At 39.1% G+C, this 72,089-nt stretch overlaps 1 protein-coding gene across 2 annotated transcripts; it reads left to right on the top strand.

Annotated features, from left to right (window-relative positions):
- The first annotated feature begins 13,217 nt into the window (after window positions 1-13,217).
- spata17 (spermatogenesis associated 17) lies at window positions 13,218-53,336 on the top strand. 2 transcript variants are annotated; one of them, XM_086281495.1, is made up of 10 exons: window positions 13,218-13,338; window positions 13,930-14,019; window positions 15,105-15,186; window positions 16,582-16,632; window positions 18,717-18,820; window positions 26,060-26,183; window positions 30,335-30,577; window positions 34,036-34,172; window positions 35,043-35,153; window positions 53,136-53,336. In XM_086281495.1, exons 1-9 carry the CDS (start codon window positions 13,271-13,273, stop codon window positions 35,125-35,127), a joined length of 984 nt encoding a protein of 327 aa, XP_086137621.1. In that variant the 5' UTR covers window positions 13,218-13,270; the 3' UTR covers window positions 35,128-35,153; window positions 53,136-53,336. The 2 variants fall into 2 exon arrangements, with proteins under 2 accessions (XP_086137621.1, XP_086137612.1); XM_086281486.1 differs by lacking the exon at window positions 53,136-53,336 and having other exon boundaries at window positions 35,043-35,193.
- The last annotated feature ends 18,753 nt before the right edge of the window (window positions 53,337-72,089 follow it).

Below are 72,089 nucleotides of genomic sequence, written 5' to 3'. Positions count from 1 at the left end.
CTTCTATCCATCAGCCAATTACTGGTGCTAAAGTGGAATTAGATAGGTATTGACAATAAGAGGAGGTGGAGGGAGATTAGCAAGAGAGATGGAAAAAGTCGAGGAAAATGGAGGCGGGAGAAGGGAAAGGAAGAGATGAAACCATGAGAAGACACGATGGAAGAGGAGCAGAAGAACGACAAGATAAAGCGGAGAAATTGGAGGAAAAAGAAAGTGGAAGGGAAGAAGAAAAAATGAAGGAAAGGAGAGGAGAGAGTGAGACAAGAAGGGATCTAATCAGTGGCTGAAGCAGGCTAGTAGGAGAAAAGCACACATTTAGAAATATAATATTTGATTAAAAACATCATTTTGATGCAGAGAAAAGATATTTAGGTATATATAATGCATTTGACTTTTTTAGGGTTCCCACATTTTTCTCTAACTTGATGCTGCGGAAGGTAAGTCTCCAAAAGTTATTGACACATTAAAATATCACACTGCTTTTTCCCTTAGATCTCAGAATACATAATGCTTTAAATGGTTTCAAACAGCACCTTGGGCCTCATCATGTATTGTTGTGTAGTTGTGTAGTTTCATCCCAGCAGGGAGTACTGGTACTGAAAAAAAAAAATGTAACAAAACCAAAACCAACAGAGCAACTTCCTGAGTTAACCTTTAAACAGAGGAATAAAAGCCTATAATTTAAAGAAGTGAAATGTAAAGAAATAAAGAAATAAATTGATGGTGAAAAGACAGAGTAAAGAGTATGAGAAGAAGTGATGGGAGAGAAAGATAGAAAAAGAGAGAGACTATAAACTCAGAGCTATGTAATGAATTTATGCCTGGCTGGCAGATCTTTATAAGTTATTGGAAAAATAGCCGGGGCGGCGTATTGACACAGCTGGGTCTGGGATCAATACATTGAGAACGGGCAATACATTTTAATTTAAAACTGTTCAAACTTTAGCAGCAAATCCATGCGGCTCAGTGCAGCCTCCTCCTTCATTGGAACACACAGAAACTAACACAGAGACAGATGCACATGTGTGCATGCACACACATCCACAAAAGCATTGGCTGAGAAAGACAGCAACTTCAAACTTCCTGATAAAATGACATACGCATAGTTGTGTTTCTATTACTTCAAAAAGCTAAATATGATTATCAATTAAACATCTAACTAAACTAAACTGAACTCACCAAAAAACTATAACCTTAACTAAACCTAAACGTAAACTCGGCTTGTTATCATCATGAGGACATGGCTCTTGCTGGCTAAACAAAGTCACACTGGATAAACTCCTCCCCTTATTTTATTTAAAATGTAAAACTAGTTGTAGCATATACAAGTTTTGCTGTCTAAAAGGAAAATTCTGCATAGATTTTAAGCATTGATGTCTAATGGAAAGAGCCAAGTTTACCATTGTAATCTTTCCTAACAGAGAAGGATGCATAAAGGATGCTGCAAAGCAAAAAAGTGATCAAATACTGCAGAAGGGTTTGTTTTTGCAAAACATAAGAATGATATTGCCGACTTACATCGATAAACTTTGTATGAAATATAGATAAAATTAAAAGAGGGAGACATAAAAACACCAAAAGAATCTGAGATGTACAGGAAATTTTAGGCCAGAGACATGTATTAATTGACAATAAGGATTTGTGATAGGACAGGATTAATGGTTACTAAATAGTGGAAAGGTTGTGGGGTTGAATATGCTTATGTTCATGCCCTCTTGTATTATATTAACCTGTTCAAAGTAAACCCTCGTTATCATGATCATCATGTGAAGCTGTTGTTTTTGTCTTCAGTTGTAGGTAAGGTTTCTCGTGGTGATCGTGGCTCAAGAGTTAGCAGTTCGTCTTGTAATCAGAACGTTGCCGGTTTGAGCCTCGGCTCCCATAGTCTCGGTCGTTGTGTCCTTGGGCAAGACACTTCACCCGTTGCCTACTGGTGGTGATCAGAGGGCCCGGTGGCGCCAGTGTCCGGCAGCCTTGCCTCTGTCAGTGTGCCCCAGGGCAACTGTGGCTACAATGTAGCTTATCCATCACCCATGGGTGAACGACTAAATGTAGTGTAAAGTGCTTTGGGGTCCTTAGGGACTAAGTAGAGCGCTATACAAATACAGGCCATTTACCATTTTTAAAAACAATGCTATAAATGATCAAATCATCTCCAAATTTATCATGTGCCCTGTGCTTGTTTGCATCAGTCCCTAAGTATACACCTTGGTCGGGGTTGTTCTCTGTGTGTCCAGCAAACATTTGCATCTCTTATGAGTTATTTTTAGATAAACCAATAGGATCTCTAATTAAAAGGCCAGGTTTACCAAGAGATGAGTAGGAGGGCACTTTCGACATCTGTTTTCATCCTGCTCAATTAGCATAATTAATTAATGCTAATCGATCCAAACAAATTATTTTTTAACACCTAGAATAAATCACACAACATCTCTCCATTCCTTAGCACTCTGCAAAGCATTCATTGATCGCCTAACAAATGAGACAATGCTGGGCAATGAGGCTTATTGTATTGTATTCCTATTGTATACCTCAGTTTGAATTCTTTTATCGTCCGTCATTACCTTTACATGCAAAACAGGTTGTGGTTAAAACTTGGTAAAGTGAAAAAAGATGACTTTTACTTATAACTTTAAAGTGGGTAAGTGGTAAATACAAATCCTTCAGAGAATGTTAAAGAACATTAAAATTAATGAACAAATATTTATACACATATAAATTCAACATTATGTTATATTCAACTTTAGATTTAACCTCAAGAAAGAGTGAGATGGACTATCATGCACACACATTTATGCATGCACTTTTTATTTTCCCTATATCTAAGTGTTCTGTGTCTAGCTTTCACACACATTCACACTCCCACAATGGGAGAGATACTCTACCAGTTCTCAGATTAAAAGAAATGAAGCAGCACGACTGTTGGCTTCTTTTCATCGGGTCCCTGTTAAATCCAGTTAAATTTAAAATCCCTCTCTTTACATACAAGGTCTTGAAAAATCAGCCTCATCTTATCTTGAAGAACTCATATTACCATATCAAAGAGCACTTTACTCTCATACTGCTGACTTACTTGTGGTTCCTAGCATATTTAAGGTAGAATGGGAGCTTTCAGCTTTCAGGCCCTTCCTCTGTGGAACCAGCTCCCAGTTTGGATTTGGGAGAGAGACACCCTCTCTACTTTTAAGATTAAGCTGAAAACTTTCCTTTTTGATAAAGAATAGATTTAGGACTCTGTCAGGTGACCCTGAATCCTCCCTTAGTTACACTGCAATAAGCTTAGGCTGCTGGGGGCTTCACATGTACTGAGCGGTTCTCCTTGTCTCACATGTTTTCACTCATCGTGTGTTAGACCATTTAATTATAAGTTATTACTAACTACTGGATCTCTTCCACAGTGTGTATTTTGTCTAGTCTTCCTCCCCTCAGCCCCAACTGGCCATGGTAGTCTGGTTCTGCTGGTTCTTCCTGTTAAAAGGGAGCTTTTCCTTCCCACTGTCTCCAAGTGCTTGCTCACTGGGTGGATCGTCTGATTGTTCGGGCTGTCTCTGTATAATTGTAGGGTCTTTACCTTACAAAATAAAGCATGCTGAGGCAAATGTTGTTTTGATTTGGCACTATATAAATACCACTGAATTTAATTGAACTGATTTCATTTGGTTTGAATTTAATTAATTTGAATTAGTTTTCCTTTTTATTTTTTCCCCACTGATATTTATGATTAAGCACTTGAATGTATTTTGTAAAACTCAGACTACTATTGGTTGAATAAATATTGTACATATGAACACTCATGGTTATGACATATGCTTTCTGGAAGTTGGTTTCTAATTCAGTGTCATTCTACCTCAATAGAAAAAAAAAGTGAGGGAGAGAGAAGGACTCAGAGATAGAGTGGGGACATAGATAGAGAGGACACACCTACTGGAAGCAGCAGAAACATCATTGTTGTGCTTCAGTAGTTAAAGAAATAGCAGTGCCTTTGTTTTTCAGTGATTTTCTGAACATCAGTAGTTGTACTATTGTATTAAGAGTCTGGTGCTGTTAGATCCCTTGAGGGTGTCAGTTCGTATATAGATAACCACAATACCCAGCAAAGTATTTTGCAAAATGTGCAACATGACACTGATAAACGTGCTGATAAACTACTACAGAAAGTAATTTTCTCTTTGTTAGGTAAGATAACTGTCAGGTTTTGATCAGTGCAGGAACCGTGTCAGACAGAAATCTGTAGAGTGTGTTCAAAATATAAATTTTACAATTTAAGGACATTTTACAAAATGTAGTCATAATATTTCAGAATGTTTATGATTACTCTAAATCCATGAGAAAATCTATGTTTGAGTGTTTTTTGTCAAGTGGGAATTAAGTGGCTATATTTTCACTGACTAATGTTGTGATATATAGTTCAAACTAAGGGAAAGTACTGTTTCCTCATTCTTAACCCTCATAATCTTTTACACAAACTGATTTAGGCAGGATGTATCTTGTCTCTTTTTTATTTAGCTGACAAGTGAGAGAGGTGAACAGCTTCTAAATATTACAAAAAAAAAGCAGAATAAAGATTCATGCAGCTGCTTAAAACTGTAACCAGTAAGCAGAGAGACATGATAATGTGTATTTGTGCCTCTTTGAAAACAATAGAGTAAGATCATCTCTATTCACTCACAAGCTGAAGCCACACTTATAACCTAAACATGACTGTGTAAACATCCTGGAGATTTTTATAAAAAGACAAAGGCTTTTTCACATGGAACTGGGGCACACCTGCACACAACTGCAGACACATTCACATGCTCACATGCACCTCTAATATTGTTATATGGCTGTCAGGTTTTCAGTGGCTTGGGTTAATCGGAAAAGCAACTGGAAGGGTGCTATCTACTCACCAAACTGCCACATTTATCGATTCCATTTACACACACACACAAACTGACAACCAGTTTCACCAGAAGAACAGGCGCCCATAACACCCCTTTAACTATTCTATTGGCCCCAAATAGATTTTCCCATTTTACGCTGTAGAGGCAGGGGAAACACTGGAGCAGAACTGAAAGTGATATAAATGTATCAAAAAACAGATGAACAAACATTGTGGGAAGATTTATTACTGGAGATTTTAATAAAAATTGGAGGTGGATGAATTGATTTTGGTTTAAGGGAGGGTGTTATAAAGAACAATTTATCGGGATGGCCCAGGTAAGATGCATTATTTTCCGATTGTTATCTGGCTTTGCTGTTTAAGGGGCTGATTTGTGTTGTGTATTGCATTTTATGGGTAAGAAGGAAAGGGGAACTTTCAATGATTTAGGTGGGATGTATTAATCAAAGGCAGTCGGTGTGAACCATAGATCGCCAAGCAAAAGAGGCACAGGTGACAGCTCATTCTGCAAAAGAATGTTTTGGAGCTGCACATCATCGCTTCTCAATCCCCTTTCTTCACCACACTATTCCCCACCTCCCTCTTCCTTTCGCTCTCCATCTAACTATCTTTCTCACCTCATCATCTAAGCCTTTTCTCTCCCCTTTCTCTCTTGGTATCCTTCCCTATCCATGCCTCTTCTCCACAGTTCGGTGCACACTTGGTTTTAATTTTATGAGGCTGAGAGTAGCTTTTAACCATCCATGCGGCAAATAAACTGGGGATTAGGAGTATTTAGTGTTTTCCTCCTTCTTAAAAGCTTCCTTAGCGCTCAGTGACCTTTGCTGCTGCCTCTGACATGCAAAGAGACAAGCCCATCATCATCAAGTTTATGCATTCAGTCTACTATCACTTGGTAAATGATGTACTGTTTGCCTTTGTACTAGCTGCTTTTGTCTGCTCAGTCTAGTTCATATATATACACACACACACACACACACACACACACACAAATATATTCATTTGTTTCTAGTATTGAGACAAATGGTTCAGGGGGTTGGAAGCTCATCTTGTAACCGGAACGTTGTTGGTTCGATCCCCAGCTCTGTCTGTCCTGGTCGTTGTGTCCTTGGGCAAGACACTTCACCTACCGCCTACTGGTGTTGACCAGGGGGACTGATGGAGCGATATGGCAGCCTCGCCTCTGTCAGTCTGCCCAAGGGCAGCTGTGGCTACAACTGTGGTTTGCCTCCACCAGTGTGTGAATGTGAGAGTGAATGAATTGTAAAACGCTTTGAGGGTCTCAGAAAGCACTATATAAATGCTATATATATATATATATATATATATATATATATAAAATATAATACACTGGTAAAAAATCTCAGTCTTAAATGTTGAGTAATTACAGACATACCATGTAACAAATTCAGCAAAGAGTCTAAAAATGAACCAAAAAGTAAGTAAGGATTCTGTTTGTTTTTGCAATGTTCTATAGTTTTTCATGTAGAATATAATAAATGAATTTCCCTTATTTTTATATAACATAAAAAAAACATGTTTTAAAGTTCCAGCCCAGCCATGGCAGTCAGCTAGTGAATGTGAAAACAAATCAATCAATGGGCATTATGGCCAAAAGGCCAAAGCTGGTTAAAGTTTCTTGGACACACTCACTAACCACAAATGCAAGTGTGCTGATGCATGTTCTAGGGTGGTCACTAGCTACCATGAACAGCTACATATTCCAAAGTGCCTACTGTGCAAAAGCAGTGAAGTCCACTATGCATTGCTTTATAAGATAAATACACTGAAAGACTTGCAAGGCATGCCTAACAATTAAGACTTAAAACTGCATCAGTCATAAAACACAACCAAGAGTAAAAGGTTGCATCACTTATTTTTATTTGCTTCTTTTCTGCAAGCGATATGTTTCTTTCCCCTTACATGTTTCCTTTCATAGTGTTTCTTGTTCATAAAAAATTATGTACACGAGGTAAGAGTTATTTTAAGTCAGCACAAACAAAACTCCCGAATCAGGCACAGAGGCCCTAAAGGGGCAAAGGTCAAGGTATTTGAGGTGCTAAAAACACTGACCCCTGCTTTTCTCATATATGTCTTTCTTTGCAGTTAGATAAGAGCCAAGCAATTACAAAGTAATGAAAATGTCTGCATGTGTGTAATAATTTAGCAACGGTGTTTATGTGGATGATGTTATCATTGAGAAAGACAACTGGGAGCACCATCTGCAGATGGTGGCTGTGGCTCTGAAATCCCCAAAGGCAGGACTCATGGCCAGCCCCTAAAAAGTGTGTAATTGGGCAGGGGGAGAGTCACTGTCTAGGGAATCTTCTGACCCAAAGGCAGGTGTGCCTCTAGCTAGTCTACTGCCATTACTGCCTTCCAGAAGCCCAGACTTAAAAAATGATGTAAGGTAGTTCACGAGGGTGGATAGCAGGCTACTGGGTGTCTGAGCTACATTCTCAGCCTTTTTTGTGTTGACTGATCTGGCCTGGATAGGTGAGCCCAGCAGGCTTGAACCAGATTACTTTTACGTTTCCATATTAGAGACAAATGAATCATAGCCTTTAATTTCCAGGTCACATGATTTCCCGTAAAAGCTCCCTAATGCTCTAAATGAAGAGGACTGTCATAGGGAAAGGAAGAGTAATTTTCTGGGTTAGTCTGAGCAGAAGGCAAAAGTTGGAGATAGAGAAAAGTGTCATTAATTGTAATTATCATGCTTGCCTGCACTGATGTTGAAGTACCCCTTTACCTATTCACATGGTGGCAGGGTGGTGCCACCACTGCAGCTCTTTCTGACTCATGATGACCTTACAGGTTTTATTGAATCAACCACTCACATTGTTGGTTCTAAGAGAATTATCACGGTCAGCACCGGACTTCTCATGTTTATTGTAGGTTAATTCACCAATAACCAGTCTGCTCCAAGCTTTCAGTAAGTATCTTGTCTTTCTTGCATTCCAAACATTTCATATATATTACAATAAAGGTTACTGTGGAAAAAATAGACACAAATACACCCTGCTTTTTAATCTCATCAGAAATTCCACAACAGTGCACCTAGTCAGCATTTTACAGTATAATGTAGAGACAATAACCAAAGCAGTTCCTTTATAGTATAATGTGTATTAGTTTTAAAAAAGAAAGGGAGAAAACTTTTCCAGAGGGGCTGAGCACAAGTTAAGCAAGCAGTCAAAAAGGAACTTTGATAATAGCAACATATGTAGGTACAGATGTTCACACAAGAAGAGATTCAATTAATCATTAAGTCACTCCACATGTCACTGCCTCAGCTAAATAAGGTCCAGTGTATCTGAGCCAGAACCACTATATGTTCCTGTGCGTGTGCATATACAAAAGTGAGTGTGCGTGTCTGTATTCATGTGTGTGTGTGCGTGTCCCTGTTTGTGTGTCGGGGCTGATTGCTCTTGACTTCATTAATCTCTGCAGTGTGGTTATGATTAGCTCTCTGAGGCATGCCAGAGGACATCTGACACACAAGCTCACACACTCACTGTCAGGTCTGGCCACCTCTCCAGCCTGTTTCTCTCACGGTCCAACCAATTAGCTGCAGTAAAGAGAAATAGACTAGCTCCTGTGGTCACTGGGCATACGCACATACACATACTTGAAAAAGGTCTGTGATATTTCAGACAGAAGAGACGAAGTCTCTGTGTGTCATATCTACAGCGAAAAACCAACTCTACAGTTTGGAAATGTGTGCAAAGTTGGAGCGGAACAAGGTGTTGCAATGCCCAGTTGGTTCTAGTAGCTTGAAAAATTAATTGGCTTAGTATATGAGGAACAAGTGATTCTAAGGTCTGCAGTGATCACATGACTTTAATAAAACCCTGAAATTAACACTCATATTTGGTCCTCTTATAAGCCCAGGTACAAAAACTGTTACATTCATTCTCTACATTACTATTATTTTGTGTGTCAAAATCAGCTTGGAGGTTAAAAAAAGATGAATGAGTAGATGCAAGAAGGGAGAACACAAAAACCAACAAAGAAACAGAACGAAGGTTAACGTAAATGAAAAATTTGACAGGAGAAAAGCAGAGAAAGACTGTAATGTTCGACAAATGGAAAAGCCAGTGGCAAAGCTAGTAAGCAATGCCAATCTGATAGAGCAAGCAAAGCAAAGCTAGAACAAGAGAACAAGGGATGAACGCGACAGCAGATGGGTAGGGGCAGATGAAAAGAACAAGTGAAGTGTAAGGACTGAAGTGCCTTAGATTGGCAGATGTCTAAGATGCAACACTACACCCTACCATGATCAGAGTGTAGACTGGATGATTTATTTTCCTTCTCCAATATTGAGTTCATGAAAAAAAAAAAGATCTACATTCAATTAAACTACTGAGGGTTTTATTTTGAAAGGAGAATGTGATTGTGGGCGTGGATGTGTGGAAGTAAAGGAATGGTCATCAGATGTGGCAATCATGCAACAAAAAAGTCTTACTCATCTTACTCTATTCTTCTGGTCTTTGATTGCCATTCTGTCCATTCTCCTTTCTTCTATTTCTAATGCATACTGAACCTAGACTTGTAGATGTTATGCACAAACATGCAAATAGAAAGTGTTTGATCTGAACCATGGTTTTACTCTTTGGGGACTAAGACGGGCTTTTCTTTATTAGGCTTTTCTTAAAATACAGATTGTGCACAAAACAAAGATATTAAAACTTGCTGGAGCTAAGGGTCACACAGTTTGTAAGGGTACATTGTAAAGTGTTGGAAACTCCTGGAAAAAATCAGGTCGCGGTGGGAGAATACTGGATGTAATAACAAAAACTTTTACTTAATTTGTTTTTTAAATGAAATTAAACTGTATTTAAAATTTTAACTCAGCATTTAGTTGCAAACTGAAAACAATTAAAGTTTTTAAAAGATGTGATTTAATTGTATCATTTTTTCTAGTCTGACAACAACACATTTACATTTGTCTTCTGCTGTGTGTGTGTGTGTGTGTGTGTGTGTGTGTGTGTGTGTGTGTGTGTGTGTGTGTGTGTGTGTGTGTGTCAAGAGAGAGAGCAAAATGACATATTGTTGAAAAGAAGAATGAGAGGCGTAATGATGGAACAATAATACCATATGTGTATGGTAGCCTGTGTGTATGTGCTTGTATTCGTGCGCGTGCGTGCATGTGTATGTGTGTGTGTGTGTGTGTGTGTGTGGTGATGAATCTCTCATTGTGACAGTGGGGCCGGCAGCAGCGAATGTCCTTCTGGGTGGGACATACACTCACACATGAACACGCAGACACACACACATACAGAGATACAGGCATACACAGATGGAAACGACCACACTAATGGATCACCCCTGTCTGCACGCAATCCGCCACAAATAATGATGAACCACCCCTGCATTAAACTATTTTACACAATGCTCAATTCATTACTTTGCGCGCTCTCTCTCTTGCTCTCTTTCTCTCTGCTCTCCCTCTCGCTCTCTCTCCGGGTATAGGTGAGCTAATAACAGTATGATATTTCTCCTTTACCAGCAGAATTGTAGTTTTTATCCATTAGTAGGATATTAGGAATGAGGAAAGGTGGAAGGGAGGGGATGGGATGGAGAGGGAAAAATAGATGACTTTAAAAATGGTTTAAAAGCATTGCCACTATAAAAAGTAACAGCAGCCCCAGGTGGAAAATATGAAGGAACAATTTGCATAGTTTTGCAAAGAAGAACAGGAACAACTTCCCACATTGTAGCATGGCTCAAACTGAAAATGTTTAAACCATGTTTTAAAGTCTGAGCTTGTGTGTGATGAGTAATTCCATTACTTTTTTATGGAACATAATGGGAAAATCACCACTGATGAAAATGATACCAGTGGTTTATTCATCACAAAACTCATCTTGGAAATTATGCGCAGTTTACTTGGATGCTACTAAGTTTACAGTACTTGATATGAAATATGAAATCAAACCCTGAATTTTCTCTTCAAATATGGTGCCATTTGGAATTTTTTTTAGCATTTGTGTTTATTTAAAACCTAAATTAACTACTCTTTAAGTGTTTAATGCAGGTCTAAAAAAATATTTGAAACGTGAGTTAATGTGAATGAATTCAAAATTAATAATAAATTGCTGATTGTAACTTCATTAAAAATCTTTTTCCTTAGTAGAACATAATTTTGATTTTTCTTAAAGTTTTCCAGTATTTAAACTTTCAAGGAATACCTTATAATTCTTTTATTAAAAAAAAAAAAAAAAAAAAAGCATACCAGTGGGTTAATGATTAGATAACAGCTGATACAAATATCTTTTTGTCTAAAAGATATTTCCCTGCTTCACTTTGCTCAGTGTGGGATAGAAGAGAAGAAAGAGTCATTATGGATTTCAATTAAGTGATCCCTGGGCAGAGAGGGATGCGTCAGAGTGGGGGAATTAATGTGCTGCGGACAGATGTTTAATAATAATGGCCGAACTGGCCCTGCCGAGAAACACACATTCCATCCGCCGCACCCTACTGTGGTGGAAGGAACACACATGCATCGAAAGACACACAGACGGCCTTGCATACACAGACGCTCACGTATAATCAGTCACACACTGACACATACAATAATGATTCATACACATGCACTGTGTGAAGACATGTGCGGCAGTCACATAGCTACAGACACTGGTATCTGTGTGTGTGTGTGTGTGTGTGTGTGTGTGTGTGTGTGTGTGTGTGTGTGTGTGTGTGTGTGTGTGTGTGTGTGTGTGTGTATCTTTATGACCAGTGCTGGCCACAGTGCATATGGCCCTCATTTAGCAACAATGGGCATGGACAATGACTGGCGGGAAGAGCTTCCTAACTGTGAGAGGTGACTCTAGGCGTGTTAAATGACATGCCCCATATGGAGAGATGGAGAAAGAGATGGAGAGAGTATATACATGGGTAATCCTGGATAAGAACTTATCGCCTCAGTGAGCAAGGGAAATGTTTTGATTGAGAACAGACAGGAGATGAGGAAAGTAGAAAGAAAATGGAAAAGTAGAGACAGAAGACAGAACTGCTCAGAACAATACCTGGAGGATGAAAGTACACCTAAGTTGTTGGAAGGGTGTGTTGTATAGAGGAATGTGGAAAAGATGTTAGGCTGAGTCTGTAAGTGTGTCATTAGAAAGAGTGTAAACAGGATGTCTTTTTATGAAGTGGTCTCACTCTCCTTTTTGTGCTGTTCTCTCACAGATACACTCCTGGTGACACCTAATCAGTGCTGTGGCAGGACGAATAGCCTGCAGCATTTTTACAGTCTTGTCAAAAACAAAGCTTGCCCCCCCCAAAAATCTCTCTTTTCTCTCTCGCTCATTCACTCGCTCTCTTTTTCCTCACATGCGCTGTTCATACCCTCTTGTCACAACAACATTTCTCCAGTAATTACTAGGGTGGTCGCCCTCCTATCGCCCTTCGATGGATGAGCTGAGCCACCATGGGTTCAACCCTCCAGCCATAACTCTACCTAGGACGTCTGCCTACTGCTCTTCACTACTGTGGTGGCCCTCAGACAGCAAATTGGCCTCAGAGAAAGACAGAGAGACTGAAAGGGATTCTCAAACAAGCACACTGCCTAGTTCACAGAGAAACAAGCCGAGGCATGCCAGTACAAAAACACATGTAAGAGCAATGAGACAGACATATACTCATTCACTTTCACTATTTGTGGTTTCCCTGTCTCCAAGGAGTAATCTATAATACAGACAGTCTTTTGCTCTGACCACTGGCCAGACAGATATATTTCCTTGCACAAGTACAGAAATACACACACAGACACACATATACACCCTGCTTAGGTGATCATTTTGACAGGGCAATATGACTGAAGGAGAGTGGAGTGAAGATGGGGGAAAATGTGGAAGGAAGAGTGGGGAGAAATAAACTGATAACTGTATGATGAAGGGTGATAACGTCAGGAGAGGAGGGAAGTAGATGAAGGGATGGATGGAAGAAGTGAGGCAGCTGGCAGATCAATACACAGATCCACAATCTGCATCTATGAAACGGGCGCTTTTTAAAATCTCTTTTAGTTTTTTTTAATGCCTACTATTCTTATTACTTACAAAATGTTTTTGCTTTGGTATAGTAAGTGGGAAGTGGTTTGCAGGACGAAAAAGAACATTTTTTCGTGAAGTTTTTATTTCTATCATGGATTACTTTTGGAATTTATGGTTAAATTATAATGTAAACTTGTTTGCATACAGCGCATGATATTAACCCAATTCGGTTACTGGAATCTGTTTAAACGCTTTACAATAGTCGAAATGAAAGGAAATAGACACGTTAGGAGGAACTTTCCCTTTTCCTGTGAGTTTTGAACGCATCTGCAGCACCCTGGGAAACACCTGTGTTGTCAAGACAACATGTAAACTCTCGCTTGAGTACACCGACATGGCGGAGCTGTTGAAAATAAAACGCGAATTTGAAGAGTTCCAAAAGGAATACTACTATACAAACAGGTATGGATTAATGATTTACATAACTATATATGGATACGTTTAATTGCTTTATGAGTTCTTGTTAGCAGTTTAGCAGTCAGCATTTAGCTAACATCACCCAGAACTAAGGCTAGCGTCATGCGTCTACTGTGTATGCTAATAAGCTTTTGCGGTCCTGTTTTGGCGTTACAATGCAAGTTTTTGGTTCCCTAAGAATGACAGTAATGCTCAGAAGCACCCTACGAGTAAGCCACACAAATGGGGTAAAGTTTAGCTGTGTAACTTGCCAGTAAAAATGTGTTGTTGTTGTTTTTTGTTTGTTGTTTGTTTGTTTACGTATGAAGGACTTATTATCGCTTCTCCAAAAGGGTTTAGCTAAAGTCAAAGGAAAGTGGCGTTTAGTCTCCAAATGTTGAAAGATTTTTCAGCCAGTTTTAATAATTGGTGTTACAATGAAGCTTAATATGCACTTTTCAGAAAATTCTTAAGTCAGCTATGATAACAATGTATTCTCTTTACTGTATATCGTGCATGCTGCCATGCGTAGTAAACTCCAATGGCTCGTTTTGAGCCAGGCGAAGAGTGATATATTTTTGTGTTTATGTATTTCAGAGAAGCTGATGAGAACAGAGAGAAGGAGAACCAGGCCGTCACCCAGATCCAGAGCTGGTTCAGAGGCTGCAAGGTGCGGGCTTACCTCAGGTATGGTATATCTCTGTGATCCGATTTGTATCTGTAATCCATAAAAAAAGACTTTTGGTGCTCATGCAAAAACAAAGCAGACATTTATTTTATTTATCAATGTAAGTGTAGTTCCTTTGGAGTTGTAAAACACTCAGACAGGCTGTAAGAGTTCATATCAAGGGAAACCCTGATATTAGCTCACTACCATAATTATCCCACTTCCAGAAGTTTGCAAATGGCCTGGAGGAATAAATGTCGCTTGCACTCTATGCTCTTTTCTCACACAGAGAAATAAATGTCTCTATCTCTGTGCTTGTTCCCATACTGTGACCCTAGCACCATTCTGCAGGGTCAGCAGACAAACTTCCAGACAGTAGGTTAATTCAGATTACTTTAGTTAATTGATCAATGCGTTAAGTGGATAATTAGCAACAGTTTTAGCTGCCTAAGTGCAACTCCGGGGTTGTGCTAGCCCCACTATAAGCATTGATTTTCTGGGCATATAAATGGCCTTTTGGAAATTGATGGCCTCATTGGAGGCAGAGAATCGCAGTGGACTTGCATTTAGAGTATGTTTGAAGATGAATACAAATGTGTACCGCTGACTATAGGAGGTGGAAGGCTCATCGGACATGATCGAAAAGCCTGGGAGAGCACGAATGGTCTATATGTGTGTGCATGTGTGTTTGTGACAGCTTGTATTTATAAGCATAATGTTTCCCTGACCTTTCATTTGAGCCTTTTCACAACCTTAAATTTGTATGCAGAAAATCACTTTCTTTTTATTGTTTTCCCTAAAAAAGAGTTTATGTTAGGAAGTTAAATTAATTGAATAATTAATAAATTAATTCTAGATAAAGGTATTTTTTAGCTTATTCATAACTATGGAAACTTTCCATTTCATGCTTTGTTAGGATTGAGCTTTCTGGGGGAGGGTTGCAGAATTGCTTAATTTCTCAGCTTAAACAACCTTGTTAATGACCAGTGAAATTTGCCTTTTACTTCCCTTACGTGTTTCTGAATAACTTTTTCCAGGGTTTCCTTCAGTTTAACTACTAAAAAAACATCCACCCAATCCTCTCCTCAATTTGATTTTATTACAGCCATCTGCACAAGAAGGCAATCATTATACAGAAGATATGGCGGGGCTTCACAGCAAGGGCACGTGTCAGACAAATGGTGAAGGTAAGCCAGTGCCTGGAACGACTATAGATATATTGATTATGCTATGATAGCACGCATTAGAATTCAATTGCTATATTCCTAAAGTCCCTGCGTCTGACCTTAAGAAATATAATTCACCCATTACACATTAGGAAATTAGCACTTTGGAAAAATGATGCATTATGATAAGGAATTCCATCTATTTCACAATTCTTGGGATGCATATAGAAAAAAGAAAAGAGTTGTGTATCTATGTGTGTATGTGTATGCTTTAGTAAAACAAGGCCCCATTTTCAGCATATTGCCTCCAACTGCTTCTTAATTGAACAGATTGTTGATACCGGATCCAATACCCAGCGCTCTCACGTATAATTTTCCCCTGGATTGAGTTTTGTAAACGTATCACAACAAGCTATTTATCATGCCTGTAAATTGACTGTTTGCTAAAGCATAACTGCCAGCCGCCGTTTGGGAGGCGTTCAAGAAATGGAAGGGTGGTGGTGGCGGGGGGGTGTTGAAATAAACAATGAAGGATGTGTCACATCACACATATGGGCTAAAAAGAGGCTGTTTGGTCTCATTTGGAAACAGACAAGCGCTAATTTGAATCACTCAAAATTGCCACAGTGCACTGTTTTGAAATTAGCCCTGAGAGATTCTACTCTTCACCTCCTTTATCTCTCTCTGTCTTTTTCTCTTTTGCGGACCTTATCGTGTATAATGTGATGTGCACAAAGCCTCTTCTCAAAACATCAAGCTGAATTTACAACCTCCTTTCAAGTCTTTGTCTTCCATCTTCTTCCTCTTTTTCCTCTCTTCCTTGTCGTTATTAAAAAAGACGTGTTGAGATATGAATCCCTTTTATGGCCCACACTCCAGTTTGCTCCTGAAATGTGCTCCCAGTGGTTGCCTGGCATGTTTGGAGTGCGATGGCTCGTTGAGTATGTTGCTGAATATTCTCTGGCCTTTTGTTAGTCTGTTCTGTGGCAGTCCTGTCATTGATTATGAAATCCAGAGGAGAGCGTTTGGCCGTCATACATCTCCATTAGCGCGCTGCTTGACTACCATAGATTTTCTTGGCCCTTGTCTGTGTTAGTGTATTAAGAGAGTACTGTCCTCCCCTTGATAGAAAGTCCCACTAACCACTCTCTCTCTCTCCTTTTTTCTCTCTTTGTCTCTGTCTCTCTTCTGCTCTCTCTCCATCTCTCTGACTTTTTCTCGTTCCTCTTGTCTCTCTTGCTTTCCCACTCTCCTTTTCTGCCCCCTTCCCTCCTCCCTCCACTCTACAGTGGCCCTATCTATGCTGCCTGTGCAATGTATTATGTATAAAGAGCTCTTTATCTTTGACGCCTGCTGTGGACAGATCAGAGGGTTGGGAGACAAGATGTAACACCATCGTTTCCTTTGTGTTCACAGGCGGCATATTTTATCATGAAGATGAATTTCTACGAGGAGATGGCGGTCAGGGTAAATATCACTACACTGTCTTGTTTTAGCAAATGGAGTGTCGTGGTGGGAGCCCCTGTGAGTAGCAGCCCATAAGCATCATATCTCTAAATTTCTTTAATCTTTTGTTGGCCATTTTTCTCCCTTTTTAAGTGCAGCATCATGTTGGTAATCCAGTATAATTTATTATTATTAAAAACCCTATAAAAATGGACAGATTTCTATATCAGAATGACCTATCATATTTATATGTCAAACCACAGCAAATATTTTATATATAACGTTAAAAACTTTTTTTTCACTTTGCTTAAATGCTCAAGGCCCTGAAATACTGTCTTTATCCCTGAACACCTACTACTGTTCAACTCATAAATCATAGCTCTGTGGCTGTGAGTGATGCTTTGGCACTTTTACACAAGGATATTGCCTAGAAATCTTATATTTTAACAATTCCATATAGGCCTTCTCTTTTGGTGAATAGTTTCATGCCTAAACCGTTAAAGGGTTTTATAGACCAACAAAAGAATTTGCCAGTGTTTATTGAAGAGAGAGATTCACTGTCCAGCTGGAAAGAGATGTTTATAATATTTTCGTATTGGTGGAAAAGCTGGGGAACTGAGGGCTTTACGTTTTACACATAATGGGAACCCAAACAAATAAAGCTCACCCCCTCCTTTTACAATAAATTTCACATTATAGGAGAGACATAGATTCACAAATAATGTTTGACCCAGCTGTTTAGGTCACAGGGTGAAAGTTCAGAGGTGATGTCGACATGTAGTCCAAAAGAGAAGCTACTGAAATAAGAGACCTATGTTATCTATGAAAATAGCCACAATTTCCTATAGGAGACAATAGAAATTTTAATGGAGAACTGTGTTAAAATGACTGGTGCTTAGAGGTTACCAATGCGAGAAAGTACTGGGTTTAAACCCCAGAAGGGCCAAGTGAGCCTTTTCTGCGCTGAGTGTATCCTCTGTGTCTGTCTGGGGTTTTTCCGGGTGTTCCAGTTTTCTCCCACTGCCCTTGACCAAGGCTTTAGCCTCATATGTGAAATTGGTCCCTTGGTGTTGGACTGTGTACTGCCCACAGCGCCTAAAGAGAAGTCATGGGGCAAATCCAAAGACAAAAATTCTCAAAACAGATTGATTACATGTGACTTTAGACTTTAGAAATAATAAATTAAAGGACAATAAGGGAAATACATGCAGTATCTGGCCTTTTTTATGATGCCACCTGTTGAAACTTTTCTACTATTTACACCAGACATACAGATATAGTACTTAATACCTGCAATATAAATCTTGATCCCACGTCTTCTGACACATACTCTGTACTTTCTCGACTTCAGTGTTTGTACTGTTTCAATATGACCTGACATTTGTACTTTTTTGCCAAATAAGTATATATTGTATAAATGAAAAAAAAGAAACCCACAAAGCACACCCAACACATACAATCATCTGAGAATCCCCTTGTGACATTTTCTTTAAATCAATTTTAACTCTATTTCTTTTTCTCTCCCCTCCTGATGTCTTTATCTTGGTGTGGTAGCTAACAGAGGATAATGTATTAAGGCCGTAATAGAAACCAGTGTTTACATGCCGCACCTCGTATTTGTATTAGATTCAACAGCATCGATTTCACTAGTCAACAAAGGTCAGCAAGAACTCGGGAGGCGGCAATTACTTTATTTAAAATTATCTATTGACTGGCAGATCAATGCTAATTCTCATTTTGCTCTTTGTTGTTTTTCCCTATCCTTTACTTCTCCTCTTCTTTCTTCTTCCCTCTTCTCATACCGTGATTATTCTTTTACCTGCCATTGTTTTAATCTCCTAATTAGTCTGAAGGACATCCGCCCCTATGCTTTAAAATGGTCAACTGTTGTGTGTGGGTGTGTTCTGGCTAATCTGCAGCCTCCTCAATCAGTGTGGATGATGCCGTTAAATACATGGTTATGTGACAGTTTGACAGTCTGTCTCTCTCGTGCTGGATTGTCCCTCTGAAAGTAGGGATTGTATAGTTTATTAACAATGGTTTAAAAAGTGTCCTACTTAAATGTTACATTTAAACTTCATAAAAACTTCTGTAATCCCACACAGATCCAGCGGACATGGAGAGGATTCTTTGTGAGGAAGTATATCCATAACTTCTATGCACGAAAAAAGTATATGGAAGGACTTGTCATGAAAAATGAACTAGTCAGGTGAGAAAAAATAGTTTCATTTATGAGACCTTAAGAGACCTGAATTAATTTTTATCTTTTTATTTCGTTTTATTTTCCTGAAACTCACTTGAAGTTGTGTTGCTTTTGTCTTTCTCACATGGCCAGTACATGTGTCAGCATTCTTCTAGATAGATTATAACCGATATAATACAATATCTTCAATTAAAGGAAGCAAATATGGGGTACCTTTTTTGCACAAAGGAATGCAAACTGGAAAGGATAAAAAACTTAGCCTTAATATGTTCTGTTAGAACATGGTGTATCTTTGCCCACTGACTATGGCCTACTATATAGCCTATCAATCAAAATGAATTGATTTGATTAATGTAAAGACAGTTGTCTGAAAGGTGTATTGTGTATGCTTAAACAAAACACATGACTGGAGTAACGCGAAAGGAAAAGTGAGGATATGAAAGAGACTGAGAGACAAAGAGAAGAGAAAGACAGAAGAGAGAGAGAGAAGTCCTCTAAAGCGCTTGAGGCTAAGAGAGAAGTGAACGATGTGAAGAAATTAAAAATTAGCCTCTGATTTGAACCGCAGCTCGTGTATTAATAAAACATCCTGCGCTTCAGGGCTTACTGCTAGAGATACACCATCTTTTATTTTTGACAAAAAAAACCATCACGTTTAGCTAATAGTCACATTTTTAATGTTGCTAATATATTTTACAGGAAAATATCTTTAGGCTTCCTGCTAAAATTAAATGTAAATTTGTTAAAGTGCTCCTTGGATCACCGACTCTCCCCCCCTCACTTCCCCAGCAGCGTTTTACCTTTCCTCCACGCTCTTTGCCCCTTTTAGAAATAGGAGTGACTAGGCTGTTAAAGTCCATCATGGAAGAGTTGCTGCTATAATATAACACAAAAATGAGCACACACAAAGACATGTCAACTACGTTAAGTATTCTGACCAGTCACTGGGATTATTTTGCTTGTAATGTCTTAATGAAATTTAAGACATTACAAAAGTACAAAAAATGATTCATAGTAAAAAGTATTCATAATCAGGCCAAATTTTAACCACACTGTAATAAAGCTACAATAAGGAAACAATCAGACCATTGATCTGAACTGAACATCACTTCATAGGACTAGATTAGATTAATTCAGAAGTATGCAAGCTATAGCTTTTAGTTTGCAAGGACCTTGCCTAAACAGTATATGCATATACTGTGGCTCCTGTCTCTTTGCACCTTTTGCACAACTTACAACAGTTAACAAAAATCATAGGAATTGAAATTTAGAAACAAGGAGCTATAAGGATAAAGTGACCAGCTATGTGATGCTATTTCATTTTAGGATTCTGGTCTTATGCTTTTGTTATCAGCCGTGGTACATTCACACTCTTACTCATACACACATTTATGCAAAAACACACATACACACATGCACATGCAGCCCCTCCTCCACAGTGGTTTGGGGTACGAGGTCACTTTCACTTCACTTAATCACATGTTTATTTAGTGCTACTGGGGTCACGATCAATTAACGCCGTGCCGGCATTTATTTAAAATATCCTTTCTCTGTTAGCTGCTAAGCCCTCGGATTGCACACTGCCTGATCACTAACCCTGCAAAGGTCTGCTTTTTAATCCATCACCATGCTCCCTGCCTCCGCAAGTGTGTCCATCCGTCTGTCCAACCACTGCATAAATTAATAAATTCAAAGTCAGATGAATGATCTCCATTTATTGAAGGCTGATCAGCTGTGCATGGTAATGATGTAGGAGTATTGCATATTTTCCCTTCACTGTCTTTGTCCTTTTTCATTCTGATTCTCCATTCCAATCTCTTTCTCATGACAGAGCTCCCCAGTTCAAAACCATCTGTATCATTTCATTAGGTACAACTAATCCACGCCACTTACACCATCCTCTTTTATCCACCGCCCTCTCTCCGCCTCCCTTTCTTAATCTCTGCCTCTCGCCTCTCTCTTTCTCAATCTATTTTGTTCGATATCTTTCTCTCTTGCTCTCCTTGCCACAGGTTCACTATGCTTTAGTGTCCATCCTCATTCATCCTTCCTCTCCTTCTGCATAGCCTAATGAAGTCAGGACCCCAGTGCAGTCCCCACTCTGCCACAGTTTTCCTTGATACCCCAACAATTTATCACTTTGTCAGGGAGACACTTAAAGTTCCTGGGCTTTAATAAGGGCATGCTGTGGGACGATGGGGGCAATTAGGAAAGCGGAGCAAGTCCGCTTTGCATATTTACTAAATGTGCTGGTGTCATCGTTGCTGCCACTAGCACGGCCTGTTGACTGCATGAATTATTCCTCTATCTGCAATAAACAGCGGGGTAATTATTACTGCCATAATCAGATAAATAATTCTCCCTGTGATGTTGCAACAACATAGTGAAATCTTTTAACTTATCCTAAAGAGTGCTAAAAAAGGAGGCTCAGAGAGAATTTATGGACTGTCACTAGGCTGAAAAGCACAAGTGTTTTCTTCTCTTCTTTTCTTTTGTGCTGTGCTGTGTCTCTTCGTCTGTCTACTTTTTTCCTGTCTCCCTTCATTCCAGCCTTCTTCATTCCTCCATCTCTTGTGTCCCTCTCAAGGACATTCATGAAAGGAGAGCTGCTATGTCGGAGAGAGTGTGGGTCTGCCCTGCGATCACTCTCCCCTTCTATGCGTCAGTCTTTCTTTTACTGCTCTTCCCTTCTGATCCAGTTTGGATGCAGACAAGTTCTCTCTTCAGTCTGATTGGATTTATATATTCGCTATGTGTGTGTCTGTTGAAGTTTAATGTGGATGCACTGCTACTTGTCTCTTAAGAAAATTACTTTGAGAGTGAACAGTGGACAAAAGTCTGTAATATATTTGAAATTATTTGGTTTTTTCCTCTCAGTTTATTGAATGTGGATTAGCAATATTATCAAAGCTGGGGTTAATTGTTTTCTTAAACACCTTTGGGTGGCATTAGTTTTACTACTTTAGTGAATTAGTTAATCAATCGGTCAGTCACTTAAATGGAAAGGCTATGTTATGAGGGTGTTCAAGGCTCAATACATTGAGCTGGCCACTGTCTAAATTGACTGGCTGACTACCCTCTCATTGCCAGCTATTGAATCATTCAATTGGAGCAATTAAAACAGCCAATCAGGTCAAGCCTCCATTAAATATTTAGAACCTGGCCAATTAGCTGCTCTGGTGCTGGCCTGGATGACCGAAGGTGTGGCCTGCTGTCCCACAATGCCTCACTCTCTGATGTTCCATTACTCCTTGATCCCCTGTTTTGAACCAGAGCTTAAATTATTGAGGAAGAAGTGAGAAATGTGGCTTTATTATATTAGACATTTAAATAAGTTAGAAATCTAGGGTGAAAATGTCAGTAAGGGTTTCAGTCATTTAAAAGTACTTCAGGTATGTTTGATTAACTTGTCCAGCGGTTCAGCAGCCATTAAACATAATCTCTAGCCACAGTGCTTCAGGAATACAACATGACAGGCTTAGCGCATTATATGTGCCTAATGTTAATAATTGTTATTCAGTTTTTATTTTATGTCATATATCTATTTTATTATCACATAATCTAAATGGCAGAATATCATGATTCATGAATCATAAATATATGTATTAATATATTTATATAATTGGTGTTTCAACTCCAATTAAGGAATGAAAGTTGTGACATTATTTATTATTTAATTGCACATCATCGCATTTCAAAATTGTTCATGCATGATTATGTTTAGCCCTTTGTTGCACCTCCAGCAGTGGTACAGTATAGTTTAATGTTACTGGGATTAATGCAGTGATTTTTATCCGGCTCACTGCTAATTGTGTGGCACGAAGAAGAGCGTAGATGCAGCTTTGCACAAACAGCTGGAGAGAGACAGAGAGGCACCAGGGAGTTTATTTAATTTCTTCAACATGAAAAGATGGTTTTATAGGGGACAAATCAAGGTTCACATAGAGCAATTAATGATTTATCCTGTTGTAATTAGGTATCAGCTGTAAAGGTAAAATAATTTAACACTTGCCTGCTTTTTGATCTCCTTATTATAGGTAAAAGTGTTCTTTTTGACTTTTACCTTTTTTTGTGTGTGTAAAATATTTAATATGCATAATACATTACATCACATACTGTTAACATGAACTGTTAACTGATAATAATCAATACATTAGCTCAATTTTTGTTTCTGTTGTTATAAAAATAAATGCACAAAAAATTCCCCATAGTTGGACCTGGCTTGGGATCAGTTTAAGGCCTGAAAATGCCCTGTAATCCTCTGAGGAACTAAGGAGATCGATTGCTGTGACTTTAAAAGTGAGATGTTTTCTCTTTATTGCCTTTTTAAATTTTCATAATGTGACTTTTCTTTAAGAAACTAAAGCAAGAACTTCTCTAAAAAAAAGACAGTGTAAATGGGAACATATTTGACTTCAAAATCTATGTATGTAATTTCAGCATTCTTATGCCTTTTCAGATATACAAGTTACTCATTTTGCACACTAATGCACTCCTGTACCATCAGTATTGCTGGCCTTTGACTGTATGTTGAAAACAAGCATACAGTCAAAAGCAAGCGTGTCTCTCTGATTTAGCCTGGAGGATGTGCATTTCTTTTTTTAAATAGCTCCAAATTACATTTTTTTACTTGAATTTTTGGATGCTTGAAAGAATAATGTTCAGTGACCACAATTTATGGAAGAGTTACTGAGCTCTGTACCGTGTCAGCAAAATTGTCACTATTTTAAAGCAGTGTTGCCTTAGATCCAGAAAACTGAACTGGCCTTGTCCTTCGGACACAGAGGTTACTCTATATATTGCCCAACCGTTTTTCTGAAAGTTTTGGGACCTATGTTTTGTTTGTTTTTTTTGTTTTTTGTTTTTTTTTTGTTTTTTGCTTTGTTTTGGGTTTTTTTTTTTTTGGGGGGGGGTAAGGGAGCAGCTGAAAGTGCCTTTGAGTGGCTCTTTAATGTTTTCTTAAAAATTTAATGTGATAGCTGAGAAAAACTTGGTTTTGTGGTGACCCTTCTCTCATACTTCCTTTACTATGCTGGTTCAGATTGTTCAGATTTTTCCTATAATCTGTCACCTATAACTTTATTTATTTTTAATGTATTATAGTAAATCTATACATATGTGTAGAATTTTAGTTAAAACTAGCAATAATTTTTTTTTCTTTACAAGAAATTAGTTTAGGCTGATAAACCAGACGTAGCACATGTTCCAGAGCTGTTCCAGAGTTAAACATAGTGTTTCTTTCTTTTCAATTTTACTCAGTCAGTCGCACACACATTTATAAACACAGACACACACGCGCGCACACACAGGCGCGAGGGCATGTGCTGCTTGCTGAACAGGGCTAACGAGGGTTGTATGTTGTGGCGGCTGGTTGGGTCGACACAGATCGAGGTGCCTTCAGCCGTTACAAATCTGTTTGGCTTTTGTCCACTACAGAGCAATTAATAACACTGGGGCTGGGGGTAGGGAAGCAAAGGTCACTCATTGAGCACCCCCACCCCCCCAACACACACATATATAGATACATATACACATACAAGCAAAGTGTACATACATTTAGTATAAAAACAGATACACATTTGCATATTTATGATAAATGCACAAACTGCTACATTCTCAGTTAAACTGTTTCAGCCCAGAGACATATGTATGAAAATATGAACATATGAACAAAGGTCCTGATCCCCTGAAACATTACTACAAGCTTTTTAAGGTGCTATTAAGAATTGAGCAAACAGAAATGACGACATATATACAGACATGCACATATCGTGGAGAACACCGTCCCTAAACCAGGACTTTAAATGTTACATTAATAAGTAATATCCCTGTTAGCTAGGTGGACAAATAGAGGCCAAGCAACCTCAATATTTACTCCCCACACACCTACACTATATTAAATTACTGTATTTAATATTACACAAATGCACATATTTAGATTCACTCTTCTTCTTTACACACCCGCAAGCATTTTTCATTTATTTTGTAATTGAGTCTGGTGCTGAAGAATGAATGAGAATGCACAGGCAATGGGAATTTGTTGTGATTTGTTTTTAAATGTCAGTAGCCACAGAATGTGTTAACCTCAGATTACTGACACACTTTGAATACCCTGATTCTTCTATGGAGGATTGTAATTGAAAACAGAAGTTGGGTAGAGGGGGAAAAAAACAGCGGAGAAGAAGTAAGGAAAAAAGGAGGGAAACAGACACGGGATTCTTGATGAGCTATGGTTAAACTCTTATTGGTATTGTGCTCTTGGAATTAAATTGGTTTTACTCCTGCTTTGTGTGTGTGTGTTTATATTATGACGACATGTGTGTATTTAGTAATTGTTTCCAATTCCCCTTTTAAGTTATCACCACTTTGTAACAACATTGCTGTGTGGTTGTGGAATTAAATTGCTGTGTGTATGGGGTTTTAATGCATCCCATTTAGCCAGCTTCGCTTAACAGATGTCATAGAAAGACCTGTCCTGGCTGCCATGATGAAATATATCAATCATCCTCCCACTTATAGCCTCTTACGCTCTTATTTTGCCTTTTTTTCTTCTATGCAGTGTCATTCTGTTGTTTTTGCCCCAGAGCTCCTCTGTCTTTCCATGTATGCCTCAGTGTGATTAGGTAGTTTTTTTTCCTTCATCTGAAGGACACTTTAGGGAATTGTCAGCTTTACGACCAACAACTGTTTCCCAAATACATAATAACACATGCACAGATGTACTTGTCTGAAGTTTACACCGTTAACAAGTTATTGATTTATTTGGTGTTAAGATATAGTACTTCGTAAGGTGAATCCTCAGAAAATGTGTAATATAACACATTAATGTAGTATTAAAAAAACATTAGGCTTACTTGTTAAACCAAGTGGTATAGAGTTAAATGTAATCAAAATACAGAGTAATGTGCATTTAGTCATTGTCATTCACAAAACATACTGTACATGAGTATATAAATATGATGAGTTATTTCTACTATATGAATTATAATGATTGACAACTTAGGAATTGGAGAAATTATGTCTTAACTGCTATATTTTAAAAAAAAAATTATGCTATTGTTCACGTGTTATTGTAAGGTGACCTTGAGGGTCTGAAAGGTGCCTATAAATAAAATGTATTATTATTATTATTATTGTGTAAAATGATTTACATTTATTATACATGTCTAACTAATGCATACCTATTGTAAAGCCTAATGAATCCGAAGTGCAAGAATCTTTGTGTGTCGTTTATGTTCCCTGCAGGAGGGAGCTTGATCAGCTGGAAGATCTCCAGAAAAGGGAGAGAGACTGTCTGGATATGGTGAAAGAGCACACTGCCAAAGTCTATCAAGCTCATCGGTTACATCATCTCCTTAGTACAAAACAGGTGGGCTTATGGAAACACAAACACATTCAATTTTGCACACATTTTACAACAATGTTATAATGATTAGACTAATGTTTAACCAGAGGGAAATGTACATATTAATTTTATGTTAACCAGAGCTACATGAAAATAGCGCAGTTTAATAAAAATACTGTAATGAATAAAAAATTGTTGGACTAGTGACAGTAACACGTATTGACTTTGTAATTCCAAAGTGACCTTAACTGCGGTTATGTATGGATGCAAAGTCACTTCAGATGACACGAGAAACGCATCCCTGTGGATTGACTTCACATTTGTGTAGCACTCACCCATACAGCTATGCACAATTATGTGCATGCTCAGATACATATGCAGGCACACACATGGGCATTGAGCTCAACATTACAAAGAGGTGGATTCCTACAGAAACGGGCTACACAGAGAAATACCACAGACCTTTTCCTTTCTATTAGTCAACAGAAGTGGGCCGTGTGGAGTTCAGTTGCGCATGTGCAAACATAAGTGTGAGTCCTCACGGTTGTTCTGATGTGCTCAGTCTGATGCTTCCCATGGCAAAAGTGTGCACATTTGTAAATGGTAAATGGACTAGTACTTATGTAGTGCTTTTATACTCTATTTGAGCACTCAGAGCACTTTTTTTTTACCGTATGCATCATTCAACTATTCACACACACACATCATGCTTTTCTCTATGCCTAAGCATTTTTAGCGTGGCAGCCACACACTCTTAGTCCAGTGGATGCATTGGAAATAACTCGTTGTTTAGTATCATGCCCGAGGATACAGCAACAGACTAGAGAATCTGGGGATCAAACCACCAGTTAGCGGGCGAGCCACAGCTATCCTTGTGTTCATATGTGTGTGGCATCTACGCATCTTTGTGACTCCTCACTGTGATAATAATGAAGACAAAGCACAGTGGTCACTGTTGATTCAGCACTAGCATTCTGCTTGCTCTCTCTCTCTCTCTCTCTCTCTCTCTCTCTCTCTCTCTCTCTCTCTCTCTCTCTCTCTCTCTCTCTCTCTCGTGTCTTTACAACTAGCATCATCATTGCCTGTCTTGCTGTCTACTGTCCTCAGACATCCCATGTTCACCGAAGACGCATACATACACAAAATTTTCACACAATTGCATGAAGTTGATGTAAGCTGGAATGAGGTTAAGTTCGCAGTTTTTACACATCAGGCTTGATTCTTAAAATACTTTAACTCGTGGGTATCCACATAATTTGTGTTACGTTTCTGTAACTCTGTTATCGTTATTTTTAAGTACACGCTAGAAAGAATGAAAGTTTATGTGCTCTTCTCCGCCCTCTGTCCATCTTTCTCTATATACTTCCCTCTCTTTCCCTGCATATGGCAGGGGACTCTTTCCCTTCGTAGCTCTGACCTTGTCAGCAGTGAATAGATGGCTCTCCCACACAGTTCATCCTTTCTCACTTCTCAGACCCCAGCCCACACACACACACACACACCAAAATACACAGACTCACATCCAGCTTACCAAAAGGCCCCAAGTCCCTCTGACAGAGACAGAGATGCTGTGTTCCTGGGGTCAACATCATTGCTCTTCCCGTAGCTAGGTTGGTACTTGGTACTTTTTGGGCTTATGTGTTGTGTTTGTGTATTCGTGTGTGTCTTTAGGGGTGGTGAGATTTACTTTTGTTTATGCGTTGTGTGTATCTGTGTATTTTGCTGGCTTTCTGTCACTTCCTATTTGACTTGTGTACTGTCATCCCTAAAGCAGAACATTTCTCCTGTAGTTTCAAGCAATTTCCAAGATACTGATTGGTGTTGATCATATAAACTATTCTTATGACTACTCAGTCCATACTTTTAATTAGTTTACTACTCTATTGGGGTGAGGCATAACATTTACTAATTTAGTTTTTTATCTATAAGTAAGAACCATTTAATATAACTTATTATTGGTTGTAGAAATATATTTGACAACTGCTTCAAGATATTTTTGTTCTCAAGAGGGACCCTATGCATGATTGATTACTGATTTTGATTATTAGTGAAAAGTTGCCCCACTGTCACTTTGAAATTTTAGTCACTGCTTAGCAGCTAGCCTGGGACCTGTTTATCGGTCACCACTGTTTTTAACTGCAACTGGCAGTCTAACAGTGGTACTTCCTTTGCTTTGAATGTCCCCTGCAATCTAGAGGAGGTCTCTAATGAGAAGAATGAGCAAGTACTGCTCTTAACAACTAAAATCCATGATGGTGTAGTTGTCCTCATCCCAAGTCCTAGCTTGGGATGAGATTCACTAGAGGTGCATGTAATTATATTGCTTCATTATTTTTTTCTCATAGTGTACTTGACAAGTAAAATATTTGCAGAACACAACCTTTTAAATGTTACATTAAAGTGTAAGATTAATCTAAGAAAGCACACGTGTATGCATATATACATGATTACATATATGCGCATGCACATATTCTGCCGTTACATATAGGATCTAAACCTATGGGAAACTATGACGTTGTATAATAACTACTTTCAACTACTCCCTTAGTCACAAGGAGTTTTGATTTGGTAGATTTTCACATTGGATGTCCTTCCTGACACAATCCCCCAAGTTATTTGTATCAACACCACTATTTTTTAAATAGGTACGTATTGTGCTATTATCAAGCTGTACCTACAACCCAGGGTCAAAAAAATTGCAGTGAATAAAGTGGAATTTCTTTATTTTTTCTTATAACGCAATGGATGATATTTAGACCAAAAGTGCTTATGATCTAATAGTGACACATTTGCTATTTTACTAATTTGTTAATATGTTATTTTAGAAAGAGCGAGGTTTGGGAGGATGTAGTTAAAGCTGTATGTGTTTCTCTCTCTCCCTTTCCTTCTTGTTGCAGTCTTTTAGAGTGGAAAGCAGTGTTATTAGCATATAGAACAACTCAAAGCTTTGGTCTGGTAATTAAGACACAGGCAAAAGAATAACTGTGGTTTGAATAATTATCATCAAGGCTGTCTGTGGCAAATCTGTACCCCAGTTCAGAATCGGAGAGGCACAGTTTTAAGTATGTGTACTTGTGTGTGTGTTTAGGATTTTCATCTATCCATTCTTCTATTCTGTATTCATTTAAGATAACACCTTTTTAAAGTGGGGATATTTGGGGGAGGTTAATATGGATTACATGACCATTGATAGGGAAGAAGGCTGATGGAAAATTTTAACACAATTGATGTTTAGTAGCTAACAATTGTTAGTTTAGTCCCTGTCCCAGTAGGTGCCCATTCTGAGATTTGATGTTCCTCTTCATAAACTGAATTCTTTTTTTCTCCAAAATCTAAATTAAGTTATATATATATTTATTTAGTACTGAAGCATCCATGTGGACAGCCAGGTGCTTAAAAATCAGTGCCCCAAAATCATTTTCGCTTTATGTCTATGTCACTCCATAGAGCCTGTTTTTTTTATTTCATATTTTTAGGTCTAGTACATTCTTATTAAATGCTGCTGCATGTCTTTTAACAGGTGCTAGAATGTATGAACATATCACTCCAGTTTTAGGAAATTTACACTGGCTCCCTGTTGATTATCGTATTCATTTTGAGATTCTTTTGCTTACTAGTTTTAAATGGTATGGCGCCCAATTATTTAAGCAAACTCTTCAACATGTGTAACCCCAAAAGAGCACTGAGATCGTCCAGCCAGATGCTCTTAGTACAACCGAGGTCTCGATTGAAGCATAGAGGAGATCGGGCCTACGCAGTCGCAGCACCTAGACTCTGGAATAACTTAGCCACTTCAGAGTCTATTCAGTCTTTCAAATCACATCTTAAAACGCACTGTTTATGTTGGCTTTTAGTTCAGTTTGAGTACCATCAGGCTTGTTTTACGTTTGTTATGGGGGTTTTTTGTTTTCATGTTATACATTGTCATTGCCTCATCTCATTTATCTGTATTTGTTTTTCTATTGTTTTCTCATGGTCTTAACTAATTGTGAAGCACTTTGGTCAACTAAATTGCTTTTAAATGTGCTATAGAAATAAATTTGATTTGATTTTGATTCATTAATTTAAAAAAATTTAATTACTAGTAAGAAATACATTTTAATCTAATGACTTTAAAATCCTAATTTAATGTTTTCACGCTTTTACCCTCTCTCTCTTTTTTTCTGTTTCCTCAGTGCCCAGGGGTCTTCAACTCTCCATTCAGGCCAGCTCCTCATGAGATGGAGCTGCTGCTGAGGCAGCAGGTCAAGTACCAGGCCCCCACCAGGCTGGCCTCCAGGGGCAAGGCTTGTCTCTTGGGCATCCCAAGCTCAACAAGCTCTAGTTTCCCTGTGACTCTTGGATCCCCATTGATCAAAACCTCTAGAACTTACAGCTCCAGGCCCATACTGCCTCCCATTGCCAACAAGACACAGCAGGTGACGGTGGTCAAAACGTTGCCTATAAAAGACATAAACAAGTAGAAAACAGATAAATACAGTAGTATAAAAGCAGATATACAAGAGATGAGATGTGATGGTGTGAAAAACTGGATTTAAGCATGTTCAAGAGGTGAAACAGACTGTTAGTTTAACAAAGTATCATACTAATTATTAAAGCCTTCAACATCACCTTCCTTCCTCATGGGGGATGGTTCTTGATGAAAGCAGAGATCCTTTAAAACTCCTTTTAAAGAAGAATGACATCATTAAAGCATGGCAGACAGCTCTCCTGGGGGCTACTGCATAGAGTCGTTTAGTGCCTTTATTTCAATGAGTACTCTGTGGGATTATGTAGTTATGTGTTACTATATTTGTGTGTGTGTGTGTGTGTGTGTGTGTGTGTGTGTGTGTGTGTGTTTTAAAATTGCATGCACAGCTCTGACTAGTGGACCACAACAACATGATATGTGCTGTGTCAGGTAACGATTTAACTGTACAATTATCCACAATTTTGTTGTCCAGGTACAATGACAATAAAGGGCTCTTCTGTTCTAAATGTAAACTAATACACATTCACATACACATTCCACTTGAATTTGAAGTTTAGATGTATGTATTTGTTTCTGTATATTACAGATATATATGGATAATTTTGTTAAATTCCATGGAAACATGCATTATATTTCCATTAAGCAAATAAGCGACATATATACATTCAACAGAAATTAAAATTTAATTTGATAAATAATAAATTTAATAAATTAGTATTTTTCTGATCTTATATGTTGTGAACACATTTTCTTCTTTTTTTTTTACAGAAATTGTTTTAACAATATATTGCTTTGTCCAAAATGATCAAGAATAAGTGTTCATTTTAAAGAGTAAATTTTCATCAAAGACCTTTGGACATATCATAGAGAGAAAAGAACAGATTTGCCACTGTTTCATATTGAACTATCACATAATTATGACAGTTACCAGTCAAAATGTGTACTATATTAATCCAGTGGCTGATAAAAATAGACGAACCCTGAGTTGCCACTATTTGAATATTTACTTTGGTTGTTCTCAACTGAGAATTTGTCTTGGTTCAGTAAAGGATAATCCAGTGGTGTGTTTGTGACTGTATGTGTCATGTGTCTGTGTTTGCATTTGTGTGTATGATGATGATTTGAGTGCTATTGAAGAGCAATATTTTCCACTCTGTGGCTCTTTATGGCAAATTGCTTTCCCTAGTATTAGTTTCTAGTAATGTAAAACATAAGTGAGCAGAAATGAGGCGTATATTTGTCTCCTTTTATTAGCTGCAGTTCATACACTTACATACACATGCAGGCATGTCTCCAGCTGGCCGAAATGGGAATAGGTTTATTAATGGTGTCCTAGGAAAGTCTCTATGGTTGATATGAAGAATAATTGTCTATATTTATACATGTGTGCCTCATAGTGTGTCTTTTTTGTGTGTGTTCAGCTCGTGTCATTAGTGCAGGAAGTCCCCTTTTCTTTTGCACTCACCCCTACATCCCACACCCCCTCCATCTCTGGTGTGATAACTATCTAGTGGTGATGGATAAGGTTGAGGTGCTGGCTGTGGAAGTGGTCAGGCCAGGCCAATGATCCCGTGGTGATAGGAGCAAGGACAGGGTCTCTGTCTCTCTCCTCCTCATTCTCCCTCCTTTTTTTAACACCAAACAACAACTGAAGGTCACCTTAAACATAGCGAAAACATTTAAGTTAATCTGCATTCCCAAAAGTTTAGCCGTTATTCGCACAAGTTCTTAAGTAATGTAGTCTTAGAGCATCCACTTTGAGATTTGACTTCGCTGGACACACGGACAACTCACACACACGCACACACACACACACACACACACACACACACACACACACACACACATATATATTCCAACAAGCTTGTTCACCTTTGTTCTTGCACTTAGCCTGAACTCTCTTAGGCAGCTTTCTTGTAATTTCTGTAAGCAGTCTATTTCTCCAGCCTTCTTGGACATAAATCCAGAGCTCTACCTTAGATGTTAGCTGGATGTACTTCTTCAGTAATGTTGAGGTCCGGGCTCTCGGGAAGCCAATCCATGACTGATAGTCTTCCATGGTGTGTTTTTGTTTTTTTGTTGTGGGTTTTTTGTGTTTTCTTTTTTAATCCAGATGTAGTTTTTTGTGCATTGGCAGTGTTTTTGGATCCATTGCCATGATGATCTCTTCTTCTTGTTTGACTCCTCAAATATTTTAAGGACAAACTGCACACCATACTGAGATGTGCCAAGTTTTCAGCTTATTAGCTCCATGGGAATCACTGTGTTATCTTCCGCATGTTCTCTAAATTTAACTAATGAATTGATAATAAGTGACAAAGTGCCTAAAGATACCAATTAAAATAGGTTCTTCGAAAAGTTGTCTGGTTTATCCCTTGAGTTACGCCTTTTTTATGATTGAGTGAATCATAGGTAAATGTAATGTGGCTTAACGAACAAACAAAAAGAGAGCCTGAAGAACTATTGTTCAAGACCATTTGTAAAAAATCATGAGAAAGTCAGTCTCCATGGAAGAAAAATAAAAAGAAATGAGGGGTGGCTCAAGACTTTTTAATTGTGTGTGTGTTTCTTCAGTTTACCTTAACAATTTAACAACATTAACACAGATATTATGTAAGTTGACTTCTTAAATAAACTGAGTTTAAATAAACTCAGCTTATTTAAGAAGCCAGACAATTCATAATTTAGTCTTTTCCGTTGAAATCACTGCTATATTTACAGAAAACCATTCCACACCCCACACCCAACCACTTACCCACTAATCTCAGCCATGGTCTGAGTAACCCTCATCCCTCTGGCCACTTACGCAAAGACTCTATACTCCAAAGTCTTTTGCACAACATTCAAGCACTTTTCAACTTGTCATTGTTACTGTGTGCCTTTGTTTTTATATATATGTTCTTCTTGTTTGTTGGTTATTCCAGTCTTCTTACTATTTATATTTCCTGCACAATTGTTGCACTTTTAACAGGAAGAAAACTCTGGCAGAATCAGGCTCAGGGAGGGGCACCCATATGCTGGAACTAATTGGGGGTGAGGGGAAAAGAAGAGAACAGGGAAAAAGATCCACTATCATATTCATTTAGATTTCAATTAACAAATCACCACAAAAGCCCAAATCATGATTTTAACCCATTGCAGACAGTGTCCTCATTGCTCCAAAACTGTCTTCTTTTTAACTGATACCCCTCCCATCCCCCTCTCTCCAAAATTGAACTAACATGCTTGGTTTTACTTCTCCTGCCACTTGATCTTTTTTATTCTTTCTCTACACTTAGCCTTTCTCCTGTCACAAGAGAAGAGATGCAGAGGACTGACCTCTGTCTTTTTTTAATTCTGCAAAAGAGTGATTTTGTGATCAGTTTTCGACTAATGTACTGTCTATTTTGTCTGTCCTTATTCCAGGGTCTTTACAGAGAAGCAGGAGAGGCTTGGGAGCAGCGCTTGCATTGTCGTGAATTGATGTTATGTCTGCAGACCTCTTACATGCACCTAGAGGAGGCCCAGAATCAGCTACGTGAACTCGAGCCAGTGAGACTTAGGTTTGTACAGGAGTTCTCTGTCCGACCTGTCTGGATAATTCTTTTAGATTGGATACAATATATTAGAACATTCATACATTAATCTAACATAATTCAGCTACAGGTATGTCCAAGTCCATTGTTTGGTGCGTTTTAACAGATATTATTTACTGCAAATAGTGTCTGTATTAACTCGATACTAGCAAGAAGCTGTTCTTTGAGTGAGCACTGCTGAAAGAGATAGACACAATTTTTCATTGTGGGGTCTGTACAGAAATGTTACTAAAAAGTTATAATAACATAATAATCCAGTGTAAGCTATATCCTTGCATGTGTCTTGTGTTGGTATTCGCCTCCTCCTTTTGATGCTCTATGTTAAATTGAGTTCAGTTTAAGCTGTATTTTATCAAAATACTGGTGTTACTGAAATATGTGGAGCTCCACTCTAAACATTTGGGATCAAGATTCAGTGAAGCCCTACAGGACAAAAGAACAAAGCTTTGGCACTAAACTCACAGCTTTGTGCTGTCCATCTGTGCCAATTACGCACTAATTCTGATAAAGTTGCTTGCTGGCATCCCTAATATAGCAAAGCTCCCAGCTGCAACTTTCAGCTATTCTGGTGCAAAATAAGACATGCTTTCATAATTAAATATGCCACTATTTGCAGTAAATTGCTTCCCGCAAACTCTTAGTTTCAAAACTGACACTGCACCATCTCTAGTAAATCCTGACAGTAGTTTTATATCCATGGAGGGTTTTACACCAGTGAATCTAGCCCTATAAAAGTGAAAGACATGCTTAGCAAACAACAGTTTTAATAAAACCAATCTGAAAACCTGTGTGCACTATATTGTATAACTTTGCTGTTTCTTGTTGTCTGACACCCAGAGGAACAGGAAGTACACTTCACCATTTGAGCCACAGCAGCAGTTCATTTCCTCATCCAGCCCATACCGGCAAGAGCTTCAGATGATTAATATACACTGGTTATCAGAGGAGGTATGATGAAAACTAAAAAGACTAAACAAAAAGAAAAAAAATCATTTGTTTGTTTATTTATTTAATTATCCCATGTAGAGGGAATGGTCTGAATGGGCTAAAAGCTGTTGTAAAGGGTTTATATGGTTGAATTAGTTTGATCCTAAGGTATAATTCTTCTTCTAAGAAAGACATGAAAAAACAGAGCAGCACAACCTAAACCTTTCAACTTGTGTTGCACAAATTTGTCAAAAGTGACAGCAATTTAATAAATCGCCACTCTCCATCACACGCATATCTACACCCACCCACACCCATACACACAATTCCCAGCTATGCCCTCCACTGCCCCTTCTCCATGTATACGTAAATGAGGTGTATGCATTGATGTGTATGTGTGGGTATGTTAGTGAGAGAATGTGTGAGCGTGGGCCCTGCGGTCTGGTCCAGGCATTAGGTAATTGACTGTGTCTTTGCTCAAGGCCTTTCATGGATCACCGTCCTTTATTAGCTCACTTCCCAGCACACACACTCGCATACGTGCACATCCACACACACATACACAAAGTTCCCAGCAGCTCCACCCCAGCCCCTTACTCCCCACCAGCAACCAGACCCAATTGCCCGGAAACAAGGAGTGAAACAAGAGAGAGAGAGAGAGGAGCAAGGGAAAAAGGAGAGAGCAGCGACAGGGGAATGAACTAACACGGCCCCAGGAAGTGGAGATAAATAAGTATGAGGAGAGAGTGAGTGGGTGAACGGGGTCTCCTCAAACTGACAAGAGAAATTGAGGGAGTACGATCCATATTTCACTGTATCATGTTTGTCAAATACAATTTTAGGAAGGTTGTAGATCTGCATTGGTGGTAGTATTTTGACTTTGCCTATCGCCCTAGCCCCGTTTGGGTGAAAAGTACCTGTCTAGACAAAACAGGAAACAAATGTCCCAAATATGCTGTTGAACTAACGCAGGTTCACAGCAAAGCTGCATGGCAGTTTTAACTGTGTGTTAACGGGCATACCCACTGATTATCAAATAATATGTCGGTAAGTATAAGTGTGAATTAGAATGAGATTTGGTCATTTAAATGGTGGGATGAGCCAGGATTCATTTATTAAGTTGATTCATTTCTTAGATAAGTATGTGTGTGTGTTTGCTGACACGTTTAGCTATTTTCTATTATTTTATTTTATCTCAAATCAAATATTTGCTAAACGTATTCTCTGTATAGTATAACTTTGCCATGCAGGATGTTGTTGAGGAAGATGATAAAGACAGTAGTTGCCTGTCCTCGGCCCAGTCCTGTCATACTGCTGTCACTCAGAACTCATCAAACCTCACATCTTTCTCTCAGAGATTCTGTGTCTTTGTATCTCTCTACCTCTGTTTACTCTCTCTCTCCTCTCACTCTGTGATAATTAGTGCATTAGTCCTATCATTGGCATCACCGTGAGCTATAGCAGCAACCAGCGGAGCTTCTTGTCACATCTCACAGGGCCAGTGGAGTGGACAGCTCAACCCTGGTACTCATCATCTTCATACCGTGCCTAGCCAGCCTCCCCCCAGCCACATTATTTAGCTATGTTATCCAGCCATGCTCCTAATTATTTTCAAATCCTAGCCATAGCCCTCTCACCCAGTCTCTGCCACATTACCTAGCCTTGCTTGTAATCATCACCTTAAGCGTTGCTTTAGCTTCTCCACACAGCCTGAAGCCTCATCATTAACATACCCCAGTTTTTTTTTTCTGTTTTCTTTGGCTTGACCATCACAGCTCTTGGCAGTATGTACACAGCATCCTCAGACCAAACCAAGCCCTAGAAATAGCCTGTGACTCCTGGACCTTTATTTACCTTAGCCATGTGGGTCACAATATGAAAGTCTGTCAGTGTACACACACACATATCCACATGCATCCACACAAATTCACAAAAATGCCAGTCCCTGCCTCTTGAAAAGCTGAGTTCCCTGTCTCAGGCCAAAGAGCGCTGTGTAAAGGTTGCCCCTTTTCTTGCCCATATGTCTGCTTACCCTTTTTGCCTATGTTCCTGGTAATCCTGTTATGCCAACACAACAATGATGGTTATTTTACTCGTTAGTTCATGTTATATTATCATTGTTATTATCATTGTTATTTCAGGAGAAATAAAGTGATAAAGAGCAAAATGTAGGTTATTGGTAAGCAACACATTGCCTGTAAGTACTGTAAGATAAAATGCTATAAAAAATTGTGAACCAGTTACATGCTCCAGCAAAGACTAATTTCAAATGCAGATATGGGAAAGCCCTCTGTGTTCATGCTAATTTTGTGGTCGTTATTAGCCATGTCACCAGTGGTTCTGCCTATAACCATAGAAGATAGCTAATTAGGAGGCTACGTGCTAATAAAGTACACTACAGTGAGTGGTCACGTCTGTGTTTATCTGTGCTCCAAGCCTTTCCTTCTCTTTTCATTAGACTGATGTCCATCATAACTTTCAGAGCATCAGGAGAAACTCCCTGATACACACTAAAACACAAGCACTCTTCCCTAGGTCCAGGTCTTTTTAAAATTTTGCTTGTTTGTTTGTTTCTGGTAATTGTTTATTGAAATAATACCAAATATGAGGTCCAGACATAGAGAAAAAATCATTTTCAGAACAGAAGTTAATGCACAGGGATGAAAAGTTAAAGGGCATAAATAAATGAAAACAAATACAAATCAAACTGGACAGGCAGACGAAGAAGGAAATGCATCGACACATAATAGAATATAAATACTAATAAACAACCAGAACAGCAGTGGAGGCAAAAAAACCCCAAAAGCATATATAACATCAGTCATAAAAAAATAAACATAAATTATGTATCAATGGCTAAAAGTAATACCAAGATAGTAATAACAAAGTGGAGGCAAGGCTAAAGATTGTGTTAGCTGTAGCAACGGCTTTGGATCAGTGGACCACTATACAATGTCCATCTTTCTTAATTCTGGCCCTTTCAAGTGATCATATATCTGAAAAGAACGTTGGCCAAATTTGGTCTAAACTATTTTTTAATAATAGTTTTCAGCAGCAGTTGAAGCAGCTAATGTTGCAAATTACTCCTGAAACTAATAATGTATTTAAGCTGAGACTAGTATGAAAATTATAGTTCAAAAAATCATATAGTGTGATTATTTTACCAGACTCATAACAGTGAACCCAAAAGTCATTATTTAATAATTTATCTTTAAATCTAGGCTCAGGTGTAAACTGAGCCTAGATTTAAAGATAAATTGTTTTCCTAACTTATAGTCAATATGTGTGGTTTTACAGTAAAGGAAGAAAGACAATTTGTAAATAATAATGAAACTGATCAAATGTTTTCTTGAAATTACCATGATATCACGGAAGACCCTGGTATTCACAACCTTTTAATTTGAATTTACCAATAATAATGCTGCCATGTGGGTATTAAAACGCGAAAAAACTCGTCTAAGGGTGAAAGTCAAAATCAAATGGATTATCAGAACAAATACAGATTGATATACACCAGAATATGTTCTGATTTATCTGTTCTTGTTTCCACAGACTGTATCTAAAAGATAGATGTAGTCTCTGTGTCAACCCTCATTGGTTATCCAAAAGCTGTTATGACACTTTAGGCTTTGCAATCTCATTTTTTTAACCACTGTGCTTGAATAACAAAGATAACCTAGGACACTGTCAGATAACTCCAGCTCTAACTAGCTAGATTGGTTAACAAGATGCATTTATGATTTACTGTGATATTGATTCAAGTGATCTATCCGACTCTGCTGCATTAGGGTCCATGTTACTAACCATTACTACTAACCATTTTACAGCCTGTGTAAAACTCTGAAGCCCTGCCATTTGCTCAACCATAAAGCATTTCCCGCCACACCGCTTCCTACTTGAGACCTCAGGCTTATCAGTTAACCCACCAATTCATTTACATTATGGTGACATTTAGGACTGTATACAGAGTAACAGTGAGGGTCAAGTTCACACAGCATGATGTTAAATGGACAGCATCTGCTAAGTAGCAGATATATTTTGGTAAGATTTGAAAGAATGAATGACTTTAGATATTTTCGTTAAAAGATTCTGGACCAAACTTTACCAGATTGAGTGACTTTGTAGAACTTTCTTTCTATAAAATAATGAGGTTGCCTTAATACACCCAACAAAACACCACAACCACTAACAGATTGGCAGTATTGGTGTGAAAATATAAGTTAACTGCAATATAAAACGCTATGTCATCATAGTTATTCCAAAATCAAGATGGAAGTGTTTTTAAGTCTGAGTAGATGTTTTCTTCTCCATGTGTACATAGGTGTCAGAGAAAGGAGGCAGACAAGCTGGATAGGGGTGTCTGTACTTTAATGGACTGCCTGTCCCTGTAAGGATATGCTCCACTGAACCATGCTGTATATAGTGTAGTATAATCACTGTCGATGTCTTTCTCCTTCCATCACTTTTTCTTTGCTCATCTTTGCTATCTTCTTTATTTGCATATGTTCTCTTTTTCTGACTTCTTCATCTGTACTACCAACCAGTAGCTTTTTCTACACCCCTTTCCCCATTCTTGTAAAAAATATCTGAGTGCATATATATATAGAGAGAGAGAGAAATATAAATGGATTGTGATGAAGCTAAAATGTAGATCAAAGACTGTATATAAAAAATGGACATATTACCCATGGCATTATTCTGTTTATTTATATAGTTTTATTTATATAGTTTCAAATCACAAAAAAGTTGCCTCAAGTTGTTTTATACAGTAAGGTAAAGATTGCAGTTTTAGAAAGAAAACCCCAACAAACAAATGACCCCTTATAAGCAAGCACTTTGCGAATGTGGGAAGGAACAACTCCCTCTTAACCTTCAGCAGAATCAGACTCAGCAAGGGGCAGGCATCAGCTGCAACAGGTCATGTCTTGGTTTTTGAAACAATATAATTTTTGGTGTCACTATTTTAGTTTTAAAAGCCAGAAGTGACCATTGGGTATTTGGGTAGCTTAGGAGCCCACCCAAAAAAGGGTAGACTCCTCAGATATCCATTAACTAAGGAGCAGCGTCCATTGACTGCTTTATTCCATAAGATAGATACAGTACCTGTTATTTAGTGCTAAGAAAAAACAAGCAAACCAGGAGCAGACCAACAATTATAAAAAATGAACCTCAGACTTCTTGGATAGACTTGGATGTACACACACCACAAGCAATTGTGGTTTTCACATATTCCAAATGGCACCAACACTACACAGAAAGTAAAGAGGTCCAGTTCCATGACTGAAATTCTAAGAGGTTAATGCTAGACAGTGGCCCACTATAGTCATTTGTTGGCATCCATCAGTCAGTTAACTTTAAGTAAACTCAAATGTAATGGTTAAATTTATAGCAATTATAGATTAGACATGAAGACCCAGGCTATTTTTGGTCTAGAAAAAACAGGCTCTGAACATTCATTCTCTTCAGATGCGTTTTTTTTTTTTTTTTTTAATCTTTTTAAGTCTATTTGGATTGATTGACTGTTGGGGCTACCCTCAAATGTACTGCTGTTTTGGGCACTTTCACAGTGGCTTAATTTTTCTAGGCCAGGAGCTTGTCTTATTGGATGGGCACAGAGAATCCAGCACCCACATTCTGTATCTATCTATTGGAGGTATAAGGTGTGTATGTATCACTGTGTGTGAGTCCTATTTTTTCAGGTTATGTTTGGTTTTTTTGTGTTATGGCTTTTGTAACTTTCTAAGCTGCCTAGTGTATGTATAAAAACCACCCCTTTATCAGTTGTAACTATACAAGATGTGCACACTTGGGTATATGCACATGTATGTGTGTGCTATTAAAGTCTCATATGTTCCTTAGCCAGTGTGGGAATATGTGTTGGGGGTGGTGATGGGACCTGGAAAGAGAAGCAATCACAAACACTTAAACCAGCAAATGGCCTTGATGTCCTGTGCAAAGCAGCCCGTGTTGACTGATGAGCCTGTTAACCCTGGCTGAAACAACTCCAGCACAGGGGATTAGACAGCAATGCTGGTCCCGGCTGTTCGTGGCCCATTTTGCATGGGAATTGTGCATATTTAATCTAAGGTGTGCCGAGGTGCAAAGACAAGCCTCCCTCTTCTCCGTTTCTCATTATAGATGTGTAATAGCACCCCGAGGCTGAGGCCCTTAATTCACCAGCCCCAGCCCAAGTCTTAATCTTACCCTCAGTCTCAGCCCCCACCTTCCCCCAGTGCCTACTTTCAACCCAAATCAAAGTCCTAGTTGCAGCCCTCCTCCTAGGCTTTCTCTCTCCTAGTTCTTTCCTATTCTAAGCCTTAGGGTGCTAGTATACTTGTCAGATGGTCAAACAGTGTCTGTAACCGCCTTCTGACATTGGAATTGACGAAAATTGGCAAAAATCAGATACTTTTCATTTTTGCGAACTTTTGCACTGTGAATGCCTTTGGGAGATAACCAGAATTTCACTGTTTTGTCCCACAGGGCATTTGCAGTGGCTAATAGAAAACTAGGATTACACAAGATTCATTAAACCTTTGTATTATGTGTTGTTAGAATCATGAAATGACCAATAGCAATATGAAGATAAAGAATAATGGAGAAATTGCAGGAAGATTGTCACATTTGAACCATGGTAGCATGGAAAATATGAGGTAACTAAAGACAAAAAGTTATGCTAATTAATTTCCATTCTAGTTGTATTTTTATGGTAAACCTATTTGTATAGAACTAACACCCTCATTATAAACAATATTTTATCACCATGACCAGACACGTCACAACCATAGCCACTCATTCTGGTAACTGCATTTTCATAAGGATTTGCTGCAGTCGTTTTTGTTTATATTGTTTTTTTGTTTTTGTTTTGTTTCTTCTTGATATGTTAGTTTTGAATTCTGCATTTGTTTCCAGATTAATGTGATTGCATGTCAGTGATGAGTTCTCTGAAGCATGTATCTAATTTCATCTATCATGTCATCTCTCTCCCTCTCTCTCTGCTCTTAGCAACCCCCTCTAATCCGGCTCACCCATTCACACTCTTTGCAAGACTGAATAATTAGTACTTCTCATTTAGTTATTGTCTTATTCTTTACAAAAATATTGTATATATGCCCTGTGTATCACATAACTACCGCATGAGAAGAAAGTATGTGTAGAGTGAGTGTGTGCATGTGTGTGTGTGTGTGTGTGTGTGTGGGGGGGGGGTTATTAGTAAGAGGGACCCCATACTGTGGGTGTAATTTCTTGTTTGTGCATTGTTCCAAACATCTTTGGCTACTGCAGAGTAGGGGATAGATATAGAGAGGGATGGAGAGGTTGAATCAGACAAAAAAAAGATTGAGAGAAAAGGAAAGAGAGAAGGGAGCGGGGAAAAACAGGATGATAACAAAAGCGGCTCAGATTTCACAGACGCATATTTCATCAATCATGTGAATAAGTCGTGGTGATTATGCATGGCGGTGGCAGGCCGAGGGGGGCTGATTACCATACACCATAAAGGCTGCTTTCTTATCTCACACACACTGATTAGTTTCTGTCTGCAGATAGCCTCTCACTCTTCGCTCTTTCTCTCTCTCTCTCTCTCTCTCTCTCTCTCTCTCTCTCTCTCTCTCACTCACACACACACACACACACACACACACACACACAGATACTCATGTGGTGTGTGTACCTCAAGCATACACACACAGTGTATGCAAGCATGCAGACACAAGGTTACATGCACTTACCCGGTACTGTTGGAATTCCAGATAAATGTAATTTAGCTGGTGGCATTAGGTCATCATTAAGTGCAAAATGAGAAAAGTTCAAAAATCCTGTCTTTGCTGGGGTTTTTTTTTGCTTTTTTTTTAATTAAGGAGGATCTGGGATAATCTTTTTGATAAATGTGATAATGCAGGAACACCTCTTAAAACTGTTGGGCTTCGAAGTAGCTATCTTTGCGTACAGTAAAAATGTATATGCTTTCTTTCTTTTTAACTTTTTTTTACTATTCGTGTTAAATTTTTGACCTATGTGTAAGATATCTTGCACAAGTCCTCAATGCAAAGACCTTGTGTTGTATTTTATGATGTCCCAAAGGAGAAGCATGATTAGTTAAATCAAAATGGTCTTTGCTGTGGTCCTGTTTTGATACTGTAGGTCATTCTTTTCTGGGACTGTGTGTTTGCATGATGCAGAACAAGTGAAAGAAAGCAAGAGTTCAGCAGGATGGGGAGGTGAGGTTAGGGCAAATAAGCCATGTATGAAAGGCCCCGCTTTGTGTCTCAACCACAGAATTAGAAATGACTCTTTTCTTTTGCACTTCTCTCTCCCTCACTGATATATAATGTAAACTCATTTAGTAACCAGGCTGAAGCTGTGTCGTGCTGTCTGAGTGCCTGCATGTGAGAAGTGCGCCTGGGACGCATTAGGGCCTCCTGACAGGGGCCTGGGAGAAATAAGTGAAATTAATGGAGCTCCTTTCATGTCGGACAAGGCCGCGGCACCCCTTTCACGCCGCATACAGTCACAGAAAAGTCAATACTTTTTTATTACTCCTCGCTTGCCCTACATTCCCCACTACAAGTGCTCTGCCCACTAATTGGTTTCAGTTTCCAGAGAAAGAGAGAGAGAAACAGGAGAGAAAGTGTGGGAGAGGACTCCATCCCAAAGAACACTGAAGCAAATAAATCAATCTCATATTTTTCTCTCTGCTGTCTTCTTTCATAGTATAACATCACAGCAGAGAGAAGGAGACATCAGAGTGGAGAGAGGGAGAGGCTAAACGGTTGGTTAGAGCACGCCTGCTCCCCTGGGAACATAATAATATCTGCGAGTCTGTTAATGGAGATGAGTGGTTAAAGTAGTCTGACGCCCTGCCCAGGTCACTCTTGGGGGTTTCTAACCAACAACTCTACCTCTGCTGACTCTTTCCACTGTAACGTGGAGTGAAGCATCCTACCAAAAGACTGATTTCAACTAATCTTTGTGTATATGTGGAGATAGTGATGCAAGCTTATCAGTATATTATCAATATTGCTATTATTATAATTCACATGGTGAATTTCTCAAGCTGTATTGAACTGTCATCTAGTATTTAAAATTAACACATATGTCAGCATGTGTAATTATATAATATTACTGCATGGGATGTTGATCAACTGAGCATTTTAACATTGTTTTTCAAAAAGAATAGTTTTGCAGCAGCAGCAGTTTAAAACATGTTCCAGAGTCACCATCTGAAGCAGTTGGAAATTGTCTATCAAGTTAAATTATATCTATATAACCCAATATAAATGTGTGTGCTTGCAGTTCTAAGTAGGTAATTACTGGATTAGAATGGTTTCACGTGTGTGTACTGACGCATGTATGTGTCCTGTCTGCCGCTATGCCGTTCACTGATGTGCTAAACTTAAGTGGCAGTGGGGTTAGCCTCTTTCAGAAACAGTGGAGCCACAAATTGATGTGACATTTTGAACCCCATCCCACCACAAACACACACTCACAGAGACGCACACGTGCGCGCGCAAACAGACACACCGACACACACACACATACACACACTAATCAGCCTCCAGTTAAAGGGAGGTTCCACCAGTCTCGTTTTCTTTCTGTAGCCCAGCTTTCACAGCTCTATAGTATGGGCAAGGGCAGGTTTGGGGGGCTAGAGCATGTGTGTATGTGTGAGTGTGTGTGTATGTGAAGAAGCTGTCACACTGAGCTGGCATCACCATCCAGTTTGCCATCTCTTCCTCAGTTTGACAAGTCCCTGTTTCCCACCCTGTGGCCAACATGCACACACATACGCACTGTCTCTCTGTCTCTGTCTCACTTGTCTGTCACACACACATATGATATGTGAACACACCAGTCATGCACTCACATGTATTGTTTGAATGCTTAGGCTAAATAAATGTATAGGCACACATGTGACACACACACACTCACACACACCTGTCCAAATGCACGGATGACCACATGCTGCATATTATGCAATGAATGAGTTTGACAATGTATGCAGCATGGTCCAGAATGGGTGACAGTAACATATCAAATCACATCATTGTTACTGAAAAGAGCTTTCATTATAAATCTACAGTGGAGTTTGTTTTATATTTGTCTATTTATGTGGCAGCACTACATGACGGTTGTCATGTTCGTGTGTGTGTGTGTTCTTAACAGTTGTCGGCGTCAGATTGCGGAGGGCTTCTGTTTGTTACAAGGACAGGCTTGTCCCTCCCTCCAGGCGTCGGCATTATGATGATTGTCATGGCGATGGAGTGTGAGTGACAGGCGGGATCACATGTGCTAGCCGGGGAGCAGGAAGCCCAAACCGCCCAACTCCCTGACATTAGTTTGTCCTTCATCAAAACTTTACATTCGTTTATAACTACTCACTCTCTGCGTTGCAAAATCTTTCTTGTTTACATCTTTTTTTTTACCATCTGTCTCTTTCATCTGCTGATCTTTTTTCCCCTCTTTTATTTCAATTTCTCTTCCTCTCTCATTTACATTTCATGCTACCTCTACTGATATTTCTTTCCACTTCTTTCTTTCTTGTGTTTACCTCTCAAACATTCTCTTACCGTTTCAGTTCCAGATTTAATATATCTGGACTTGACACAACTTTTTAGATTCTCTTAGCAATGGAAGTTGTATTCTTTCACACCTGCAAACACACACACACATTTCCTGAGCAGGCTGGCTGGAGGTAAATCACCTTCTATGGAGCAGTAAGTTGTATTTGTGTGTGTGCATGCACAAGCAATTTTTTGTTCAACACATGGTTGTTTGCTTCGGTTGTTTAAGATGTATGCGTTGGTGTAATCTAATACCTGTGTGTGTGTGTGTGTGTGTGTGTGTGTGTGTGTGTGTGTAATTTTTGATGAGAGGACTAGAGCTTTTTGTGCATCACAGCAGAAAAGGAGGTCAGGGTTTGCACAGAGACTCGGGCATTCATCATTAGCCTGCTGCCGCTGCTGGTAATGTTGCCCGTTACAGCCGTGATTAAGAGCCCCGCTTAGTTCCAGTAGTCGGCTCAGATGCACAAACACACACACACACACACACACACACACGTGGTACCAACTACTGCTCCGATATGCTGTTTTTTTAATGGGAAAAGTCTTTCAAATCATCACCCGTTTCAGTATGTGTTCATGTGTGCTTGTTGTTTGGGGACTGAGCTGTACATGGTCTCTAACTGCGAGGAGGCTTCAGGGCCTGATGAGAAACCTGTCACAGTCACTCATGAAAAGAGCAGTTCATCGCTCCAAACACACTTTCTCCCTCTCTTACACACACACACACACACACACACACACACACACACACACACACACACACACAGAGCAGGAAATTGCACACAGTCTCTTGTGAGTATTGGAATCATAATGGGATATGTACACCTTGCAAAATCCAGGAAAATGGGAATAACATTAATAATAATAATAACAACATGAATAAGATGCTATATTTTTAAAACTTTTTTGTGAGAGCAGGTCTTCAAAACTTAACCTCCTAAGACCCGAACTCTTTCATGGCATGCATTTTTAATTTCTCTTTGCTATTTGGGCTGATTGGGACCTGACGAATGTAAAAACAAAGGATTATGTGTTGTTGGGGTTTTTTTAACCTGATTTTTGTTTCTGAGAAGATGAGATCCACATATGAGGATATTCTCTTTAAATTTCGATAGAACAGTGGCAGTATAATGTCCCGTAAGTGGATATCAGGTCTTTACAGGTCTTTAATTTTGTATTTTGATCTAGACAACCTAAAATGTGATGTCCACATATGTGGACACCAGGCTCTAGGAGGTTAAAATCACTTGTAAAGTTACAATTCATCTGTCAGTTTTAGTTAAAATCAACTTGCTCGATTCTCTTGCATGCCAAAGTAGTCACAATAAAAAAAGGAAAGTCTGAAACAGACCAACAGATTTTAATTTTGAAAAACTCCTCAACCAGGAGTTTCAAGTGGAAAGTCATAGCAGACCGACATACCTAGTTAGCAATCCAAGATGATGGTACTGAACATAAACAGTTGTGAAAGTGTAAAATTTAATCTGTACTGCCACAGCTGTGTATTTTTGACTCATTAAATAAACTATATGAAGAGCACAGATTAGGCTCTATCCATGAATGGTTTTTTTAAGCACGAAAAAAATCTCAGACAAGTTTGAATCTCAGTGACCTCAAACTAAAGGTCAATGGAGGTCAAGTTTTCTGAAAATCTTGTGAATGCGATAACTCGAGAACAAGGTGGCATAGGGGCTTCAATTTAATAGCGCAGGTGCATCTACAAAATACCTTGAATGACTGTCAGTGACCTTGACCTCAAGATCAGAGTAAGTTTAGTGAAAATCCTGTGAATGCAATAACTTCAGCACGAGGCGACATAGGATTTATCAAATGACACCATAAGTGTGTCTTCTAGCAGGCCAAGAGGTAGCTTTTCTCCAGTAAATTAGGTCACTAGGTGGGAATGTGTGATATAAAAGATTCTAATGTAATGACCTATTTTAATGGTATGTGTCCACAGGATCCATGAACTTCATCTTTGAGGCTATTATTGGCTTGTTTGTTGCATCAGCTGCTTTGAGAAACACATTTTTCTGGATTGTTTAGTTTAATCCTACAGGGTTTACATGGCTTCACAACACTTCTTCCTATGGATAAATTCCTATAACATTATTTAAGAGCCTTTACTATCTATTATAGACAGTAGCATAACAATATAACACAAGTTTTATCTTTAAATAAAGTTATTAAGTCAGAAACCGTATTGTCACACGTACGTTGTCCGTATTGATGTGGCACCATTGTCTGTCCCCAACCTGTTTTTCCCTTTCTTTCTGTCTCTCTTCCCCTTTTTCTCTCCTTCATGTTGCTGGCATTCCCTCGGGCCTGTGCTGTAAGGCGTGGAAGAGGAGCAGAGACAGAGCATTTAGTAATAGCTTCTTAATGGGCTTGTCGACAGCCACATTAGAACGCACAGGCAGCGAGCGAGGCCGGGCAACGATATGCCAAGCCAGATGCCATGCCAGCTGTGACACTCCGCTTTCTCACTCACGCTCTCATTTGTAATCACATTTCTCATACGGATGGACGCCATGTGCGTAAAGAACAGCAGACAGGCACATCACTGTCACTTTTCCTTTTCTGTGTTCTTAAAAAGGAAACTTTAACATTTTGAAAAAAGCAGGAGGTCGTAAAAAATAATCAAAATCCAAGGAATGTGCAGTCAGAAGATAAACAAAACAGTATTATTCTATAAACTGGCATGAGCTTATGGTGCAACCTGGTCTAATTTTGACCTAACTGTAGTTCCTTTTTAAACTAAACTTGTGTATATTTGCATTTCTTTACTATCACAATTAGTCTGTCATTGATTGGGAGAGTCTAAGAAATATAAAAGATGTTTTTGGAACAATAATACTGGTACGCTTATTGATTAGGCTCTAATATATGCCATAGTCTTGTGAGAGGTGACACAAATTGTACAAGATGGACTTAATGTCCGTGTCTTAAAAGTAATGTGGAATTGACTACATTTTTTTTCTCTGATGGGTAGAAGGGATCAACTACTGTGGTTGCAAAACACTGAGATAGTAAAGAAGTAGAAAAAAAGCTTCAACTCTGTTGTGACCTCACTCTCCTGAGGGGTTTATGGCTTCAGAAATCTGTCTAGTCTTATTGAATATAGCAGCTCATATTTTAGATTAAGATTCAAGTTAAAAAGAACAGTAATGAAGAGTTTTCTTTACTGTGTCACTGGCAAGTATCTAGCCTATTAAGGTGCATTGTCCATATATTTCTCGGTTTGATCTGCCTCACATCTGATTTGAAAACACCAAAATGACAAAGGTGAAAACAGTCTTCACACATCACAATGGACCTTTACTATATAGGCAATGGATGACATCATGGTTGCTAAGTCCATCTTTTACATGAAATCCAGTCCTAACTACATCCATTATTAAACAGGAAAGTTTTAAGTCTAGTCTTACAGTTTTTCTGAATTGCTAAAACACCAAATCCCATTGTAAAAACGAAACCATCAACTATGAAAACTCTTTCATCAAATCAATTTCACAGTTGCCAAAATCTTAAACACTATTCATTTGCAAATCTGAATCACCCATTTACCAAAACTCTAAACACATTCTCAAACACAAAACACATTTACACAAAACACACTGTTTTCATCATTAACACACTACCACTCAAAATTGAAAACACATGTTACAACCTCTTCTTCTGCTTTTTGCTAGATTGAATACAGCTTCATCCACGAAGATGTATTCATGAGACCTAACCATTGAGTCAAGCTCAAAGATTCTCTGTACACAACAAACTAATTTTAGTTCTCTAAAAGAATGAATAGTATGATGTATACATGTGCTATGTTTACAAGTATACTTATAACTAAATGGTATTTTGTTTAGAATTGAAGGATAGCCGCATGAGTGTGGGAGAACACGCATGCGCTCACAACACCAGGAGACACTTATTGTGGATATGGTCCATCAGAATAATGCAATTCGACTGCATGAAATACAGCAGTGGATTATAGAAGACAACATACATATTGAATCTAGCAAAAAGGAGGAAAAAAGGTTGCAATGTCATAGGTCAACGTGCTATTAATGAACTGCCTGGCCAGCGTAGTGGAAATGTAACTATCTGTGCTGCCATCAGCAGCTATGGGGTTCTCCACAGTCATGTTACTGTTGGGCCATACAACACCGAACTTCTAGCAACATTCCTGGATGGTCTACGGGATGCTTTGCTTGAGTAGAGAGATCGTGAGAAGGCAGAGCATCCATCCCATGTCATTTAGGACAATGTAAGCTTTCACCATGGTCCAAAAATATGCAACTGGTTTCACAATGAGCAGCATTTTATCAGTGTGTTTCTTCCACCATACTCTTCCTTATGAACCCTATCGAGGAGTTTTTCTCAGCATGGAGATGGAAAGTATAAACCGAAACCCTTACACACAGGCAAATCTACTTCAAGCAATGACTGGGGCATGGTGAGATGGGACTGGAATCTTGCTAGGGCTGGATTTGGCATCTCATTGCATTGCAAGGGAGACCATAACATATAATGTGGATGAAGTCCTGTGGCCTGACCCAGCACAGAGGCTTGATGCTGAGGCAGATTAAATTATCTGAATATGCTGTAAAAAAATGTAATTTTTTTTATGTATATGTAACTTTTTTCTTGCAGTTCTTTTTTGTTAAAATGTGAGTACAAGAATAAATGAATGAATAGATGAATATTATTTTCCCGCTATCTCACAGTGTTTTGTATTTATTTCTGTAGTGTGTAATAGTTGCTAAGTTGTGTTTGCACATTGGCTGGTTTTGTGTGGCTTTTGACAGTAGTGGTTGATTTTGAGTAAAGTTAAAGTAGTTTTGGGTCAAATGTTTGGTTTTGCAAGACAAGTTGAAGGTTTTGTGTGTGTAGCTTGATTTTTACAGTTTGTGTTTAGTGTTTTGAGACAAAGAGATGATATTTTAGGAAATGTGTTTTAGCAATTCAGAAAAACTGTAAAATAAGAGAGTGTCAGTGTCCTGAATCAAAAGAGAGCACATTCCAAAAAGGAAAGACCTGATAGCTGAGGTGCTGCCTCCTATCCTACTTTTGGAAGCTCTAAGAACCACAAGTAAGCCTGCAGTCTGAGATTGAAGTGCTCTGTCGAGATAATACGGTACTAGGATATACTACATAAATACTACATGGTCTAAATAACTGCAGTGTCTTACATTCTGAATTTTTATGACACATTGTATGTGTGACTTGTAGCTTTTTGACTCTCACCAAATATCTGTATTGAATGAGGATAATATCATAATAAATCAAAATGAAGCCAAATCAGTGAAAAACTCAACCGGTAATCATCTGCCACCTTCTGTTGGTTGATTTTCAAATCTAACAGAAATACAAAGATGGAAATGGTGTGATGGAACAATACAAGTTTAGAAACTATGTGGGGGGAAAAGGACTGGGGAACTAAAAGAAAAAAGATTATGATAAAGTGAGGGGAAATGGATAGCAGAAAGAGGGAGGAGTGATTAAATTAATAGATGGATGATGGAATCAATTAATGAATGTTAATGTGCTACAGTGTAACTGGGGATTGCAATGTCATTGCCAAGGGTCTTATAGGTCTCCAGAAGGGGGAGCCATGTGTCAGTGACTCTTGTCTGTGTCAAAGACCTTTATCAGTGCAATAAAGTGTGTGTGTGTGTGTGTGTGTGTGTGTGTGTGTGTGTGTGTGTGCGCACGCACGCACACATACACACTGCTAAACACTGAATAGTCAGAAGGTGGCTCTTTGTTTCCTCATCTGATCTGATATCGTTACTACCAAACCAAATTTTCCTGTGTCAGCGATGATCAAGCGAGATGAGGATGCAAAGAGAAAAAGGCATGTACGCGCGTGTGTGAGTCTTTGCTCTCTTGTGCATGTCACACTGTGCATGTGCATGTGTGAGTTTGTATTGGCAGCTGATAGCATTTTAGGAGCTGAAGCCTATATACAGACTGGCGACCCTCTAAACTATCGACAGCTGCCAATTGTCGCTCTAGTGAGTGACAGTTCTCTATTGATGGACGGGATCTGCTGACAGAGAGATGAAGGACGAAACAATAGGAAACAGAGCCCTATTGGTGGAGAGGGCCAGAGGAGACAGTTAAAAAAAAAGAGGGGAAAAAAAGGTGTACACTAGCAGGAGCTTTGAAACTTTTTGAAGGTTATGGTAAGAATAGGCAGGAAAAGTTTTGGATCTGGATCAGTTCACCTTTAACTCTATCATGAGACATCACTGCAGTTATACAGTGCATAGTACCCAGACACCAGCAACGCCACTAGTAACCACTAGTTCTCACTAGTTTTCTTTACTTTTAACTTGCTGTATAATTGAATGGAAAGTGGCCATTACTATTACTTACTGTCCTAAATGCCACCACCTCAGATTGGAGCTGAGACACTACATGTAATGTAATGAAATTCATAGAAATGTGAGTGTGAGCCACTAAATCAAGCATGGGCTAAACAACAGGTGAGGTGACTTCACCAGTTTCTGTTAGACATTCCTCTTTTGTCCTAGGTTATTCTTTTTGCTGCTTAACTTTCTGGTGGCTGGCCTTTGATGCGGAAGAAACCCCTGTTTTTTTTATTTTTCTTCAGAATATTGACAGAGTAGTTTTGAATTTAGCTGTGTCTTCTGTTTGACCTTTGCAGTCCATCTCTAACATACACACAAAAATAGAACAAGCAAAAACATCTTGTATATGGATACAAATACAGTGCACACAGTTGTGTCTATATGTCTTTGTGTCTGTGCGTGTTGCCTCACCTCAGGAAACTTGTGGCTAATTCCATTAGTGGGTGGAGAGAGCATGTAAATGAGGGGAGACAGCTGTTAGTGAAGGGAGGTTGACGGAGTAAGCCTGGGGGGAGTGGGGAGGCGCAGACACACACCCACTCACAAACTCACATGCACAGCACTACACTTCACATACGTATATCTTTTTTTCCTTAAAAATATAAGGAGACCCAACTGAACTTATTTTATGTGTATGCCTTGGAAACATGCCAGATTATTAGTCTTAAAGGCCATGCATTCATGGTTACACAGAGTCATCACACATGCTTTAGGGGGGTTGTGACATATTTGCTTTTATTTTACGTTACAGTATATAATATAGTAGGCAGTATGCAGGAAACTGTAGCAGTAGGAGGGATTATGTCTATATGCATATACAATTTACAACTGTATTTTCTTCAACTCAATATGTGCACTCATGGTTTTACTTTATATTACCCACCCAACACAGTCTGTTACATTAAACTTTTTTAGATATAATGGCTGTAAGTAAAATTGTGTGCATGCACAAAGGTAGAAAAGTGCATATGCTCTGCTTTTGTAAAGATAATAAATTCATGTGTGCTCATGACACCTTTTTAAATAAATGTAATATCTTATTACATTATTTTCTCTTACAGTTTTACCCAGTGGATGAAGACATTACCCAGGGATTCAACTGCACATAAAAAATGCTCTTTGCATCACAAGGTATTATGCTTGTCAATGAAAACGACACCAAAGACAAAACCCAGTTTAATCAATTGCAACTGCGTTCTCCCCTAATTGTTCCCTGACTTTTCCACTATGCACATCGGAGCGTCACTGAAATGTAATCCACCCCAATAAAAATCTTTAGTGGGAAAAAGTAACAGTTTGTAAACTCAGTAAATTTAGAGCAAAGGTCATTAGCACACACAACAAAAAAGATGTGGTTGAGTTAAAAGTACAAAGACCTCCAATGACACCAAAGCAGCTATCTTTACTCATCAGGTCCATTACATGCAGCAGCTATTTATATCAAAAATACAAAGAGGATTGATAGATATAAGCACACAAGCACTTACGTATAGCGAAAGTAAGAAATACAGGCTCTGTAAGTCAGGCTTTTTCCATGTATTTTTGCTTACAACACCAAACTTTACCGGGCTGCCTGAAGTCTGTATTACTCACACATAACATATTCAAAATACATCTTGTACATATGTGAAGTACTCTACGTGTGTTTGTATGTTTGTATGTATTGGCACTTGGGGCTAATGGGTAGGGGGTGGGGGGTAGACTAAGGGTCCAGATGGTTGGAAAGATAGATGTAGAGATAGATAAAGACAAAGAAAGAGGGAACAAAGGAAAGGCAGAAGAACACACTGTTTATCATTCAGGAGACTCTCCCCAATGGTCACTGCTCAGCTAGCACACATACATACACACAGGTATGTGTTGGTCTTAATCCTATTGTGTAGCAGTGACCAGAGTGTGGGAGTCTCATCACCTGTCTCCTCTCCCCCTCTCACATACACACACACAGTGATGGAGTATAATCCTGTCAGTAACTGTGATGGAATTTAGAGAGGATTTAATTTTTATAATTCTACCAGCATACTGTGAATCATGGGAGCAAAAAGTAAAGTCCAGAATATCTGTGTAAGCACATACACATCTCTGTCTTTTGGTGCAATGTTTTTTTTACATCTCAGTCTTTTATTCTGCTGTTCCAGTATATTCATTTTAGGTCTCTTTTAAAAAACATATATATTCACTTCATCCATTAGTTTTCACACAAAAAATGCTAAAATAAAATAAAATATTTATGATTTCTTTACTCTCTTGTGGCAGTTTTACATAATGTAATCAAATTAAAGTGAACACCACCAGTGTGCAGCTGGAAGCGTCTGTAGGGAAATAGCTGCAGATGGGAGCCATGAGGGTTGAAACTACTAAATGGCGCTGAATGCTCATATATATACATTAAACTGTTCTAAACAGGGGCAGCATGTTTAAACTGTACCAGGGTGGTTTCACTGTTTAGTGTGAGATATCGTTGGCTGAATGTGCTTGATTGACGGGAAATTGGAGAGGAGTCTGGGCAGTCTGTCAAATTGTTAATATGATAGGTAATACCCCAAGGACGTGCACATACGCACAAACAAGAAAGTGACTCCCTTTCTATCAGCCTTTCCCTATCAGTCTCTCTAAACACTCCTACATGTACCTGAATTTCTTTACGTCGCTGTCTTTCATTTTCCTTCCCACACACGGACAGCTTTCCAGCTTTTCTCTTCACATATACTCTCCCTGTGACTTAATCTTTCACACACACCTATATATGCACTCTGTTTGGCTATGTGGCATTTTACTGCAGGTTAATAATGAGAGGAGAGGTGTGTGACCCTGTCAGAAGTGTGAGAAACTGACCCAAAGACATCAGACAGAGGCTGAGACCCCCCAACCCTGAGGGCATTAAAGTGTGTGCGTATAATAGTGTGTGTGTATGTGTGTGTGTCCATCCCCGTCTTCTCATAGATGACATATGTGGGGTCATTTACATACTATTACCTTTCTACTGGATATGAGGAATTACACACACTCACACACACAGAAAGGTGGATTGGCCTGGTGTGATGTCCCTGTCAGATGTCAGGCTGCAGATGGGATGAAATAGAGGGGGGTAGGTCACGTCTGTTTCCTTTTTTCTCTCACACGAGCACATACACTCACAGACACACACCTGTCTTGCCCCTAAGGTGCCCAGTTACTAAGAGAGTTGTCAGCAGGTCTGTGGGAAGCCTCAACTGTTTGACATCTGCCAGAAAACTCCCAAAACATGCATGCATGCACATATCCCCCACCACCTCATTTCAGAACAACAGAGCATCTCCCAATGATCAACATTTAGATACAGTCATCACTTACTAGTCCCAGCTGCCACACACACAACACACACACTCCTCAGGAGAAATAAATAAATAAATAGAGTTATGGGCTAGTGGAGAGATTGAACTGCAGACAAGTTGGTGATGAAAAAAAGAAAAGCGAAGCGTATATGTGTGTGTCAATATGTGGATGTGTGTTAATGTTTGTATTTTCTCAGCTTTTCATACTTACACTCAGAGTGATAGAGAGACTTGTTTCAATTTGTCCCACTTTCATAGAAGATAATGAAGCTGTCATTCTCAGACAACTTCACTGGATTGGTACAGGACCACAGACTGCTGCTCAGGGAGACACACACACACACACATCTACCTAAGTGTGCAGTGCTGCAAGCGATCCCCCTGGCCCCTGTTAAGCATATGTCAAATATAACCATGTATAGAAAGCGAGATTGTGTGACATATGTACAGCTGGCTGAATGGCAGACACAAATCATAGAGTAACACATACACACGAACACTCAGCTCGTATCTTTAACATGCAAACAGACAGACAGCTCTGATAGCAAATAAAATGAAATCAACCTTGAATAGCAAAATCCTCTGTGAATACTTGTCTCTTCTTTACAAGTCAATTTCATATCCTGTAGCTCAAGACAAACCTAAAGAGATTTGAAATTGATGTAGAAACAGACAGAGGGTGGAGGGGAAAAATGGGTTATAGAGAGAAAGGGAAGAAAAGAGGGAGAGGAGACCTTGGTGAGAGCCAGGATCATAGGTTAAATGGGGGTTGAAAAATTATAACTTACCATTTACAAGTGCAATGTCCATGATGTATTCAGCAGATCTGATGAAACTGTTATTCTTTTAAGAGCGTTTAATACATGATGACTTGTAATGAGTTCAGATTATTTGCTGGGATCATGGAAAGCATTATGCTTCTCCTCTTTTTTCTTTTTTTAATTATGGGTGGTATTGGCTCTCTGAAATGGGCAGGGATTTTACATGCACTTAATCACACAACTAAGAGGTGACAAATGTAAGTCCGAGTCATTTGGGTCAAGTGCCTATACCATTGTATTTTAGATAATCAAGTAGTTCAGTTGCCTAAATCAATCAAAATCATTTTAATAAAAAAACACTAAATCGTGCCTATAAAAATAATTGTAATATTTTTATTTTAATTATTAAAACAGAAGAAACCCAATTTCATGAGTGAAAAATCTTGACCCACTCCAATGCTGTACCTTTCTCCACCTAAAGCTGACTTTGTATTTTATGTTCCTTTCTCATGTGAGTGAAAAGTTTACCACAATAAAGTTCTCACTGTTGTAATGTTGTATTAAGAAACTTTGTGCTAAAATGTTACAACTACTGTTTTTGAGCTAACCGGTTGCTATGACTTAGACACCAAAGAGTTTCCAGTTAATGGTGTCCAGGCCTCAAAGTAACATTCAGACAAGGAATGCAACCTGAATCGTGAGTAGTGCAGTGAGAAAGTCTGCCAAATTCAGACTTGCAACAAAGAGTTTTGCTACAATTTCCTGAGGGATCTGGGGAGAACATTTGGCAGAAACTACCTAAACTGTGATGTGTTGACTCTGGCCTCTTCGCCAAAATAAAGTTCATGTTGACAGATCATCAGATTAACAGACTGGAGGATATCCAGCAAAGAGATTGAATGGGACTTGACAAACAAATCTAAAAGAAAAAAAACATCTGGAGTGCTAGAAGCAGTGAAGAGGCGAAAAAGAAGATGACCTTGAAGGGTACATTAGCCAGTTTTTGATTCCTGGGACTATATGATCACATCTAATACTCTGGAATTTAGAGATCCACATACATTGCAAGAGATCTATAAAGGCCCTAAAGTTGGTTTTCTAGTCCTTTCTACCTGTCAAGCTCTAAAAACAAGTAATCCATCTTCTTATTTCACAATTTAGCATTATGTTTTAGTCCTTCATTAAGTCTATGCTTTTCCAAACTTATGGCTAAAAAAATGTCTCAATTTCCAAGCAATTATGACCCATCATGGTGTCACTAGTGTTATTTTCCTCTGACTTTAAAGTCCTTCCAGTGCCACCATTTTTACAGTCCAGGTTGCACTTCATCTTGATTTGTGAACTGATCAAATGCATGAAATTATTACAGGGATCCTGTTATGGTTTTAAATAAACCAAAAACATTAACCATCCAAATATTTAATGCACTTAACAATGGAAAACCAAGAAAGAAAGACTAAAAGTGTCTGCGTTGTCAGTGAATGTGAACAAATGAGGGAAGAAGAAAGGAAAAATGAGGACAGCAGTTAACTTTTTTCAATCCGATCATCCTCACACCCACTCATCTCTCTCTATCCAAAGAAAGACATAATTACAGCTTTGAGTCTTTAGCCTCATAATTTACTCGTTCTGTCACATTATTTACAATTCTCTCTTTTTCTCTTGCTCTCTCTCTCCCCCTCTCTCTCTCGGCAGGGGTTCGCCCCTATAATCTAGTCTGTTAGGTCCAATCCATATTCCAAGTTATTATCACTCTCATTTGCTTATTAAGTGCTCCCTTGTTTTCTTCAAATAAAGTTATAATTAGAGATTTGGTGTCTGCAGCTTGAATTACTATCTCCTCTTTATGGAATCTTGGGTGGGATGAGAGAGAATCGTGTTTTATCATACTCATGGAGTTAATGAGGATGTGCACAGCTTGATATTGTGTTTGTATGTGTGTGAGGGTGTGTGCGTGTTTTCTAATTACGTCTCAGTGACAGCTTTCTGGCCTCCAAAGTATCCATATACTGTATACCCTCTGTTGTTTTGTTTTCCCACTGATTTATGTTAATGAAGTCAATCACAGAAGAGGAAATTCACTGCTTTATGTAGTGTTTGAGATTAAATTGCCATCATACTTCAAAGTAGTTGTTTATATTTTATTTGATAAGTATACTGATATATACATAACAGTATTTTGTACCACATAATTGTCTCTGAAGTTGCTTATTTAGCGTAAATTGAAACCAAGAAGACTTCAGTGTCATTATTTGGCTTTTACAGCTTTGAATACTAATCACCAAGGTTTCCTGAGGATGATGCACTGATCCATTCTTACCTTCTCGTGACCCACCCTGTGGGCCCAACCCTGTCTTTGAGAAACAGCAGAGTAGAGTACATTAAGACACGCCCCAGCAACACACTGATTACATATGCTAGCTATGGTAATGAGCTGAGCTGGACAGTGGAAGACTGCTGCTGTTTATGGCAACTCATTATCTGGCCCATTGACCAGAACTGTTCTACACATCATAGAGCCCCGTGTCCTCTACATCTATTCGACCATCATTCTCTTGTCTGGGTGGGGGTGTAATACATTTGTGCTTGCGTGTGTCAGTTGGTGGTTGGTTGAAGGTTTGTGTGTATATGAGAGGTGAGACGTGATTGTTGGATGGGTGGATATATGAAGAGATGAGTGGATGGGTATAAATAGAAATTTGTGTGAGAGAGTGTGTGTATTTTCTTACTGGGTGTTATACATAATGAAAAGTTAGATGAGTCGTCAGCTAATGATCTCATCCACACGTGCAGCGTTACACATCGGTTTCAATACTTTTTTGCTGGGAGTTTCATTTAAGCGTGTGTTTGTGCATGTGTGCATACGATTACATGCCCGAGTCTCTTACTCAAGAGTGTGTCAGTGTGTGTATGTTGCTGTGATCACTAGCCAAAGTAAAGTGTTTGCAGCTGAGAGAGACAGGGGCGCTAAGCTCAAGGGCACATTTGTTTCAAGCTAATGATAGAATGTAAATGGAGCAAATTTCCTCTGCAAGAACAGAAGCTCTCTCGCTCAGACACACAACCACACACACCTTCATACTTTCACACACACGCGAACACAGACACACACTCCTAAAGACACGCTTTTTCAAATGCACACACATAGCGGCATCGTGTTGATGGAGTGCAGAATCTCATTACACATCTAATAGAATAAGTGTAGTGTGCGTATGGGGAGAGGAGAGGAGCAGCCAACCTGATTAGCCTTATCACTTTATTATGCCGCTCTGCACGCAGCACACAGGACAATTGCATTAGAGAGGAGCAGATGAGCTGAAGGCAAGGAGAACTCAGCAAACACAGCCTTAATTGATTCCTCACCAAATTAGCGGGGACAGGTGGGGGGCTCACTGGCTGGGTGGCTGCTTGACTGACTGGATGCTTGGTTGGCTGCTTCACTGAGTGGCTGACTTGTTGACTTGTTTGGCGGTCGATTGACTGAGTTACAACGAGAGGAGTTGACTGACTAACTGAGTTTACCAGTGAATTTTGTTGAGCTGAAGGTGAGGAGAACTTATCAAACTCTTTAATGTTTTAATTGATCCGTCAGTAGATTTTCAGGGACAGTTGAGGTGAGACCCCAAGTGATCCACTGCCTGCCTGACTGAGTGATTGTTAAATGGCTGACTGGGTCACTTGATAGTAACTGTTTAGCAGTAGGTTTATTTGAAAACAATAACAACAACGATAGTCTGGCTTACAGCTACAATTTTTTGGAAGAGCCAATTAGTCTAATCAGTCTATACGTTTATCTTTAGTTTTTTATCAATAAAACTTGAATTTCATAAAGATAAAAAGTGCAGTTCTGAAGACTCCTGCAAAAACAAACAACTCAGTAGGCTTCATTTGCTTCATAATCACAGGAGCCACTAAAAATCATTGGTTAAAATCATTAATTAAAGCTTTAAAATTAATTGTAGGTGCAAGTGAACCTTGCAGTAATGACAGTCTTTAGTGGCAATAAACACCTCAAAAAAAATTGAGCTTGTTTTTTTCATTGCAGCAAGAAGTCAGATCCCTGCACTTTGTTAATTGTGTGGCATGTGAGGGAGGGTAGGAAGACTGGATCGGTGTAATGGGGTGTAGGTGGAGGGATGAGGGGGAGAAAGAGGGAGAACACAGGACACAAGGGGAAGAGAGTTTGTCTTTGTCTCTGTAGGTCCCCCTGGGGTATTGTGGGATAGTGGAGGTTAATGAATCTGATTGGCTGGTGGGAGTTTTTCTGCTGGTGCTGCGGTTTGCACACTCGCTTCACTTTTTTATTTCGCCAAGTTTGGCTTAGACACAGTGCAGCATGAAGGACAGTGTGGCAAACAAAAAGTGCTAAATTTTACTGAGTCTGTGGAATATGATGAAACTTGTGTTTAACATCGCTGAAGCACAAAATTAAAGATGCTCATATTTACATTTTAAAATGCATGCACACCTGGGTAGTAGTAAGCTCAAAGTTACGGCACAGGTAAAAGGCAAAAAAACCCAAAAACAACAATATTTTTGTTTTATTAATGAAATACTGCAGTTTCAAAAAGAAATCACAATGGCATTTTAGTGATAATTTCCCATGTAGAATTCTCTTTCATGATATTTTCATTGTATATTTAATGTAGATTTAAAGTATTGAAACCACTGAACCCATTAAACATAGTAGTACGACAAAACGCTCACATAGCTCATATGAGTGTCTCATTCCTAATAATCACTGTTTCCATCCTGCTGTGATGATACAACTTTTTAATTACACGCAGAAAAACAGAAACTTATTGCCAAATAATGGCAAAAAGAAAAACTGATGATAATTTTGACCAGAAAGTTTTTTTCTTTGCTTGATGAATTAATACTTTATTAGTTATTTAGCTACAACCAAAATATTTCAGAAAGGCGCTTGCTACACAAATCAGAGCTTTGAAAAGATGACCACCTTTCAGCTGTTGCATATAAATGCAGAATTCCATTATTCAAGTACAACTTAATTTATTGTAGAACAATAAGTTCATATTTTGTGTTCAGTATCAGCATGCCATTTCTGGTGAATATCTATAAGAAAAAAAAGCCTGTTGAGTTAAGTAATTGAGCTTTTGATTGTAGTAACTGCAGTGCAGACTCTTAGAGATGTGACTGGCATCTGTTTGAAGTGTTCAGTTCGTTGGAGCTTTAATATGTTGCAGAGTAACTATTAGTCCCAAACTATAAATAGATCGAAGTGTATGTTTGTTTCAAAATGCCCCTAGTTACACTCGATGTGTCTTCACATACATGTGCATACATTCATACACGTCTTTGAGTGTGTGTGTGTGTGTTTCCCTCTTAGTGTGGCTGTATGATTGTGTGTGTGTGTATATGAAGTTGTATGTGTGTGCTAATGAGAGTTGGGGGGAGCGGGCTGTCGCAGCAGTGCGTCCTCTGCTCTCCCGGCAGGTCACTAGCGACAGATGTTCTCAGCATATGTGGCGAATTAATTAGCCACTAGTAAACAGAGGGGGCTGCCGCCATGAGCTGCTGGTCTGTGCCGACGCTAAGCCGCAATGGGCCGCCTTTAGTCCAAATTCCTCTTGTCCCATCCTCCTCTGGTAAATAGTTACAGGGAGCATCATTCTTTTTGATCAGTGGACCCATAATGAGTCGGGGCCACGTGTGAGTTTGAGTAGTGCATGTGTGCGCTTGGTGTTTACATGGGAGCGGTGTGTATGTAACTGTGTGCGCATGTGTTTATTCTGTGTGTCGGTGTCAGTAGAGAATGGTTTGTGTCTGCACGCGTGCGTTTGCACGTCAGCACCCCATCATTTGGACATGGCAGTGAGCCTGTTATTGTGATGAGAGAGCCCCTTGATGACCTAATTGGTTGATTGAGGTGCATCTCTGTGTGTTTCTGTTTGTGTGTGTGTGTGCGTGCCAGGGCAGGGCCTCAGCATTCCCAGAGCTGGGAATGTTTTCACAGCTTCAGAACAACTTGGCAGAGGCTGAAAATACTTTGAGAGCTGCTTGGATAAACACACTTAAGGACGCCATGCTGATACACTTGGACTCTGGTTTAACCCTTTGAAGAAAACTAAACTCAGTTAAAGTAGTTTTTATACCACCAAACTGCTCAGGCATATCCAAATCACACTGGCAGATAGGTAGGGCTGTTGGAAATGTGGAAGTTACTGACAGCAGTGGTGTCACATGACTGTATTCATGGGTGAATTTTGGCATGTGTGGGTTCAAATTAAGTAAACATATAAGCTATTTCAAAATGAAAATTAAAGCTGCTCTGTAAAAATTTTCTCTAAAACTCGTAAGATGTCCGTTATCAACAGTGTTTGTATGAAGGCATGGTTTGTGTGTGTGCATGAGCTTGCGTGTGTGTGGCTGCAGTAATGAAGTTGTTAGTTAAAGTGGCCCCCACCCCATGGGACTGGCTTAAGCTGTGTGTGATTGCTTAGGGATCGGACACACACACACACTTATCATTATCCACACATACACATACACTCAGAGTCATTACTCCATTACGCACATGGACTATTGATTTTCTGCCATCTTTCCATCAGGTGAGAGCTTGCCAGGGAATATGGGAATGAACGCCAGGCTGGGAAAATCAAACTGTCACTCCTCCTTTCCTCTCTTCCTCCCTTCTCTCTTTCATTACAGACAGATGACAGGTCAAAGCTGCTACTATTCACTCTGTTGTTTTTTCTCCACCCTTCATCACTCAATCTCTGCTTGTTTTCTAACATCAGCATCCGGTAAATCTGTTTCTCTCAAAGTCTTTCTTAATCTCTTTCAGTCTGATCTATTTTTCTTTATGTTGGCTTTCTATCCTGTAACTCCTCCACATTTTAATGTTTATTCTTATGTCTCTTTTTCTTTTTCTGTCTAAGCGTGCCTGCGCCTTCCTCCGTCTTCTCCCTCGAAGTGATGGATTCAGTCCTCTCCTTTCCTTTTCCCTTTCCACCTCTTGTCATCCCTCTTTTCTCAAGTCTCCAACACTCTGCACAATCAATCAGCTGGCCCCTCCTCCCTCAATCTATCCATCCCTAAACCCCTTAGTCCCCTCTGTGGTGGTTCCTCTTTCCACAGATTTATTCACCTTTCTTTCTCTCTCTCCTACTCTCTACGTTCCTATCTACTTCCGCCCTTTCTAATGTGATGCTTCCTGCATATCATTAAACTCTTTTCTTTTCTTTGTCTCCTTCTCTCCTCATCTTTGCCCTTTCTCAGTCTTCCTTTATGTCTCTTTTTCTGATCATGTTAAACATTTATTAGGAACTGTTAACAAGAAGTTCTCTCTAGTCTTCTATACCTATCCTTTCCTTTCCTTTCCACCAGTATGCTCTCCTCTAACTCTCCTCCTCCTACTTAAACTCCTCTTTCCCTATTGGACCCTTTTTCCCTTCGCTTTCAACACCGCATTCTCCATGCTCACCCTTCGTCACTTCTCGACCCTTGCTACCTTCCACTCTCTCCCCATTTCATCGCTTGTATGCTTCCTTTCTTCTTTTCGCTTTATCTCTCCCTTCTTTCACCTCCCATGACTCCTCCCTGCTCACCTCTCCTCCCTGAGAGGAGAATACGGGATCAGTGGATGTAATTCACTGACAAGGGTATCTATATTTAATATTAATGGGCACATAGGACCCTTCACTCTCACACTCACACACACAAATGGACACACATGCTCAGTGCCAAATAAAGAGTGATCAGAGGCTGTGTAAGGTTCTGCGTTGTAGCCCCCAGGATAGACGCCTTGTGGACACACGCAGCACACACACTCCTAATCGCGTAGCACTTGGCGCTGCAGGATGGATGTGGCATCATTAGGCAGAGGAGTGTGGCCGTTCTCAGCAGAAACGGCCACGCTGGCGGTACACATCAATCTCGTGCCGCACGCTCCCTCAGATACTGTCTCTTTCTCTCTCTCTCATTCTCTCTCTCTCACACACACACATACACACAAACAGCGAGAGGAAGGAGCAGCGCAGAGCAGTAAGGTTTTTTGTACAAGTACAAACATATACCCACATACACCATGGGCCTACTAATGTATCTGCACTATCTCCCTCGGTCTGTGTTTCCTTCTCTGTCACTCAGTCACACACACACACACACACACACACACACACACACACACACACACACACACACACACACACACACACACACACTTTTTCTAATTTATTTACTGTTGAAAAGTGTTGCCAAGGAGAAAGGGACAGAGAAGGAGAAAAATTATGCTCATCCTTTTCATCCTCATTGTTCTTGTCAATGCTTTCTTTTTTCTATCAGTCTCTTCTCTCCTCTTCTCTTCTCTTCTCTTCTCTTCTCTTCTCTCCTCTTCTACAGTTTTACTTGCTCAAATCCAACTTCTACAAAGTATGTGTTTATGAAAATGTATGCCATGATTGTTAAATATTCATTCAAAACTATTAGTTACATTTTTATAGATGCACACTAGTCTGATTGATTGTGTCTGTCCATTGCATGTTTTTTTTCTTTCAATTTATATCTTTGACATCACACAAGAGGGAATTAATTTTGTTGTAAGGCAGCCAAAAAAACACAATAAATTTAAAAAAATGTTTTAATAAATTGACTCGGACTTGTTTAGCATTTTTGCAGTCACGAAACTAAAGTGTATTATCAGTTATGGAAAACTCTTCAAATTTCTTTTACAAGGGCACCTCTTCAGCTGGTTCCTGCTCTGTAGCGATCCTTCATCCTGAAAGGCATATAGTACACCCTAGCTATAATTAATTATTCCCTGTTATAACTCAGATTCCCATTTTTTTGTATAACGGCGTAGGTGCCGTCTGTATTCGATCCACGTTTCTTACTTCCTAATAATCTCCATATCTGTTGTTTTTTGGCTGTTGTATGACTACTTAGTGATTTAACAGCAGTGTATTAAAGAGATAAACCGCTCACACTGCTGCTTTAATATGGTGATCGGTAAAGTAAAAAGTTTTATCTTGTGTACAGCTTCAGGTGTTTCTACGTATTTTAGTGTTTTCCTTGTGCTAATGATGTCCATATCAGAGTTGTTGAGAATAACAAGCGTCTACTGCAGATACCATCTGCCTGCGGGCAACACACAGCCTAGTGTGTGTGTGTGTGTGTGTGGTTACACAAGTGTGTGTGGTGTCTCCTTGGCTTCCATTGATCTGTGGGTATCGCACTGTATCAAGTAACAGAATGCATTGGGACAGGAGCAATATTTAAATGAAAGTGCGTGTGTGTGTACATGAATAGATGTAAACATCCACTTGTGCTTGTGCGTATGTATGTATGTGTACCGGTGTAGATTTTTTTTTTTTTAAAAGAACGGTCATGGTACGAGTGCAGAGCAGAGTTTCTCTCCGCTCCTCCTGTCGACAGATGAATAGACGGCCCTATTGGGAATCAATGGTAAAACTCGAGCCATTGAACAACTGTCCGCCTTTTCAATTGTGTCCTGTTTGAGAAACAATTTGACAATAATGTCAGCTTGAGAAAAAAGACACACGGTCAATATACAGGGAGAGCTGTGTGAAGGACAATTTAGAGAGCGCCATCATCTATATGGGAATGTATGAGTGTGTGTGTTCTTTGTCCTGCTGTGTTTTTGGACAGTACTGACAATAGAGCATTGTATACTCTTCACCGATAAACAGCTCTCGGAATCGTTAAAACAAATTTAGTGTGTGCAGGCACAGTCTTGCGCGCACATACACACACACACACACACACACATATAAACCCACTAAGACATAGTGCGGTGAAACTACAGGACACCAAAGACAAATATTTCAAAAGCAACATTAATCACACCTTAATGTACAGCTGAAATTCAATTTTTTATGTCAAGTTAAATTGAGGGATGGATTTACTCGGATTGTACAATAATAGTGAAATAATGAAAGTACTAACTGTATATTATTAAATACCTTATGTTTGCGAATGGATGTGGACTGGACCACTCAGTATTTAGTCTCCATTTTAAGAGAAATAACCTCACACATCTTGCTTAGCTAACTTTTTAACTGTTAAATTCTTTACCAGTAATGCTGCTGTTAACATGAACAATACTAAATATTGATAATTATATTGTTGATAGAGCTAAAAAAAAAAAATGCTTTTTTTAAGTTTCAATATGCATTTTTCACCTATAATTTAAAGTGACAGCACTTGCAAAAAAGGGAGAAAGAAAACACTTGTTTTTGTCAAAGACAACCCACACTAGCTTGCTTTATAATTCACAAAGCTCTGTTTCTGTCTAAGGATGTGTGTGTACAGTGTGTTTGATGTGTGTGTAAAGATCAAATTCACACAGAGTTCTGTGACTGTTAATTAATGCAGTATCGCGCTGTCTTAAGTTGGCCATATTGTTGAAGCGAGTGAGTGTGTTTGTGTACAAGTGTGGTTGATTAAGGCAGGGCTCCCATGGGATCATGCACCAAAACCCCCTCCACACACACACACACACACACACCAATCCATCAGTTTGAAAAGTCCCCAAACAGGCAACATATTGCTGGGGACATGGTCAGAGTTATCAGATTTTAGCTGTTTCACAGATCTACAGTACTATTGTCAGGTGCACATAGTGGGCAAACACTGCCTAGTTTAACACATACTGTTATTCCAGGTACATTTCAGCACACACACTGTATACAGAACAGAGGTGAAGGTAGATAGGAGTGTGTGTGCGTGTGTGTGTTTGTTTGTGTGTGTGATCACAGAAATGAAAATTTTTTTGTCAATCTGTACTGTTGCACATATCTACAGTGGTGTTTGATTAAAGAACAAAAAAGATGCTTTATTTTATTTATTTATTTTACTTTGTACATTTGTTTTATATTATATCCTTCGTTTAAGTTTTGGTCCTCACTCTAGTGTGTACAAACATTTGTCTAGCTTTCCTTCTGCTAAATGTCAGTCCTGTTCTTTACACAGTTTTTTCAGGCTTTGAACAAAAATGTAATAAATTCAATCTTGTGGTTCCCTCAGGCATTGTAAGTTTATTTATAGGTCCTCGCACTGTAACCCATCCAGACCTAGACTGGCCGTGTCTGTCTCATTAACCATGAACACAGCAGCCGGGTCTTTGTGCGAGTCTGAGGAGGTGCGGATCAATAGCCATCCTAGAGGTTTGGATACAGAGCGGCAAGGTGAGGGTCAGGGTTAGCCGCCCAGTGTTAGGGAAAAAAGTGGATAAACAGATGAGAAAGCAACCAACAGAGATTGAGATAAATGAATATTAGAAGAGACAACGAGAGAAAAAGAAAAAAAATAATCATAATAAATGTTAAAAAAAAAGGTGGACTTTGATCGACATAAACTTCCCACATAAACCTACAAATACACATGTGGTCCAGCACCTACGGAGGCTACCAGGTTTTGCTTATTACGTAATTCAATCAAATTTTACAGCACCCCCCAAAAAGTGCTAACATCAGCATCTTCTCTTTTATTTGCATTTTTATTTTTATTTGTCCTTTTTCTGCTACTCTGTTAACTATAATCATACAAATTCTACAACACAAAATCTTTTGACCAAACCTTAAGTCTCAGGAAAGCAGAAGTCCAAGCATTTAGATTTTCCACAAAGCATGATCATGTCAAATAGAGTCCACAGTCACACGCACTCACAAATGTGCACACAGAGTCCTATTGTCATGATAATGGCTTCTGTGTTGTTGGCTTTAGGGTCAGGAGGTCAACATAAGCTTCTTAATGGACTGTGAAATAACCCTAACTGCATTAAGCTGCCAGATCTCACATCTAACACACACATAGATGCACACACACATGCACACACATCCATTCTCATGCATATGTGTATACATGCAGACACACTGCACCCTCACACGCAAACACACACAGAAGCTCAGATGTGATTGGATTGGTCTTTAATTGGCAGGGCGATCACACCTTGAGGATGGATAGAAGATCCTTCAATCAGATGGAGTGATGGAGCGAGGGATAGACAGGAGTGAGGAAGGCAGTAATGGATGGACAGAAAAGCAAATGAGTGAACCTAAAAAGAGGACACTGCTGTGTCAAACAATGCCGCAAAGCTCGTCCTGTGCCTGGACTGTGGCAAAGCGCGCACACACATACACACATATTGTCAGGCTTACATTAAGATAATGTGCCGTCCAAATACTGCTTTGCCTTTTAGAGTGTATTAGAAAGTGGAAGATGTTCAAGTGCGCGCTCAGTTGGTATATAGGGAGTCAATGAGAGGCTGCCGCTGGCTAAGTTTGACCTCAGTCTACTGTCATTCTCCATATGCTTTCCACTAATACAATTATTCCACTGAGAAGGTGTTTCTATCTATCTATCTATCTATCTATCTATCTATCTATCTATCTATCTATCTATCTATCTATCTATCTATCTATCTATCTATCTATCTATCTATCTATCTATCTATCTATCTATCTATCTATCTATCTATCTATCTATCTATCTATCTATCTATCTATCTATCTGTTTTTTTCTCTTTTTATTCTAAATAAGTTTCAAGGTTTATAGCCAGGCACAACGTTACATTTCATGTAATACTGACTAGCTTTCAAGACTAAATGAATTTCAGATTTTTCCTTAATATCCTCTCCTCTTCCTTCCTCTCCTTTCCTCTCTGCCTGTGCCAAATGGGTGTCTCCCTGAGTGGGGATCACAGAGGATTTTGGGGGGATTTAGCTCCGTGTCTTAAATCAGTCTTAATTTTTGCTCTCTGCTATTAAAGAGCCGCCATTAAGCTCTTCTCTTCTCGCCTCATTTCCCTCTTCCTCTTGTTTCACTTTTTCAATTTGTGTGAGAGGGGGAGTTCACTCCTCATAAAATTTCACTTTGGCCAGCCTATCATTTGCATCTGAGCCAATAAATAGCAATTAGCATTAACAATTAAACCAGCCAGTGGAACTGCGGGCAGCTCCCTGAGATGGCCTGATGGATGGGAAGGTGGATAGGGAGGAAGAGACAGAGGAAAGGTTTAGTGTGTGTGTGAGTGTGTGTGCGCGCGTGCTTGTATCACTACTTACTATATGAACTCTCGCAGGGCCATCCAGTATATCTTCCACTTTCATTTTCTACCCAAAGCTAATTTATCTACTGTCTCCTTGGCCTAATCATAACACACACATATGCAGTGTGGGCAGAAATGCCAGGCTGGCTCACCATTTGGTACTCGTATACTGCACAAATTTTGCTTGTTAATTATGCTCATTAAATAACAACAGTGTTGGATGTTTCATCTTAGCTCTCTTCTTCACCACTACAGAGATATTGAAATTCTTGGTAGAGATCTATGTATTCTCATGTAATGATTCCACCTTGGCCTGGTAATTTATGTTAGTTTAGAGTGAACTGTGCTATCAACACGTATATCTCAAGAAGGATAAGAAGCTCAATGCTATTTCCACTGATTTTGAAAAAGATTTTGGAAATTTATCATGTTTTAATTTGGTGTCTTGCTTCATCCAACAGGATTACTACTACTAGACAGACAGAAGTTTTTCAGTTTGTCATTGAAGCAACTAGTCCAACTCTGAACTGAATGCTCAGTGAACCAAAGTGATCGGGAAGCAGCGCACAGCAATCTCTGAATGTGTTCGTATTCAAATGTATTGAATTCACCAAAACCAAGATTGGGCTGTACAATAATCATAATTTACTGATGATTTATCACAATCATCAGTTAAAGACTTCAGGATTTAGAAACATGAATATGAGGGGTGCCCAACGTTTTAAAAATGTTCTTCTGTTAGTGCACTGGTTTTGTCTGTAAAGTGCTTATCTCAGTTACATTGAACCAAAGGTGAAGTTTTTTTTGTTTGTTTGTTTGTTTGTTTGTTTTTTAAAGAAGACCACAGATTTGACTATTTTAGAGTCAAATGCTCAAATGGTAATCAAAATTGTTATTATTATTATTTATTGATTAATCACTTTAGTTCATGACTTTTGTCATTACCACATATGAATGTCAAAGACCATTAGTTTATAATTCTGTGATATATTAAATGCTGTGTTATGCAAATATTGGCTTTATTTATTATTACTTAGCAAAAAAGTTTTTTCTCCTATGTATTTGTGCCGTAGTCTCTTATGTGTCCAAATATAACAAGCATTTATGATTCACTGCTACTGACACCAATGTGCAGCCCGTCTCTGTGTCCCCTACCCCCTGCGTGCACCTCCACTGTGCCGGCGGTGAGAATATTGTTGGTAGCTGGTGACGATCAGTCCATCTCCATACATTAATCACCACCAATAGAAAGCCCTGACACAGCAGCTACAGCAGTACCACTGCCCTGCCTAACAAAGCATAGAGCAAGGACACACAGTGCCAACAGTGGAAAGACAGAAAAGAAGAAGAGAGGAAAAGTGCCGTTGTGCTGGGTGGAGGATACAGAGAGAGGGAGAGAGAGGGAGAGTTAAATGGGAAAATATGGAAATGTAGAAAGAAAACAGTCATACTTTATGTTTCCCGCTCTGTCCTAACCTCTGTCTTCTTCCCTTTCTTTCGCTGCGTCTCGTTTTCTCTTGTTCTCCTGGTTTTTATTGTTATTACCATGGCAGCACCATTAGAGAGCTCTACGTTCTTCTCCACTGGAGCAATAAATGAAGAGGGCCTCACTCCTTTTTCCTCCTCATCCTCTCCTTTCTCATCCCTTCTTCAGGTCCCCCCGCTCGCCTACTTTCTCACCTCCCACCACATTCTTCTCCGTTTTTTTTTTTCCTCACCGTTATCCTGCTTTCTCATATCCGGACTTGTACTCACTGTTTATCCTTTTTGTGAATTTTAACGATTTTGGCCTCATTTTTAATCATCCCCTTGTAGTATATAAATCTCATGTTTGAGTTTTCACTCCTTTTCCTGCCATATCTTCTGGTAAACCATCATGATCTATGCATAATGCAAACCTGTTTACCATCCCCCACTTTGCAAATGACACACACATAGCCGATGTGGGCTGTAGTAATACTTGTAATGTTGCAGTCAAGACAAATCACTCTTTGTGATTAAAAGCTACTTTGTTCTCAGTACAGTTGAAACACTTTGGACAATTAATGTGGAGTCCCAGCAGAGCAGATACCAACTAACATCACATTTCTATAATATCATCATCATATGTTCCTGTCATTACAGTAACCAGCTTGAAAATTGGATGTTTCAAAGCGGATTCAAACCACAGCATGCTTGATTTTAATGCAAAGACGACAGCGATAACTATGTTTTTCAGTCTGTAAGTAAAGCATTTCTATTTTGATGTAAACTATACCAAACATGCTATATTACAGAAAAAGATGAAACTACCATTATCCCAGCGTTAAAAGTAGGGCTAGATGCAGGCGGTTGCAGGACTGAGAAAAGTTAAAAGAGAGGGTTACAGACAGAGAGGGATACCATGCTGTGAGACGAAAATGCAATGATGGGCTCCAACACTAAAAGTGCCACAATCAATTCCCAGCCAACAACGCAAAAAGATCCATGAGGAGTGAGCTGCCCTATCAGGTACACCACATGGTATGAGACGAGACAGAGACACAGCATGTAGACGGAGAACAGAAAAGGGAGAAGGACAGAGATGAAAGCTGAGTAAAAGGATATATGGAGTGTCTTGGGTAGGACAAGGTAGGAACACATGTGGGAAGTAAGCAGGGAGCAGATGCCAAGAACGTATGACAGTGAGTGTTAAACAAGAAGAGAGTGAGGGTGGAGGGAGCGGTAGGTGGCTGTAAGGTAAGGTTAGAGAGAGGAGACTATGAGAAGCGTATATTAAAAAAGATAGAAGGACAACGTTCTATTGAGAAGGCACTGCTTTGCATTCATAGTGGTGTATGCTTAATCTGATTCTGACCCTAAAGGATGTGTCACAGATGCTGATATTGTTTTACACAGTGGGAAAAAAACACTGCTAATAATCCTTTTTGA

Source organism: Aulonocara sp. 'chitande type north' Nkhata Bay, linkage group LG1 (genome assembly GCF_057382095.1).
Source record: "Aulonocara sp. 'chitande type north' Nkhata Bay isolate Kocher_YH1m ecotype deep benthic linkage group LG1, A_spYH_male_GT1.1, whole genome shotgun sequence".
Lineage (NCBI taxonomy): Eukaryota > Metazoa > Chordata > Actinopteri > Cichliformes > Cichlidae > Aulonocara > Aulonocara sp. 'chitande type north' Nkhata Bay.
The sequence above is the reverse complement of the archived record's forward strand: the minus strand, read 5'-3'. Positions and strand labels throughout refer to the sequence as shown.

Coding starts and splice junctions, on each gene's coding strand:
- spata17 (XM_086281495.1), top strand. CDS start 13,271: ATGGCGGAGCTGTTGAAAATAAAACGCGAATTTGAAGAGTTCCAAAAG. Junction 14,020..15,104: donor AAGGTGCGGGCTTACCTCAG/GTATGGTATATC, acceptor ATTTTATTACAG/CCATCTGCACAAGAAGGCAA. Junction 18,821..26,059: donor ATGAAAAATGAACTAGTCAG/GTGAGAAAAAAT, acceptor TGTTCCCTGCAG/GAGGGAGCTTGATCAGCTGG.